The 52,934-nt window shown below is 44.4% G+C and overlaps 13 non-coding genes across 13 annotated transcripts; 3 read left to right on the top strand and 10 right to left on the bottom strand.

Annotated features, from left to right (window-relative positions):
- Nucleotides 1–807: 807 nt before the first annotated feature.
- trnak-uuu (transfer RNA lysine (anticodon UUU)) lies at nt 808–880 on the bottom strand. Its single transcript has one exon. It is a non-coding gene; the product is annotated as a tRNA-Lys (tRNA).
- Nucleotides 881–8,616: 7,736 nt separating this feature from the next.
- Nucleotides 8,617–8,690, bottom strand: trnat-agu (transfer RNA threonine (anticodon AGU)). The gene has a single exon. It is a non-coding gene; the product is annotated as a tRNA-Thr (tRNA).
- Nucleotides 8,691–12,850: 4,160 nt separating this feature from the next.
- On the bottom strand, nt 12,851–12,924 carry trnat-agu (transfer RNA threonine (anticodon AGU)). Its single transcript has one exon. It is a non-coding gene; the product is annotated as a tRNA-Thr (tRNA).
- Nucleotides 12,925–16,286: 3,362 nt separating this feature from the next.
- Nucleotides 16,287–16,360, bottom strand: trnat-agu (transfer RNA threonine (anticodon AGU)). Its single transcript has one exon. It is a non-coding gene; the product is annotated as a tRNA-Thr (tRNA).
- Nucleotides 16,361–17,952: 1,592 nt separating this feature from the next.
- Nucleotides 17,953–18,026, bottom strand: trnat-agu (transfer RNA threonine (anticodon AGU)). The gene has a single exon. It is a non-coding gene; the product is annotated as a tRNA-Thr (tRNA).
- Nucleotides 18,027–19,619: 1,593 nt separating this feature from the next.
- trnat-agu (transfer RNA threonine (anticodon AGU)) lies at nt 19,620–19,693 on the bottom strand. Its single transcript has one exon. It is a non-coding gene; the product is annotated as a tRNA-Thr (tRNA).
- Nucleotides 19,694–22,953: 3,260 nt separating this feature from the next.
- Nucleotides 22,954–23,027, bottom strand: trnat-agu (transfer RNA threonine (anticodon AGU)). The gene has a single exon. It is a non-coding gene; the product is annotated as a tRNA-Thr (tRNA).
- A 1,594-nt stretch (nt 23,028–24,621) lies between these two features.
- On the bottom strand, nt 24,622–24,695 carry trnat-agu (transfer RNA threonine (anticodon AGU)). Its single transcript has one exon. It is a non-coding gene; the product is annotated as a tRNA-Thr (tRNA).
- A 1,591-nt stretch (nt 24,696–26,286) lies between these two features.
- Nucleotides 26,287–26,360, bottom strand: trnat-agu (transfer RNA threonine (anticodon AGU)). The gene has a single exon. It is a non-coding gene; the product is annotated as a tRNA-Thr (tRNA).
- A 6,563-nt stretch (nt 26,361–32,923) lies between these two features.
- Nucleotides 32,924–32,997, bottom strand: trnai-aau (transfer RNA isoleucine (anticodon AAU)). The gene has a single exon. It is a non-coding gene; the product is annotated as a tRNA-Ile (tRNA).
- Nucleotides 32,998–39,068: 6,071 nt separating this feature from the next.
- Nucleotides 39,069–39,141, top strand: trnak-uuu (transfer RNA lysine (anticodon UUU)). The gene has a single exon. It is a non-coding gene; the product is annotated as a tRNA-Lys (tRNA).
- An 8,776-nt stretch (nt 39,142–47,917) lies between these two features.
- Nucleotides 47,918–47,990, top strand: trnak-uuu (transfer RNA lysine (anticodon UUU)). The gene has a single exon. It is a non-coding gene; the product is annotated as a tRNA-Lys (tRNA).
- Nucleotides 47,991–48,444: 454 nt separating this feature from the next.
- On the top strand, nt 48,445–48,518 carry trnat-ugu (transfer RNA threonine (anticodon UGU)). The gene has a single exon. It is a non-coding gene; the product is annotated as a tRNA-Thr (tRNA).
- Nucleotides 48,519–52,934: the final 4,416 nt, after the last annotated feature.

Below are 52,934 nucleotides of genomic sequence, written 5' to 3'. Positions count from 1 at the left end.
CTACAAGCTGCAGATTTATATACCACCCCTGAGGGGGCGGAGCCCACAAGGGCATCAACATAATACAATACAATGCAGTGGTGAATTGTAGTAGCAATACGTTCACCACAAGGACAAAGTAAGTTGCGTGAAAAATGGGAGCTGAGGAAGGTTTGAATAAAGTTTGACATAAAGCAAACTTCAAGGTCGGTGCCACAGAGATTTTGCCAACAATTTCTGCATTCATCATTAAATTGGGAGCATTGCTTCACAGGCTACTTGCTTGGACCTAAAGGCATGAAAGCACAGCTTAAATTTGAAGTCAGGATCTCCTGTTTACAAAACAGGCGCTTTAACCATCTAAGCCACAGCACCAATCTGCAAGCCAGCTTTGCAAGTGTAGAACAGATTTCAATTGTTTTGATTAAACATCGGTATTGTTGATTTCTCCTGCTGACTTTGAGAGTGCAAACTAAAATATTCATCGTCACTGGGCTTTTGAAACTGTAAAGATTGCAGTTATTTCTGAAAGTTATTAATTTAAAAGCAGTTCTGCAGGAAAGGAGTATACAAACAGGAAACATTTTGCGAATTGGGAAGTGATTAAACATGGCCAGAAAACTACAGTGGTATAATGCAGGACAAGACAAGGAGAGAGTTTTACATTCACTGAAAATCTAGCAAAAATTCTTGAAAATTCTGGACGGCTGTTGCAATTTGGCAAACACGACGTTGTCACGGTTCTTCCATTTTCCATAAAGCATCCTGCATTCTTTATTTTTATTTCCTACCATTCACTGGGAAGCAAACGCCTTGAGCCAAAATCAAAGCCCTGACAGGGACTTGAACCCTGAACCCTCAGATTAAAAGTCTGATGCTCTAGCGACTGAGCAACCAGGGCCCATTATAAAAGTGTTCTCATAGCTCACTTCAAAGTCTCATATTGTATCTTTTGAATTTCCTTCACTGGTCATTCAGCCTCTCCAGCTCATTTCCCTCGCAAGCAGACCGGCAGCCTCCCTTCGGCTTCCTTTCTCAAATTCTTCAACTTGGACTCGCATTTTACCAATGACCTGTGATGTGACAACTGTTGTTACCCAGGGACATGCACTGGGACTTCAAGACATTGAAGATTATGTTTAGTTCGCTGAGATATCAGTGGGAAGCTGCAGAGATACAGATTGTATTTTGAGAGAGGGAATAAAGGGTGTTCTCTGTTGTTTGTTGTGGCAGAGTGTGAACGCAAGTAAGCTCATCGAGTAAAGTAACAAATTATGCAAATCGCAAAGTTTCAGGGGGTAAATAGATCTGTCAACGCCACATCTTCATGGAAAACGCCCCATCCTTTATCCCGCCCAAATCGTTCTTGCTGACATGCAGCAACATATATCGTCCAATAAAAAGGCAAATTACTGCGGATGTGAAATCTGAATTAAAACAGGAAATGATGGAAAATCTCAGTGGGTCTGGCAGCATCTGTGAAGAGAGAACCGAGCTAACGCTTCGAGGCTGGGTCACTCTTCATCAGAGTAAATCATTTAATCATTCAATCTTTGCTCACAGACATCGCTGACAGACATTCAAAATTTCCTGAGGTCAATCCTGTCATGCATTCAAAGGAAAATACTGCACATGTTGTGAATGTGCATGAGAAACTAAAAATGATTGGATTAAAGCTCAGAAAATTAGAGGATGTCTGTGGAGCCAGACACAAAGTTAATGTTTCAAATCCGTGTGATCCTTATTCAGAGCTGAAGCGAGGTTACATGCAATGGAGTCGATGAGGAAAATGGAAGTTGCGTGAAAAATGGGAGATATGGAAGGTTGAATAAAGTTTGACATTAAAACAGGGGAAAGCAAACTTGAAAGTCGGCACGACAGACATTTTGCCGACATTTTCTGTGTTCACCATTAAATGAGGAGCATTCTTCACAGGCTACATGCTTTGACCTAAAGGTACAAAGGCACTGCTGAGATGTGAATTCAAGATCTCCTGTTACAAGACAGGCGCTTTAACCATCTAAGCCACAGCGCCAATCTGCCAGACAGTGTTGCAAGTGTAGAACAGATTTCAATTGTTTTGATTAAACATCAGTATTGTTTGTGGTATTATCAGGTATTGCTGTACCTAAGAGGCTGATGACCATTGGTTAAACCTAGAAGTTTACCATTGGCTGTTGATACGTAGCTCCGCCCTGACAGATGGTGTATAAGAACTGGTGCCATCCCAGCAGCCTTCACTTTCTGTACCGAAGCTGCTGGGGAACAAGTTCTAGTCGATTAAAGCCTTCAGTTAGGAAATGACTTTGTCTTGAGTGTAATTGATCGTGCATCAATTTAATCGACTACACTTCAGCTGGAAGGATGGATCTCCGAATCAAACCGGAGTACCTACAACTCAGCCCCCACGCGGAGTACTCGGCTGCAATATTTAAACACTGGCTGGCGTGCTTTAAAGGCTACCTCGAGACGGCCGGAGGTACCCCCTCCGAAGGACAGAAAATGCATCTCCTGCACTCAAGGGTCAGCCCTGGGATCTACACCCTTATCGAGGAGGCGGAGGACTATGATCCCGCGATCGAACTGTTAAAAGGACATTATATCCGCCCTGTAAATCAGGTCTACGCACGTCACCTGCTTGCAACGAGACGGCAAAGACCCGGGGAATCGTTGGAGGCTTTCTACCGGGCGCTACTGGTGCTGGGCCGAAACTGTGGCTGCCCGCAATTTTCAGGGAGCGAGCACACGGAACTTTTAATCAGGGCTGCCTTCGTAGCAGGTATGAGCTCTTCTGAGATCCGCCAAAGACTATTAGAAAAGGACACCCTGGGACTTGGAGAGGCATGGGCCCTGGCAGGGTCCATGGACGTAGCCTCCCAAAACACGCAATCCTATGCGCCCGACCGCGCAGCAGCCCCCTGGGCTGCGTGGCACCCCACAGCGGCAGCCCCACAGACCTTCCCCTGACAGCGCAGGCCTGCGCTGCGAGACGGCCCGCTAACGCCGCCGGGCACCGCTGTTTCTTCTGTGGGCATGTGAATCATCCCCGCCAGCGCTGCCCGGCCCGCACCGCCGCCTGCAAAGGGTGCAGCAAGAAGGGCCACTTTGTGGGGGTCTGCCAGGCCCACGCTGTGGCCGCGGTCTCCAGCGACTCCGGACCGCCGCGCCAACCCCCCCTTCAGGCCCCGACCGGCCAGCGCTCACCGCCACCCCACTATCCTCGGGCCACACTTGACCCATGGGCACGGCCATCTTGCCCCCCGGACTCCACGCTGGACGGGTGGGTGCCGCCATTTTGTCCATCCCCGCCGCCATCTTGTCCATCACCGATCACCATGTGCGACCCATGGGAGACGCCAACTTGGATGGGGCCCCAGGCCCCCAGCACAACCGACGAAACGCTGCCCAATCAGAAATCGCAACTGCTTCATCTGGCCTCGGTGACACTGGACCAAAGTCGACCTCGGACACTCGCAACAGCAACAATGACGGTCTTCATCAACGGCCACGAGACATCTTGCCTGATTGACTCTGGGAGCACGGAAAGCTTTGTTCACCCCGACATGGTAAGGCGCTATTCACTTGTTACCCACCCTGTAAACCAAAGGATCTCCCTGGCCTCCGGGTCACACTCGGTGGAGATAAAGGGGTTCTGCCTAGCGAATCTCACTGTCCAAGGCAGGAGATTCAACAATTTCCGCCTTTTTGTCCTGCCGCACCTCTGCGCGGCTGCACTCATGGGGTTGGACTTCCAATGTAACTTGCAAAGCCTGACCTTTAAATCGGCGGCCCTATACCCCCCCTTAATGTCTGCGGCCTTGCGACCTTTAAGGTCGACCCGCCTTCCCTGTTTGCGAACCTCACCCTGGATTGCAAACCCGTCGCCACCAGGAGCAGACGGTACAGTGCCCAGGACCGGACCTTCATCAGGTCAGAGGTCCAAAGGCTGCTGAGGGAAGGGGTCATCGAAGCGAGCAACAGTCTCTGGAGAGCTCAAGTAGTGGCGGTAAAGACCGGGGAGAAACATAGGATGGTCATCGACTACAGTCAGACCATCAACAGGTTTACGCAGCTGGACGCGTACCCTCTCCCCCGTATAGCCGACCTGGTAAACAGGATTGCGCAATACAAGGTCTTCTCCACGGTGGATCTCAAGTCCGCCTACCATCAGCTACCCCTCCTTAATAGTGACCGCAAGTACACTGCCTTCGAAGCAGATGGGCGGCTCTATCAATTTTTAAGAGTTCCCTTTGGTGTCGGTCTTCCAGCGAGAGATGGACCGAATGGTTGACCAGTACGGCTTCCGCGCAACGTTCCCGTATCTGGATAACGTCACCATCTGCGGCCATGACCAGCAGGACCACAACACCAACCTCCGTAAATTTCTCCAGACCGCGAAAATCCTTAACTTTTTTTAAAAAATATATTTTATTGAAAATTTTTTCCCCAAACAACAATTTTTCCCCTCTTACAAAGCAAACGTAACAATACAGAAATGTTTAACAATACACAAATAACAAAACCCCATTATCTTTTGACATAAACTAAACTAAAACCCCCCCCGCCCCCTCCCCCCCCCCTCCCCCCTGGGTTGCTGCTGCTGGTCATCTGTCTCCCCTCTAACGTTCCCCTAGGTAGTCGAGAAATGGCTGCCACCGCTTGGTGAACCCTTGAGCCGATCCTCTCAGGGCAAACTTTATCTGCTCCAGTTTAATGAACCCCGCCATATCGTTTACCCAGGCCTCCAGTCCGGGGGGTTTCGCCTCCTTCCACATGAGTAGGATCCTGCGCCGGGCTACTAGGGACGCAAAGGGCACAACGTCGGCCTCTTTCGCCTCCTGCACTCCCGGCTCTTCCGCAACTCCAAATAGAGCTAACCTGAAAATCCTTAACTTAACGTACAATAAGGATAAATGCGTATTCAACACCGACTGTCTAGCCATTCTAGGCTACGTAGTGCGAAATTGAGTTTTAGGCCCCGACCCTGAGCGCATGCGCCCCCTTATGGAGTTCCCCCTCCCTCACTGCCCCAAGGCCCTGAAGCGCTGTCGAGGGTTTTTCGGTTACTACGCCCAGTGGGTCCCGAACTACGCAGCCAAAGCCCGACCCCTAATCCAGTCCACAACCTTCCCCCTGTCGACCGAGGCCCGCCAGGCCTTCAGCCGTATCAAAGCAGACATTGCAAAGGCCACGATGTGTGCCATCGACGAGTCCTTCCCCTTCCAGGTCGAGAGCGATGCGTCCGACATAGCTCTGGCGGCCACCCTCAACCAAGCGGGCAGGCCCGTGGCCTTCTTCTCCTGTACCCTCCACGCTTCCGAAATGCGCCATTCCTTGGTCGAAAAAGAGGCACAAGCCATAGTTGAAGCTGTGAGGCATTGGAGGCATTACCTGGCCGGCAGGAGATTCACTTTCCTCACGGACCAACGGTCGGTTGCTTTCATGTTCGATAATGCACAGCGGGGCAAGATTAAAAATGACAAGATCTTGCGGTGGAGGATAGAACTCTCCACCTTCAACTACGAGATCTTGTACCGTCTGGGGAAGCTAAACGAGCCTCCTGATGCCCTGTCCCACGGCACTTGTGCCACTGCACAAGTGGACCCCCTCCGAGCCCTCCACGAGGACCTCTGCCACCCGGGGGTCACTCGTGTCTTCCACTTCATCAAGACCCGCAACCTGCCCGACTCCATCGAGGAGGTCAGGACAGTCACCAAGGACTGACAAATCTGCGCGGAGTGCAAACCACACTTCTACCGGCCAGAGAGGGTGCACCTGATAAAGGCTTCCCATCTCTTTGAACTCCTCAGCATGGATTTCAAAGGCCCCCTCCCCTCCACCGACCGCAACACGTATTTCCTGAACGTGATTGACGAGTACTCCCGGTTCCCATTCGCCATCCCCTGCCCCGACATGACCGCAACCACCATCATCAAGGCCCTCCAGGGTATCTTTACACTGTTCGGTTTCCCTGCGTACATACGCAGTGATAGGGGGTCCTCCTTTATGAGCGACGAACTGCGTCAATTCCTGCTCAGCAGGGTCATTGCCACAAGCAGGATGACCAGTTACAACCCCCGGGGAAACGGACAGGTGGAGAGGGAGAACGGAACGGTCTGGAAGACTGTTCTACTGGCCCTATGGTCCAGGAATCTCCCAGTCTCCCGCTGGCAAGAGGTCCTCCCGGTGGCCCTCCACGCCATCCGGTCGCTGCTCTGTACAACTACCAATCAGACACCTCATGAACGTCTCCTTGTTTTCCCCAGGAAGTCCTCCTCCGGGACCTCGCTCCCAACCTGGCTAGCGACACCCGGACCCATCCTGCTTCGGAAGCATGTGCGGGCGCACAAGTTGGACCCATTGGTCGAGAGGGTCCACCTGCTGCACGCTAACCCCCAGTACGTCTTTGTGGCGTTCCCTGACGCCAGGCAAGATACAGTCTCCCTCCGGGACCTGGCGCCCGCCGGAACCCCACACGCACCCGGACCATTACCCCCACCCCCCTGACAGCACCTCACTGGAGGGTCAGTACTCCCGCCGCTCCTGCCTAGGCCCGCCCACCCACCGATGCCCCCTACAGGCGACCCCCCCGTGTCAACCGTTTGCCCCAACAGCGCCGCCTAGGGGTGACGAAGCTGCCAGGGAGGCCAAAACTACACTCCCGGAGTCGCAACCACCTGGACCCCCACCAGAATCACCACCGAAGCCCAGACGGTCCAGAAGGACGACCAGGTCACCCGATCGACTGATTGCTTCGCTGTGACTTTAACCGTGAACAAACAATTTGTAAATATTCTCGACAGCTCTGTAAGGACGTATCACAGTACCTCCATATCTGATCATACCATGTTAAAGGCGACTGTTACCACTGGCCACCACCCCCGCCGGACTCTTTTTTAACAGGGGGTGAATGTGGTATTATCAGGTATTGCTGTACCTAAGAGGCTGATGACCATTGGTTAAACCTAGGAGTTTACCATTGGCTGTTGATACGTAGCTCCGCCCTGACAGGTGGAGTATAAGAACTGGTGCCTTCACTTTCTATACCGAAGCTGCTGGGAAACAGTTCTAGTCGATTAAAGCCTTCAGTTATGAAATCACTTCGTCTTGAGTGTAATTGATCGTGCATCATTGTTGATTTCTCATACTGACTTTGTGAGTGCACTGGGGTTTTGAAACTGTCAAAATTGCAGTTATTTGCTGAAAGTTATTAGTTTATAGCAGTTCTGCAGGAAAGAAGTAAACAAACAGGAAATGTTTTGCGAATTGGGAAGTGATTAAACATGGCCAGAAAACTATAGTGGTATAATGCAGGACCAGACCAGGAGAGAGTTTTTACATTAACTGAAAATCTAGCAAGAATTCTTGAAAATTCGCGACGGCTGTTGCAATTTGGCAAACACGACGTTATTCACGGTCCTTCCACTTTCCATAAAGCATCCTGCATTCTTTATTCTTTTTTCCTACCGTTCATTGGGAAGCAAATGCCTTGAGCCAAAATCAAAGCCCTGACAGGGACTTGAACCCTGGACTCTCAGATTAAAAGTCTAATGCTCTACCAACTGAGCTCCCAGGACCCATTTCAAAAATGCTCTCATATCTTACGTCAAAGTCTCATATTGTATCTTTTGATTTTCCTTCACTGGTCATTCAGCCTCTCCAGCTCATTTCCCTCGCAAGCAGACCGGCAGCCTCCCTTCGGCTTCCTTTCTCAAATTCTTCAACTTGGACTCGTATTTTACCAATGACCTGTGATGTGACAACTGTTGTTACCCAGGGACATGCACTGGGACTTCAAGACATTGAAGATTACGGTTAGGTCGCTGAGATATGAGTGGGAAGCTACAGAGATACAAATTGTATTTTAAGAGAGGGAATAAAGGGTGTCATCTGTTGTTTGTTGTGGCAGAGTGTGAACGCAAGTAAGCTCATTTTGTAAACCGCAAATTATGCAAATCGCAAAGTTTCAGGGCGTAAATAGATCTGTCAACTCCACATCTTAATGGAAAACGCCCCATCCTTTATCCCGCCCAAATCGTTCTTGCTGACATGCAGCAACATATATCGTCCAATAAAAAGGCAAATTACTGCAGATGTGAAATCTGGAAACAAACAGGAAATGATGGAAAATCTCAGTGGGTCTGGCAGCATCTGTGAAGAGAGAACCGAGCTAACGCTTCGAGGCTGGGTCACTCTTCATCAGAGTAAATCATTTAATCATTCAATCTTTGCTTACAGATATCGCTGATAAATTTTCAAAACGTTCCTTCTGGAATACCGGAGGTAAATCCTGTCATGCATTCAAAGAAAATACTGCGGATGTTGCGAATCTGCATGAGAAGCTAAACATGATAGGATTGAAGCTCAGAAAATCAGAGGATATATGTGGAGCCAGACACAGAGTTAACATTTCAAATCCGTGAGATCCTTAATCAGAGCTGAAGTGAGGAGTAAATGCAATGGAGTAGATGAGAAAATGGAAGTTGCGTGAAAAATGGAGCTATGAAAAGTTTGACATAAGAGTAGGGAAAGCACCTTCAAGGTTAGTGCCATGGAGGTTTTGCCAATATATTCTGCATACACCATTAAATTGGGAGCTTTTCATAAGAGGTTACTTGTTTTGACATAAAGGTATAAAGGCACTGCTGAGATTTGAACTCAGGATCGCCTGTTTACTAGATAGGCACTTTTACCATCTAAGCCACAGCACCAACTTGCAAACCAACTCTGCAAGTTTGGAACAGATTTCCATTATTTTGATTACCGCTCAGTATTGTTGATTTCTCATGCTGACTTTGAGAGTGCAAATTAAAATATTCATCGGCACTGGGCTTTTGAAACTGTAAAAATTGCAGTTATTTCTGAAAGTTATTAGATTATAGCATTCTGCAGGGAAGAAGTAATCAAACAGGAAATATTTTGTGAAGTGAAAGTAAATAAACATGACCACAAAACTAAAGTGGAATAATGCAGGACAAGACCAATAGAGTTGTTACATGAACTAAAAATCTAGCAAAAATTCTTGAAAGTTGTCGACGGCAATTGCAATTTGGCAAACACGACGTTGTCACGGTTCATCCACTTTCCCAAAAGCACCCTGCATTCTTTATTCTTTTTTCCTGTCGTTCATTGGGAACAAAAACGCCTTGAGACAAAGTTGAAGCCCAGGCAGGGACTTAAACCCATCGATCTTCAGATTAAAAGTCAGATGCTCTACCGACTGCGCTTCCAGGGCCCATTCCAAACGCAGTCTTATAGCTCACTTCAAAGTCTCATATTGTATCTTTTGAATTTCCTTCAATGGTCATTCAGCCTCACCAGCACATTTCCCTCGCAAGCAGACCGGCAGCCTCCCTTTGGCTTCCTTTCTCAAATTCTACAGCTTATACTCGCTTTTTACCAGTGACTTGTGATGTGACAACTGTTTACTCAGGGACCTGCACTGAGACTTCAAAACTTTGAAGATTACATTTAGTTCGGTGAGATCTGAGTGGAAAGCTACAGAGACAAAGGTTGTATTTTCAGAGAGGGAATAAAAGGTATCATCTGGTGTTTGTTGTGGCAGTGTGTGAACGTAAATAAATTCATCTTGTAAACTAGCAAATTATGCAAATCGCAAAGTTTCAGGATATAAATAGATCTGTCAGCACCACATCATCATGGAAAATAACCCCATCCTTTATACCGCCCGAGTCGTTCTTGCAAACGTGCAGCAACATAAATCGTTCAATATAAAAGCAAATTACTGCGGATGTAAAATCTGAAAGAAAAACAGGAAATGACGGAAAATCTCAGCGGGTCTGGCACCACCTGTGAAGAGAGAACCGAGTTAACATTTCGAGTCCGGGTCACTCTTCGTCCCAGTAAATCAATTAATCATTCAATCGTTGCTCACAGATGTCGCTAAAAAACATTCAAAATGTTCATTAACAGAGGGATTGAATTTAAGAGCCGTGAGGTGATGATGCAGCTGTACAAAACTTTGGTAAGGCCACATTTGGAGTACTGTGTACAGTTCTGGTCGCCTCATTTTAGGAAGGATGTGGAAGCTCTGGAAAAGGTGCAAAGAAGATTTACCAGGATGTTGCCTGGAATGGAGAGTAGGTCTTACGAGGAAAGGTTGAGGGTGCTAGGCCTTTTCTCATTAGAGCGGAGAAGGATGAGGGGCGACTTGATAGAGGTTTATAAGATGATCAGGGGAATAGATAGAGTAGACAGTCAGAGACTTTTTCCCCGGGTGGAACACACCATTACAAGGGGACATAAATTTAAGGTGAAAGGTGGAAGATATAGGAGGGATATCAGAGGTAGGTTCTTTACCCAGAGAGTAGTGGGGGCATGGAATGCACTGCCTGTGGAAGTAGTTGAGTCGGAAACATTAGGGACCTTCAAGCAGCTATTGGATAGGTACATGGATTACGGTAAAATGATATAGTGTAGATTTATTTGTTCTTAAGGGCAGCACGGTAGCATTGTGCATAGCACAATTGCTTCACAGCTCCATGGTCCCAGGTTCGATTCCGGATTGGGTCATTGTCTGTGCGGAGTCTGCACGTCCTCCCCGTGTCTGCGTGGGTTTCCTCCGGGTGCTCCGGTTTCCTCCCACAGTCCAAAGATGTGCGGGTTAGGTGAATTGGCCAATGATAAATTGCCCTTAATGTCCAAATTGCCCTTGGTGTTGGGTGGAGGTGTTGAGTTTGGGTAGGGTGCTCTTTCCAAGACCCGGTGCAGACTCAAGGGGCCGAATGGCCTCCTTCTGCCCTGTAAATTCAATGATAATCTATGATTAATCTAGGACAAAGGTTCGGCACAACATCGTGGGCCGAAGGGCCTGTTCTGTGCTGTATTTTCTATGTTCTATGTTCTATGTTCCTTCAGGATTACCGGAGGTAAATCCTGTCATGCATTCAAATAAAATACTGCGGATGTTGCGAATCTGCATGAGAAGCGAAACAGGATAGGATTGAAGCTCAAAAATTCAGAGGATATATGTGGAGCCAGACACAGAGTTAACATTTCAAATCCGTGTGATCCTTAATCAGAGCTGAAGTGAGGAGTAAATGCAATGGAGTAGATGAGAAAATGGAAGTTGCGTGAAAAATGGAGCTATGAAAGGTTTGACGTAAGAGGAGGGAAAGCACCTTCAAGGTTAGTGCCATGGAGATTTTGCCAATAAAATCAGCATTCACCATTAAATTGGGAGATTTTCATCACAGGTTACTTGTTTTGACATAAAGGTATGAAGGCACAGGCGCATTAACCATCTAAGCCACAGCACCTACTGGCAGACCAGCTCTGCAAGTTTGGAGCAGATTTCCATTATTTTGATTACCGCTCAGTATTGCTGATTTCTCATGCTGACTTTGAGAGTGCAAATTTCATTGGCACTGGACTTTTGAAACTGCAAAAATTGCTGTTATCTCTGAAAGTTATTAGATTATAGCATTCTGCAGGGAAAAGTAAACAAACAGGAAATATTTTGTGAATTGGAAGTAATTAAACATGACCACAACACTATTGTGATACAATGCAGGACAAGACCAGGAGAGAGTTTTTACATTAACTGAAAATCTAACAAAAATTCTTGAAAGTTGTCGACGGCAATTGCAATTTGGCAAACACGACGTTGTCACGGTTCATCCACTTTCCCAAAATCACCCTGCATTCTTTATTCTTTTTTCCTGTCGTTCATTGGGAACAAAAACACCTTGAGACAAAGTTGAAGCCCAGGCAGGGACTTAAACCCATCGATCTTCAGATTAAAAGTCAGACACTCTACCGACTGCGCTTCTAGGGCCCATACCAAACGCAGTCTTATAGCTCACTTCAAAGTCTCATATTGTATATTTTGAATTTCTTTCAATGGTAATTCAGCCACACCAGCACATTTCCCTCGCAAGCAGACCGGCAGCCTCCCTTTGGCTTCCTTTCTCAAATTCTTCAGCTTGTTCTCGCTTTTTACCAGTGACTTGTGATCTGACAACTGTTTACCCAGGGACCTGCACTGGGACTTCAAAACTTTGAAGATTACGTTTAGTTCGTGAGATCTGAGTGGGAAGCTACAGAGACAAAGATTCTATTTTGAGAGAGGGAATAAAAGGTATCATCTGGTGTTTGTTGTGGCAGTGTGTGAACGTAAATAAATTCATCTTGTAAACTAGCAAATTATGCAAATCGCAAAGTTTCAGGATATAAATAGATCTGTCAGCACCACATCATCATGGAAAATAACCCCATCCTTTATCCCGCCCGAGTCGTTCTTGCAAACGTGCAGCAACATAAATCGTTCAATATAAAAGCAAATTACTGCGGATGTAAAATCTGAAAGAAAAACAGGAAATGATGGAAAATCTCAGCGGGTCTGGCACCACCTGTGAAGAGAGAACCGAGTTAACATTTCGAGTCCGGGTCACTCTTCGTCCCAGTAAATCAATTAATCATTCAATCGTTGCTCACAGATGTCGCTAAGAAACATTCAAAAAGTTCCTTCAGGATTACCGGAGGTAAATCCTATCATGCATTCAAAGAAAATACTGCAGATGGTGCGAATCTGCATGAGAAGCGAAACATGATAGGATTGAAGCTCAAAAAATCAGAGGATATATGTGGAGCCAGACACAGAGTTATCATTTCAAATCCGTGTGACCCTTAATCAGAGGTGAAGTGAGGAGTAAATGCAATGGAGTAGATGAGATGGAGTAGATGAGAAAATGGAAGTTGCGTGAAAAATGGAGCTATGAAAGGTTTGACATAAGAGTAGGGTGGGCATTTTCAAGGTTAGTGCCATGGAGATTTTGCCAATAAACTCTGCATTCACCATTAAATTTGGAGCTTTTCATAACAGGTTACTTGTTTTGACGTAAAGGTATAAAGGCACGGCTGAGATTTGAACTCAGGATCTCCTGTTTACTAGACAGGCGCTTTAACCATCTAAGCCACAGCGCCTACCTGCACACCAGCTCTCCAAGTTTGGAGCAGATTTCCATTATTTTGATTACCGCTCAGTATTGTTGATTTCTCATGCTGACTTTGAGAGTGCAAATTTCATTGGCACTGGACTTTTGAAACTGCAAAAATTGGAGTTATTTCTGAAAGTTATTAGATTATAGCATTCTGCAGGGACTAGTAAACAAACAGGAAATATTTTGTGAATTGGAAGTAATTAAACATGACCACAAAACTATAGTGGTATAATGCAGGACAAGACCAGGAGAGAGTTTTGACATTAACTGAAAATCTAGCAAAAATTCTTGAAAGTTGTCGGCGGCAATTGCAATTTGGCAAACACGATGTTGTCACGGTTCATCCACTTTCCCAAAATCACCCTGCATTTTTTATTTTTTTTTCCTGTCGTTCATTGGGAACAAACACACCTTGAGACAAAGTTGAAGCCCAGGCAGGGACTTAAACCCATCGATCTTCAGATTAAAAGTCAGATGCTCTACCGACTGCGCTTCCAGGGCCCATTCCAAACGCAGTCTTATAGCTCACTTCAAAGTCTCATATTGTATATTTTGAATTTCCTTCAATGGTAATTCAGCCTCACCAGCACATTTCCCTCGCAAGCAGACCGGCAGCCTCCCTTTGGCTTCCTTTCTCAAATTCTTCAGCTTGTACTCGCTTTTTACCAGTGACTTGTGATGTGACAACTGTTTACCCAGGGACCTGCACTGGGACTTCAAGACTTTGAAGATTACGTTTAGTTCGGTGAGATCTGAGTGGGAAGCTACAGAGACAAAGATTGTATTTTGAGAGAGGGAATAAAAGGTATCATCTGGTGTTTGTTGTGGCAGTGTGTGAACGTAAATAAATTCATCTAGTAATCTAGCAAATTATGCAAATCGCAAAGTTTCAGGATATAAATAGATCTGTCAGCACCACATCATCATGGAAAATAACCCCATCCTTTATCCCGCCCTTGTCGTTCTTGCAAACGTGCAGCAACATAAATCGTTCAATTTAAAAGCAAATTACTGCGGATGTAAAATCTGAAAGAAAAACAGGAAATGATGGAAAATCTCAGCGGGTCTGGCACCACCTGTGAAGAGAGAACCGAGTTAACATTTCGAGTCCGGGTCACTCTTCGTCACAGTAAATCAATTAATCATTCAATCGTTGCTCACAGATGTCGCTAAAAAACAATCAAAATGTTCCTTCAGGATTACCGGAGGTAAATCCTGTCATACATTCAAAGAAAATACTGCGGATGTTGCAAATCTGCATGAGAAGCTAAACATGATAGGATTGAAGCTCAAAAATTCAGAGGATATATGTGGAGCCAGACACAGAGTTAACATTTCAAATCCGTGTGATCCTTAATCAGAGCTGAAGTGAGGAGTAAATGCAATGGAGCCGATGAGATGGTGTAAGGTTTTCGGGCAATTCGGCCCTTTTTGGACTGCCCAAGAATAAAACCCAGAGACTGTAAACTGACTTTTCAGCCAAGAGAACGTAACCAATTTTCCCAGCAGGCTTGGTCCGCTGAGCTGAGTAGGGACATAAGTATTTACAAACCCCCCCCTAGGAGCTACAAGGAAGAAGGAGCCAGACAACGAGATAAGATTAACACACAGAGAAAGGGGCACGGGAATACACAGGGGGCCTGCCTGCAAGCAGGACAATGGGATGGTCATAGCCCCATGCAAATGTAAATGACCTGGCCTCCACCAGAGCAGAATCCAATTAACACCCCATCAACATAGCAAGGTGAGAATAGCAGCCATCTCCGGAGCAGCTGGAAGACCTTTGGAAAATCTTCACAAGAGAGCCTAACCTTGTTATCCCAAAAAGCAGACTGTCTGGGCTCAGTACATTGCGCTGGAAAAGCCCCTTGAAGATAAGCGGTAGAAAAAACCAAGTTGGAGGCGGACCTGGGGGAGGTACTCCAATCTTGACAGAAGCTACCGGCAGGAACTCACTGGGAGAAGGGGGCGGAGTCAGCGCCAAATTCAAATCGCGGACGGTAGAAAAAACCAAGTTGGAGGCGGACCTGGGGGAGGTACTCCAATCTTGACAGAAGCTACCGGCAGGAACTCACTGGGAAAAAGGGGCGGAGTCAGCGCCAAATTCAAATCGCTGACGGTAGAAAAAACCAAGTTGGAGGCGGACCTGGGGGAGGTACTCCAATCTTGACAGAAGCTACCGGCAGGAACTCACTGGAAGGAGGGGGCGGAGTCGGCGCCAAATTCAAATCGCGCAGGTCTGCCTAGCTGGAAGGAGCGGACCTGCGAGGAATACCCGGAAACAAACAGCTCTGACCGGCTCAAAGGGGGCGGGACCAGCGGGAACTTTAAACCTTACCTTTTCAATGCAAAAGGGGCTGGCCGAACACAGGACAAAGCCAGGTAAAACAATATAAAAGGGGCTGTGTTTGGATTGAGGGTCTCTTGGCTCTTGGCTCTTGGCTCGACCTCTCCACCTTTGACTTGACCTCTGCAGCCTGTGACCGTAAGTACCCTGCAGCAGCTTGCGAAACTCCCTTGACTTTAATAGTGGTTGAGGCTTTGGGGAAGGGGACTTGATTTGTGTTTTGTGCTATTGCTAAAACTGTGTAACCATAAGATTTTTCGTTGTGTCCGTTATAGTGCTTTCTGAATAGACTTAGTTTGTGTTAGAGTTTAAGATTTTATTATATTTTCTTCTGTTGATGATTTTGACCTGGGTTTTGCAATAAACCTTGATTTGCTGATAATTGGAGTCGTTTAAATTCTTCAATCTCTCACCAGCGATCTCTGACCAAGTCATTGTTAAAATATTCCTCACCTTAATTCCGGGTCCAAGAATCAAGGGTCATCTTGAGCGATTCACTCAGGACAGGCTGCTGGTTAGGTAATAAACAGCAGTGTCCTATTCTCTCTCTTGGGAAAGCTACTCCAGCGAAGTAGGAACCGGGTGGGTGTTGCACCACCGGCAAGAGAGAGAATCACCTGGGTATTGGTAGGGGTCTGGAGATCTGTGTGATATAAGCCTCAGGCTGCCGGTTAGGGATAAACGGCAGGCTTGTTTCAGTGCTCTCTTCAGTGGAAGTGTCCCAGTGCGGCATCCCCTGGCCTCTGAAGTTTCAGTGCCAGCTGGAGAGAGACACACACAGATACTCAAACCCCAGATATCGGCCCAGTAGTGGAGTAGCAGAGATGGCACCCTCTACAATGGAGTAGATGAGAAAATGGAGCTATGAAAGGTTTGACATTAGAGTAGGGTGGGCATTTTCAAGGTTAGTGCCATGGAGATTTTGCCATTTAACTCTGCATTCACCATTAAATTGGGAGCTTTCATAACAGGTTACTTGTTTTGACAGAAAGGTATAAAGGCACTGCTGAGATTTGAACTAAGGATCTCCTGTTTACTAGACAGGCGCTTTAACCATCTAAGCCACAGCACCTACTTGCACACCAGCTCTGCAAGTTTGGAGCAGATTTCCATTATTTTGATTACCGCTCAGTATTGTTGATTTCTCATGCTGACTTTGAGAGTGCAAATTTCATTGGCACTGGACTTTTGAAACTGCAAAAATTGCTGTTATTTCTGAAAGTTATTAGATTATAGCATTCTGCAGGGAGAAGTTAACAAACAGGAAATATTTTGTGAATTGGAAGTAATTAAACATGACCACAAAACTATAGTGGTATAATGCAGGACAAGACCAGGAGAGAGTTTTTACATTAACTGAAAATCTAGCAAAAATTCTTGAAAGTTGTCGATGCCAATTGCAATTTGGCAAACACGACGTTGTCACAGTTCATCCACTTTCCCAAAATCACCCTGCATTCTTTATTCTTTTTTCCTGTCGTTCATTGGGAACAAACACGCCTTGAGACAAAGTTGAAGCCCAGGCAGGGACTTAAACCCATCGACCTTCAGATTAAAAGTCAGATGCTCTACCGACTGCGCTTCCAGGGCCCATTCCAAACGCAGTCTTATAGCTCACTTCAAAGTCTCATATTGTATATTTTGAATTTCCTTCAATGGTAATTCAGCCTCACCAGCACATTTCCCTCGCAAGCAGACTGGCAGCCTCCCTTTGGCTTCCTTTCTCAAATTCTTCAGCTTGTTCTCGCTTTTTACCAGTGACTTGGGATTTGACAACTGTTTACCCAGGGACCTGCACTGGGACTTCAAGACTTTGAAGATTACGTTTAGTTCGGTGAGATCTGAGTGGGAAGCTACAGAGACAAAGATTGTATTTTGAGAGAGGGAATAAAAGGTATCATCTGGTGTTTGTTGTGGCAGTGTGTGAACATATATAAATTCATCTAGCAAACTAGCAAATTATGCAAATCGCAAAGTTTCAGGATATAAATAGATCTGTCAGCACCACATCATCATGGAAAATAACCCCATCCTTTATCCCGCCCGAGTCGTTCTTGCAAACGTGCAGCAACATTAATCGATCATTATAAAAGCAAATTACTGCGGATGTAAAATCTGAAAGAAAACAGGAAATGATGGAAAATGTCAGCGGGTCAGGCACCACCTGTGAAGAGAGAACCGAGTTAACATTTCGAGTCCGGGTCACTCTTCGTCCCAGTAAATCAATTAATCATTCAGTCGTTTCTCACAGATGTCGCTAAAAAACATTCAAAAAGTTTCTTCAGGATTACCGGAGGTAAATCCTGTCATGCATTCAAAGAAAATACTGCAGATGTTGCGAATCTGCATGAGAAGCTAAACATGATAGGATTGAAGCTCAAAAATTCAGAGGATATATGTGGAGCCAGACACAGCGTTAACATTTCAAATCCGTGTGATCCTTAATCAGAGCTGAAGTGAGGAGTAAATGCAATGGAGTCGATGAGATGGAGTAGATGAGAAAATGGAAGTTGCGTGAAAAATGGAGCTAAGAAAGGTTTGACATAAGAGTAGGGAGGGCATCTTCAAGGTTAGTGCCATGGAGATTTTGCCAATAAACTCTGCATTCACCATTAAATTGGGAGCTTTTCATAACAGGTTACTTGTTTTGATGTAAAGGTATTAAGGCACTGCTGAGATTTGAACTCAGGATCTCCTGTTTACTAGACAGGCACTTTTACCATCTAAGCCACAGCACCTACTTGCAGACTCGCTCTGCAAGTTTGGAGCAGATTTCCATTATTTTGATTACCGCTCAGTATTGTTGATTTCTCATACTGACTTTGAGAGTGCAAATTTCATTGGCACTGGACTTTTGAAACTGCAAAAATTGCTGTTATTTCTGAAAGTTATTAGATTATAGCATTCTGCAGGGAGAAGTAAACAAACAGGAAATATTTTGTGAATTGGAAGTAATTAAACATGACCACAAAACTACAGTGGTATAATGCAGGACAAGACCAGGAGAGAGTTTTTACATTAACTGAAAATCTAGCAGAAATTCTTGAAAGTTGTTGACGCCAATTGCAATTTGGCAAACACGGCGTTGTCACAGTTCATCCACTTTCCCAAAATCACCCTGCTTTCTTTATTCTTTTTTCCTGTCGTTCATTGGGAACAAAAACGCCTTGAGACAAAGTTGAAGCCCAGGCAGGGACTTAAACCCATCGATCTTCAGATTAAAAGTCAGATGCTCTACCGACTGCACTTCCAGGGCCCATTCCAAACACAGTCTTATAGCTCACTTCAATGTCTCATATTGTATATTTTGAATTTCCTTCAATGGTAATTCAGCCTCACCAGCACATTTCCCTCGCAAGCAGACTGGCAGCCTCCCTTTGGCTTCCTTTCTCAAATTCTTCAGCTTGTTCTCGCTTTTTACCAGTGACTTGTGATTTGACAACTGTTTACCCAGGGACCTGCACTGGGACCACAAGACTTTGAAGATCACGTTTAGTTCGGTGAGATCTGAGTGGGAAGCTACAGAGACAAAGATTGTATTTTGACAGAGGGAATAAAAGGTATCATCTGGTGTTTGTTGTGGCAGTGTGTGAACGTAAATAAATTCATCTAGTAAACTAGCGAATTATGCAAATCGCAAAGTTTCAGGATATAAATAGATCTGTCAGCACCACATCATCATGGAAAATAACCCCATCCTTTATACCGCCCGAGTCGTTCTTGCAAACGTGCAGCAACATAAATCGTTCAATATAAAAGCAAATTACTGCGGATGTAAAATCTGAAAGAAAAACAGGAAATGATGGAAAATCTCAGCGGGTCTGGCACCACCTGTGAAGAGAGAACCGAGTTAACATTTCGAGTCCGGGTCACTCTTCGTCACAGTAAATCAATTAATCATTCAATCGTTGCTCACAGATGTCGCTAAAAAACATTCAAAATGTTCCTTCAGGATTACCGGAGGTAAATCCTATCATGCATTCAAAGAAAATACTGCGGATGTTGCAAATCTGCATGAGAAGCTAAACATGATAGGATTGAAGCTCAAAAATTCAGAGGATATATGTGGAGCCAGACACAGAGTTAACATTTCAAATCCGTGTGATCCTTAATCAGAGCTGAAGTGAGGAGTAAATGCAATGGAGTAGATGAGATGGAGTAGATGAGAAAATGGAAGTTGCGTGAAAAATGGAGCTATGAAAGGTTTGACATAAGAGTAGGGAGGGCATCTTCAAGGTTAGTGCCATGGAGATTTTGCCAATAAACTCTGCATTCACCATTAAATTGGGAGCTTTTCATAACAGGTTACTTGTTTTGATGTAAAGGTATAAAGGCACTGCTGAGATTTGAACTCAGGATCTCCTGTTTACTAGACAGGCACTTTTACCATCTAAGCCACAGCACCTACTTGCAGACTCGCTCTGCAAGTTTGGAGCAGATTTCCATTATTTTGATTACCGCTCAGTATTGTTGATTTCTCATACTGACTTTGAGAGTGCAAATTTCATTGGCACTGGACTTTTGAAACTGCAAAAATTGCTGTTATTTCTGAAAGTTATTAGATTATAGCATTCTGCAGGGAGAAGTAAACAAACAGGAAATATTTTGTGAATTGGAAGTAATTAAACATGACCACAAAACTACAGTGGTATAATGCAGGACAAGACCAGGAGAGAGTTTTTACATTAACTGAAAATCTAGCAGAAATTCTTGAAAGTTGTCGACGCCAATTGCAATTTGGCAAACACGGCGTTGTCACAGTTCATCCACTTTCCCAAAATCACCCTGCTTTCTTTATTCTTTTTTCCTGTCGTTCATTGGGAACAAAAACGCGTTGAGACAAAGTTGAAGCCCAGGCAGGGACTTAAACCCATCGATCTTCAGATTAAAAGTCAGATGCTCTACCGACTGCGCTTCCAGGGCCCATTCCAAACACAGTCTTATAGCTCACTTCAATGTCTCATATTGTATATTTTGAATTTCCTTCAATGGTAATTCAGCCTCACCAGCACATTTCCCTCGCAAGCAGACTGGCAGCCTCCCTTTGGCTTCCTTTCTCAAATTCTTCAGCTTGTTCTCGCTTTTTACCAGTGACTTGTGATTTGACAACTGTTTACCCATGGACCTGCACTGGGACCACAAGACTTTGAAGATCACGTTTAGTTCGGTGAGATCTGAGTGGGAAGCTACAGAGACAAAGATTGTATTTTGACAGAGGGAATAAAAGGTATCATCTGGTGTTTGTTGTGGCAGTGTGTGAACGTAAATAAATTCATCTAGTAAACTAGCGAATTATGCAAATCGCAAAGTTTCAGGATATAAATAGATCTGTCAGCACCACATCATCATGGAAAATAACCCCATCCTTTATACCGCCCGAGTCGTTCTTGCAAACGTGCAGCAACATAAATCGTTCAATATAAAAGCAAATTACTGCGGATGTAAAATCTGAAAGAAAAACAGGAAATGATGGAAAATCTCAGCGGGTCTGGCACCACCTGTGAAGAGAGAACCGAGTTAACATTTCGAGTCCGGGTCACTCTTCGTCACAGTAAATCAATTAATCATTCAATCGTTGCTCACAGATGTCGCTAAAAAACATTCAAAATGTTCCTTCAGGATTACCGGAGGTAAATCCTATCATGCATTCAAAGAAAATACTGCGGATGTTGCAAATCTGCATGAGAAGCTAAACATGATAGGATTGAAGCTCAAAAATTCAGAGGATATATGTGGAGCCAGACACAGAGTTAACATTTCAAATCCGTGTGATCCTTAATCAGAGCTGAAGTGAGGAGTAAATGCAATGGAGTAGATGAGATGGAGTAGATGAGAAAATGGAAGTTGCGTGAAAAATGGGGCTATGAAAGGTTTGACATTAGAGTAGGGAGGGCATCTTCAAGGTTAGTGCCATGGAGATTTTGCCAATAAACTCTGCATTCACCATTAAATTGGGATCTTTTCATAACAGGCTACTTGTTTTAATGTAAAGGTATAAAGGAACTGCTGAGATTTGGACTCAGGATCTCCTGTTTACTGGATAGGCGCTTTTACCATCTCAGCCACAGCACCTACTTGCAGACTAGCTCTGCAAGTTTGGAACAGATTTCCATTATTTTGATTACCGCACAGTATTGTTGATTTCTCATGCTGACTTTGAGAGTGCAAATTTCATCGGCACTGGACTTTTGAAACTGCAAAAATTGCAGTTATTTCTGAAAGTTATTAGATTATAGCATTCTGCAGGGAGAAGTAAACAAACAGGAAATATTTTGTGAATTGGAAGTAATTAAACATGACCACAAAACTATAGTGGTATAATGCAGGACAAGACCAGGTGAGAGTTTTTACATTAACTGAAAATCTAGCAAAAATTCTTGAAAGTTGTCGACGGCAATTGCAATTTGGCAAACACGACGTTGTCACGGTTCATCCACTTTCCCAAAATCACCCTGCATTCTTTATTTTTTTTTCCTGTCGTTCATTGGGAACAAACCCGCCTTGAGACAAAGTTGAAGCCCAGGCAGGGACTTAAACCCATCGATCTTCAAATTAAAAGTCAGATGCTCTACCGACTGCGCTTCCAGGGCCCATTCCAAACACAGTCTTATAGCTCACTTCAATGTCTCATATTGTATATTTTGAATTTCCTTCAATGGTAATTCAGCCTCACCAGCACATTTCCCTCGCAAGCAGACCGGCAGCCTCCCTTTGGCTTCCTTTCTCAAATTCTTCAGCTTGTTCTCGCTTTTTACCAGTGACTTGTGATGTGACAACTGTTTACCCAGGGACCTGCACTGGGACTTCAAGACTTTGAAGATTACGTTTAGTTCGGTGAGATCTGAGTGGGAAGCTACAGAGACAAAGATTGTATTTTGACAGAGGGAATAAAAGGTATCATCTGGTGTTTGTTGTGGCAGTGTGTGAACGTAAATAAATTCATCTAGTAAACTAGCGAATTATGCAAATCGCAAAGTTTCAGGATATAAATAGATCTGTCAGCACCACATCATCATGGAAAATAACCCCATCCTTTATCCCGCCCGAGTCGTTCTTGCAAACGTGCAGCAACATAAATCGTTCAATATAAAAGCAAATTACTGCGGATGTAAAATCTGAAAGAAAAACAGGAAATGATGGAAAATCTCAGCGGGTCTGGCACCACCTGTGAAGAGAGAACCGAGTTAACATTTCGAGTCCGGGTCACTCTTCGTCACAGTAAATCAATTAATCATTCAATCGTTGCTCACAGATGTCGCTAAAAAACATTCAAAATGTTCCTTCAGGATTACCGGAGGTAAATCCTGTCATGCATTGAAAGAAAATACTGCGGATGTTGCAAATCTGCATGAGAAGCTAAACATGATAGGATTGAAGCTCAAAAATTCAGAGGATATATGTGGAGCCAGACACAGAGTTAACATTTCAAATCCGTGTGATCCTTAATCAGAGCTGAAGTGAGGAGTAAATGCAATGGAGTAGATGAGATGGAGTAGATGAGAAAATGGAAGTTGCGTGAAAAATGGAGCTATGAAAGGTTTGACATTAGAGTAGGGAGGGCATCTTCAAGGTTAGTGCCATGGAGATTTTGCCAATAAACTCTGCATTCACCATTAAATTGGGAGCTTTTCATAACAGGCTGCTTGTTTTAATGTAAAGGTATAAAGGAACTGCTGAGATTTGGACTCAGGATCTCCTGTTTACTAGACAGGCGCTTTTACCATCTCAGCCACAGCACCTACTTGCAGACTAGCTCTGCAAGTTTGGAACAGATTTCCATTATTTTGATTACCGCACAGTATTGTTGATTTCTCATGCTGACTTTGAGAGTGCAAATTTCATCGGCACTGGACTTTTGAAACTGCAAAAATTGCAGTTATTTCTGAAAGTTATTAGATTATAGCATTCTGCAGGGAGAAGTAAACAAACAGGAAATATTTTGTGAATTGGAAGTAATTAAACATGACCACAAAACTATAGTGGTATAATGCAGGACAAGACCAGGTGAGAGTTTTTACATTAACTGAAAATCTAGCAGAAATTCTTGAAAGTTGTCGACGGCAATTGCAATTTGGCAAACACGACGTTGTCACGGTTCATCCACTTTCCCAAAATCACCCTGCATTCTTTATTCTTTTTTCCTGTCGTTCATTGGGAACAAAAAACACCTTCAGACAAAGTTGAAGCCCAGGCAGGGACTGAAACCCATCGATCTTCAGATTAAAAGTCAGATGCTCTACCGACTGCGCTTCTAGGGCCCATTCCAAACGCAGTCTTATAGCTCACTTCAAAGTCTCATATTGTATATTTTGAATTTCCTTCAATGGTAATTCAGCCTCACCAGCACATTTCCCTCGCAAGCAGACCGGCAGCCTCCCTTTGGCTTCCGTTCTCAAATTCTTCAGCTTGTTCTCGCTTTTTACCAGTGACTTGTGATGTGACAACTGTTTACCCAGGGACCTGCACTGGGACTTCAAGACTTTGAAGATTACGTTTAGTTCGGTGAGATCTGAGTGGGAAGCTACAGAGACAAAGATTGTATTTTGAGAGAGGGAATAAAAGGTATCATCTGGTGTTTGTTGTGGCAGTGTGTGAACGTAAATAAATTCATCTTTTAAACTAGCAAATTATGCAAATCGCAAAGTTTCAGGATATAAATAGATCTGTCAGCACCACATCATCATGGAAAATAACCCCATCCTTTATCCCGCCCGAGTCCTTCTTGCAAACGTGCAGCAACATAAATCGTTCAATATAAAAGCAAATTACTGCGGATGTAAAATCTGAAAGAAAAACAGGAAATGATGGAAAATCTCAGCGGGTCTGGCACCACCTGTGAAGAGAGAACCGAGTTAACATTTCAAGTCCGGGTCACTCTTCGTCCCAGTAAATCAATTAATCATTCAATCGTTGCTCACAGATGTCGCTAAAAAACATTCAAAAAGTTCCTTCAGGATTACCGGAGGTAAATCCTGTCATGCATTCAAAGAAAATACTGCAGATGGTGCGAATCTGCATGAGAAGCTAAACATGATAGGATTGAAGCTCAAAAAATCAGAGGATATATGTGGAGCCAGACACAGCGTTAACATTTCAAATCCGTGTGATCCTTAATCAGAGCTGAAGTGAGGAGTAAATGCAATGGAGTAGATGAGATGGAGAAGATGAGAAAATGGAAGTTGCGTGAAAAATGGAGCTATGAAAGGTTTGACATAAGAGTAGGGAGAGCATCTTCAAGGGTAGTGCCATGGAGATGTTGCCAATAAACTCTGCATTCACCATGAAATTGGGAGCGTTTCACAACAGGTGACTTGTTTTGACGTAAAGGTATAAAGGCACTGCTGAGATTTGAACTCAGGATCTCCTGTTTACTAGACAGGCGCTTTAACCACCTAAGCCACAGCGCCTACTTGCACACCAGCTCTGCAAGTTTGGAGCAGATTTCAATTATTTTGATTACCGCTCAGTATTGTTGATTTCTCATGCTGACTTTGAGAGTGCAAATTTCATCGGCACTGGACTTTTGAAACTGCAAAAATTGCAGTTATTTCTGAAAGTTATTAGTTTATAGCATTCTGCAGGGAGAAGTAAACAAACAGGAAATATTTTGTGAATTGGAAGTAATTAAACATGACCACAAAACTACAGTGGTATAATGCAGGACAAGACCAGGAGAGAGTTTTTACATTAACTGAAAGTCTAGCAGAAATTCTTGAAAGTTGTCGACGTCAATTGCAATTTGGCAAACACGACGTTGTCACGGTTCATCCACTTTCCCAAAATCACCCTGCATTCTTTATTTTTTTTTCCTGTCGTTCATTGGGAACAAAAACGCCTTGAGACAAAGTTGAAGCCCAGGCAGGGACTTAAACCCATCGACCTTCAGATTAAAAGTCAGATGCTCTACCGACTGCGCTTCCAGGGCCCATTGCAAACACAGTCGTATAGCTCACTTCAATGTCTCATATTGTATATTTTGAATTTCCTTCAATGGTAATTCAGCCTCACCAGCACATTTCCCTCGCAAGCAGACCGGCAGCCTCCCTTTGGCTTCCTTTCTCAAATTCTTCAGCTTGTTCTCTCTTTTTACCAGTGACTTGTGATGTGACAACTGTTTACCCAGGGACCTGCACTGGGACTTCAAGACTTTGAAGATTACGTTTAGTTCGGTGAGATCTGAGTGGGAAGCTACAGAGACAAAGATTGTATTTTGAGAGAGGGAATAAAAGGTATCATCTGGTGTTTGTTGTGGCAGTGTGTGAACGTAAATAAATTCATCTTGTAAACTAGCAAATTATGCAATTCGCAAAGTTTCAGGATATAAATAGATCTGTCAGCACCACATCATCATGGAAAATAACCCCATCCTTTATCCCGCCCGAGTCCTTCTTGCAAACGTGCAGCAACATAAATCGTTCAATATAAAAGCAAATTACTGCGGATGTAAAATCTGAAAGAAAAACAGGAAATGATGGAAAATCTCAGCGGGTCTCCACCACCTGTGAAGAGAGAACCGAGTTAACATTTCGAGTCCGGGTCACTCTTCATCCCAGTAAATCAATTAATCATTCAATCGTTGCTCACAGATGTCGCTAAAAAACATTCAAAAAGTTCCTTCAGGATTACCGGAGGTAAATCCTGTCATGCATTCAAAGAAAATACTGCAGATGGTGCGAATCTGCATGAGAAGCTAAACATGATAGGATTGAAGCTCAAAAATTCAGAGGATATATGTGGAGCCAGACACAGCTTTAACATTTCAAATCCGTGTGATCCTTAATCAGAGCTGAAGTGAGGAGTAAATGCAATGGAGTAGATGAGATGGAGTAGATGAGAAAATGGAAGTTGCGTGAAAAATGGTGCTATGAAAGGTTTGACATTAGAGTAGGGAGGGAATTTTCAAGGTAAGTGCCAAGGAGATTTTGCCATTTAACTCTGCATTCACCATTAAATTGGGAGCTTTCATAACAGGTTACTTGTTTTGACAGAAAGGTATAAAGGCGCTGCTGAGATTTGAACTCAGGATCTCCTGTATACTAGACAGGCGCTGTAACCATCTAAGCCACAGCACCTACTTGCACACCAACTCTGCAAGTTTGGAGCAGATTTCCATTATTTTGATTACCGCTCAGTATTGTTGATTTCTCATACTGACTTTGAGAGTGCAAATTTCATTGGCACTGGACTTTTAAAACTGCAAAAATTGCTGTTATTTCTGAAAGTTATTAGATTATCGCATTCTGCAGGGAAAAGTAAACAAACAGGAAATATGTTGTGAATTGGAAGTAATTAAAAATGACCACAAAACTATTGTGATACAATGCAGGACAAGACCAGGAGAGAGTTTATACATTAACTGAAAATTTAGCAGAAATTCTTGAAAGTTGTCGACGCCAATTGCAATTTGGCAAACACGACGTTGTCACAGTTCATCCACTTTCCCAAAATCGCCCTGCATTCTTTATTTTTTTTTCTGTCGTTCATTGGGAACAAAAACGCCTTGAGACAAACTTGAAGCCCAGGCAGGGACTTAAACCCATCGATCTTCAGGTTAAAAGTCGGATGCTCTACCGACTGCGCTTCCAGGGCCCATTCCAAACGCAGTCTTATAGCTCACTTCAAAGTCTCATATTGTATATTTTGAATTTCCTTCAATGGTAATTCAACCTCACCAGCACATTTCCCTCGCAAGCAGACCGGCAGCCTCCCTTTGGCTTCCTTTCTCAAATTCTTCAGCTTGTACTCGCTTTTTACCAGTGACTTGTGGTGTGAAAACTGTTTACCTCGGGACCTGCACTGGGACTTCAAGACTTTGAAGATTACTTTTAGTTCGGTGAGATCTGAGTGGGAAGCTACAGAGACAAAAATTGTATTTTGAGAGAGGGAATAAAAGGTATCATCTGGTGTTTGTTGTGGCAGAGTGTGAACGTAAATAAATTCATCCAGGAAATTAGCAAATTATGCAAATCGCAAAGTTTCAGGATATAAATAGATCTGTCAGCACCACATCATCATGGAAAATAACCCCATCCTTTATCCCGCTCGAGTCGTTCTTGCAAACGTGCAGCAACATAAATCGTTCAATCTAAAAGCAAAGTACTGCGAATGTAAAATCTGAAAGAAAAACAGGAAATGACGGAAAATCTCAGCGGGTCTGGCACCATCTGTGAAGAGAGAACCGAGTTAACATTTCGAGTCCGGGTCACTCTTCGTCACAGTAAATCAATTAATCATTCAATCGTTGCTCACAGATGTCGCGAAAAAACATTCAAAATGTTCCTTCTGGATTACCGGAGGTAAATCCTGACATGCATTCAAAGAAAATATTGCGGATGTTGCGAATCTGCATGAGAAGCGAAGCATGATAGGATTGAAGCTCAAAAAATCAGAGGATACATGTGGAGCCAGACACAGAGTTAACATTTCAAATCCGTGTGATCCTTAATCAGAGCTGAAGTGAGGAGTAATTGCAATGGAGTAGATGAGAAAATGGAAGTTGCGTGAAAAAAGGAGCTATGAAAGGTTTGACATAAGAGTAGGGGGTGCATCTTCAAGGTTAGTGCCATGGAGATTTTGCCAATAAACTCTGCATTCACCATTAAATTGGGAGCTTTTCATAACAGGTTACTTGTTTTGACGTAAAGGTATAAAGGCACTGCTGAGATTTAAAGTCAAGATCTCCTGTTTACGAGACAGGCACTTTAACCATCTAAACCACAGCACCTACTTGCAGACCTGCTCTGCAAGTTTGGAGCAGATTTCCATTATTTTGATTACCGCTCAGTATTGTTGATTTCCCATGCTGACTTTGAGAGTGCAAATTTCATCGGCACTGGAATTTTGAAACTGCAAAAATTGCAGTTATTTCTGAAAGTTATTAGATTATAGCATTCTGCAGGGAGATGTAAACAAACAGGAAATATTTTGTGAATTGGAAGTAATTAAACATGACCACAAAACTACAGTGGTATAATGCAGGACAAGACCAGGAGAGAGTTTTTACATTAACTGAAAATCCAGCAACATTTCTTGAAAGTTGTCGACGGCAATTGCAATTTGGCAAACACGACATTGGCACGGTTCATCCACTTTCCCAAAATCACCCTGCATTCTTTATTCTTTTTTCCTGTCATTCATTGGGAACAAAAACGCCTTGAGACAAAGTTGAAGCCCAGGCAGGGAGTTAAACCCATCGATCGTCAGATTAAATGTCAGATGCTCTACCGACTGCGCTTCCAGGGCCCATTCCAAACACAGACTTATGGCTCACTTCAAAGTCTCATATTGTATATTTTGAATTTCCTTCAATGGTAATTCAGCCTCACCAGCACATTTCCCTCACAAGCAGACCGGCAGCCTCCCTTTGCCTTCCTTTCTCAAATTCTTCAGCTTGTACTCGCTTTTTACCAGTGACTTGTGATGTGAAAACTGTTTACCCAGGGACCTGCACTGGGACTTCAAGACTTTGAAGATTACGTTTAGTTCGGTGAGATCTGAGTGGGAAGCTACAGAGACAAAAATTGTATTTTGAGAGAGGGAATAAAAGGTATCATCTGGTGTTTGTTGTGGCAGAGTGTGAACGTAAATAAATTCATCCAGTATATTAGCAAATTATGCAAATCGCAAAGTTTCAGGATATAAATAGATCTGTCAGCACCACATCATCATGGAAAATAACCCCATCCTTTATCCCGCTCGAGTCGTTCTTTCAAACGTGCAGCAACATAAATCGTTCAATATGAAAGCAAATTACTGCGAATGTAAAATCTGACAGAAAAACAGGAAATGACGGAAAATCTCAGCGGGTCTGGCACCATCTGTGAAGAGAGAACCGAGTTAACATTTCGAGTCCGGGTCACTCTTCGTCACAGTAAATCAATTAATCATTCAATCGTTGCTCACAGATGTCGCTAAAAAACATTCAAAATGTTCCTTCTGGATTACCGGACGTAAATCCTGTCATGCACTCAAAGAAAATACTGCGGATGTTGCGAATCTGCATGAGAAGCGAAACATGATAGGATTGAAGCTCAAAAAATCAGAGGATACATGTGGAGCCAGACACAGAGTTAACATTTCAAATCCGTGTGATCCTTAATCAGAGCTGAAGTGAGGAGTAATTGCAATGGAGTAGATGAGATGGAGCAGATGAGAAAATGGAAGTTGCGTGAAAAATGGAGCTATGAAAGGTTTGACATAAGAGTAGGGAGAGCATCTTCAAGGTTAGTGCCATGGAGATTTTGCCAATAAACTCCGCATTCACCATTAAATTGGGAGCTTTTCATAACAGGCTACTTGTTTTGACGTAAAGGTATAAAGGCACTGCTGAGATTTTAACTCAGGATCTCCTGTTTACTAGACATGTGCTTTTACCATCTAAGCCACAGCACCTACTTGCTGAAGAAATCTGCAAGTTTGGAGCAGATTTCCATTATTTTGATTACGGCTCAGTATTGTTGATTTCTCATGCTGACTTTGAGAGTGCAAATTTCATTGGCACTGGACTTTTGAAACTGCAAAAATTGCAGTTATTTCTGAAAGTTATTAGATTATATCATTCTGCAGGGACAAGTAAACAAACAGGAAATATTTTGTGAATTGGAAGTAATTAAACATGACCACAAAACTACAGTGGTATAATGCAGGACAAGACCAGGAGAGAGTTTTTACATTAACTGAAAATCTAGCAAAAATTCTTGAAAGTTGTCGACGGCAATTGCAATTTGGCAAACACGACGTTGTCATGGTTCATCCACTTTCCCAAAATCATCTGCATTCTTTATTTTTTTTTCCTGTCGTTCATTGGGAACAAACACGCCTTGAGACAAAGTTGAAGCCCAGGCAGGGACTTAAACCCATCGATCTTCAGATTAAAAGTCAGATGCTCAACTGACTGCGCTTCCAGGGCCCATTCCAAACACAGTCTTATAGCTCACTTCAAAGTCTCATATTGTATATTTATAATTTCCTTCAATGGTAATTCGGCCTCACCAGCACATTTCCCTCGCAAGCAGACCGGCAGCCTCCCTTTGGCTTCCTTTCTCAAATTCTTCAGCTTGTACTCGCTTTTTACCAGTGACTTGTGATGTGACAACTGTTTACACAGGGACCTGCACTGGGACTTCAAGACTTTGAAGATTATGTTTAGTTCGGTGAGATCTGAGTGGGAAGCTACAGTGACAAAGATTGTATTTTGAGAGAGGAAATAAAAGGTATCATCTGGTGTTTGTTGTGGCAGTGTGTGAACGTAAATAAATTCATCTAGTAATCTAGCAAATTATGCAAATCGCAAAGTTTCAGGATATAAATAGATCTGTCAGCACCACATCATCATGGAAAATAACCCCATCCTTTAACCCGCCCGAGTCGTTCTTGCAAATGTGCAGCAACATAAATCGTTCAATATAAAAGCAAATTACTGCGGATGTAAAATCTGAAAGAAAAACAGGAAATGACGGAAAATCTCAGCGGGTCTGGCACCATCTGTGAAGAGAGAACCGAGTTAACATTTCGAGTCCGGGTCACTCTTCGTCACAGTAAATCAATTAATCATTCAATCGTTGCTCAGAGATGTCGCTAAAAAACATTCAAAATGTTCCTTCTGGATTACCGGAGGTAAATCCTGTCATGCATGCAAAGAAAATACTGCGGATGTTGCGAATCTGCATGAGAAGCGAAACGTGATAGGATAGAAATTCAAAAAATCAGAGGATATATGTGGAGCCAGACACAGAGTTAACATTTCAAATCCGTGTGATCCTTAATCAGAGCTGAAGTGAGGAGTAAATGCAATGGAGTATAGGAGATGGAGTAGATTTGAAAATGGAAGTTGCGTGAAAATTGGAGCTATGAAAGGTTTGACATAAGAGTCGGGAGGGTATCTTCAAGGTTCGTGCCATGGAGATTTTGCCAATAAACTCTGCATTCACCATTAAATTGGGAGCTTTTCATGACAGCGTGACTTGTTTTGACGTAAAGGTATAAAGGCACTGCTGAGATTTGAACTCAGGATCTCTTGTTTATTAGACAGGCGGTTTAACGATCTGAGCCACAGCACCTATTGGCAGACCAGCTCTGCAAGTTTGGAGCAGATTTCCATTATTTTGATTACCGCTCAGTATTGTTGATTTCTCATGATGACTTTGAGAGTGCAAATTTCATTGGCACTGGACCTTTGAAACCGCAAAAATTGCAGTTATTTCTGAAAGTTATTAGATTATAGCATTCTGCAGGGAGAAGTAAACAAACAGGAAATATTTTGTGAATTGGAAGTAATTAAACATGACCACAAAACTATAGTGGTATAATGCAGGACAAGACCAGGAGAGGGTTTTTACATTAACTGAAAATCTAGCAAAAATTCTTGAAAGTTGTCGACGGCAATTGCAATTTGGCAAAAACGACGTTGTCATGGTTCATCCACTTTCCCAAAATCACCCTGCATTCTTTATTTTATTCCTGTCATTCATTGGGAACAAACACGCCTTGAGACAAAGTTGAAGCCCAGGCAGGGACTTAAACCCATCGATCTTCAGATTAAAAGTCAGTTGCTCTACCGACTGCGCTTCCAGGGCCAATTCCAAACGCAGTCTTATAGCTCACTTCAAAGTCTCATATTGTATATTTTGAATTTCCTTCAATGGTAATTCAGCCTCACCAGCACATTTCCCTCGCAAGCAGACCGGCAGCCTCCCTTTGGCTTCCTTTCTCAAATTCTTCAGCTTGTACTCGCTTTTTACCAGTGACTTGTGATGTGACAACTGTTTACACAGGGACCTGCACTGGGACTTCAAGACTTTGAAGATTACGTTTAGTTCGGTGAGATCTGAGTGGGAAGCTACAGAGACAAAGATTGTATTTTGAGAGAGGGAATAAAAGGTATCATCTGGTGTTTGTTGTGGCAGAGTGTGGACGTAAATAAATTCATCGAGTAATCTAGCAAATTATGCAAATCGCAAAGTTTCAGGATATAAATAGATCTGTCAGCACCACATCATCATGGAAAATAAACCCATCCTTTATCCCGCCCGAGTCGTTCTTGCAAACGTGCAGCAACATAAATCGTTCAATATAAAAGCAAATTACTGCGGATGTAAAATCTGAAAGAAAAAAAGGAAATGACGGAAAATCTCAGCGGGTCTGGCACCATCTGTGAAGAGAGAACCGAGTTAACATTTCGAGTCCGGGTCACTCTTCGTCACAGAAAATGAATTAATCATTCAATCGTTGCTCACAGATGTTGCTAAAAAACATTCAAAATGTTCCTTCTGGATTACCGGAGGTAAATCCTGTCATGCATTCAAAGAAAATACTGCGGATGTTGCGAATCTGCATGAGAAGCGAAACATGATAGGATTGAAGCTCAAAAAATCAGTGGATATATGTGGAGCCAGACACAGAGTCAACATTTCAAATCCGTGTGATCCTTAATCAGAGCTGAAGTGAGGAGTAAATGCAATGGAGTAGATGAGAAAATGGAAGTTGCGTAAAAAATGGAGCTATGAAAGGATTGACATCGGAGAAGGGAGGGCATCTTCAAGGTTAGTGCCATGGAGATTTTGCCAATGAACTCTGCATTCACCATTAAATTGGGAGCTTTTCACAACAGGTTACTTGTTTTGACGTAAAGGCATAAAGGCACTGCTGAGATTTGAACTCAGGATAGCCTGTTCATTAGACAGGCGCTTTAACCATCTAAGCCACAGTGCCTACTTGCAGACCAACTCTGCAAGTTTGGAGCAGATTTCCATTATTGTGATTACCGCTCAGTATTGTTGATTTCTCATAGAACATAGAACATAGAACAATACAGCGCAGTACAGGCCCTTCGGCCCACGATGTTGCACCGAAACAAAAGCCATCTAACCTACACTATGCCATTATCATCCATATGTTTATCCAATAAACTTTTCAATGCCGTCAATGTTGGCGAGTTCACTACTGTAGCAGGTAGGGCATTCCACGGCCTCACTACTCTTTGCGTAAAGAGCCTACCTCTGACCTCTGTCCTATATCTATTACCCCTCAGTTTAAAGTTATGTCCCCTCGTGCCAGCCATATCCATCCGCGGGAGAAGGCTCTCACTGTCCACCCTATCCAACCCCCTGATCATTTTGTATGCCTCTATTAAGTCTCCTCTTAACCTTCTTCTCTCCAACGAAAACAACCTCAAGTCCATCAGCCTTTCCTCATAAGATTTTCCCTCCATACCAGGCAACATCCTGGTAAATCTCCTCTGCACCCGCTCCAAAGCCTCCAAGTCCTTCCTATAATGCGGTGAACAGAACTGTACGCAATACTCCAAATGCGGCCGTACCAGAGTTCTGTGCAGCTGCAACATGACCTCCCGTCTCCGGAACTCAATCCCTCTACCAATAAAGGCCAACACTTCTTAGGCCTTCTTCACAACCCTGTCAACCTGGGTGGCAACTTTCAGGGATCTATGTACATGGACACCTAGATCCCTCTGCTCATCCACACTTTCAAGAACTTTACCATTAGCCAAATATTCCGCATTCCTGTTATTCCTTCCAAAGTGAACCACCTCACACTTCTCTACATTAAACTCCATTTGCCACCTCTCAGCCCAGCTCTGCAGCTTATCTATATCCCTCTGTAACCTGCTACATCCTTCCATACTATCGACAACACCACCTACTTTAGTATCGTCTGCAAATTTACTCACCCACCCTTCTGCGCCTTCCTCTAGGTCATTGATAAAAATGACAAACAGCAACAGCCCCAGAACAGATCCTTGTGGTACTCCACTTGTGACTGTACTCCATTCTGAACATTTCCCATCAACAACCACCCTCTGTCTTCTTTCAGCTAGCCAATTTCTGATCCACATCTCTAAATCACCCTCAATCCCCAGCCTCCATATTTTTTGCAATAGCCTACCGTGGGGAACCTTATCAAACGCTTTGCTGAAATCCATATACACCACATCAACTGCTCTACCCTCGTCTACCTGTTCAGTCACCTTCTCAAAGAACTCAATAAGGTTTGTGAGGCATGACCTACCCTTCACAAAGCCATGCTGACTATCCCTGATCATATTATTCCTATCTAGATGATTATAAATCTTGTCTCTTATAATCCCCTCCAAGACTTTACCCACTACAGACGTGAGACTCACCGGTCTATAGTTGCCGGGGTTGTCTCTGCTCCCCTTTTTGAACAAAGGGACCACATTTGCTGTCCTCCAGTCCTCTGGCACTATTCCTGTAGCCAATGATGACATAAAAATCAAAGCCAAAGGTCCAGCAATCTCTTCCCTGGCCTCCCAGAGAATCTTAGGATAAATCCCATCAGGTCCCGGGGACTTATCTATTTTCAGCCTGTCCAGAATTGCCAACACCTCTTCCCTACGTACCTCAATGCCATCTATTCTATTAGCCTGGGGCTCAGCATTCTCCTCCATGCTGACTTTGAGAGTGCAAATTTCATCGGCACTGGACTTTTGAAACTGCAAAAATTGCTGTTATTTCTGAAAGTTATTAGATTATAGCATTCTGCAGGGAGAAGTAAACAAACAGGAAATATTTTGTGAATTGGAAGGAATTAAACATGACCACAAAACTATAGTGGTATAATGCAGGACAAGACCAGGAGAGAGTTTTTACATTAACTGAAAATCTAGCAGAAATTCTTGAAAGTTGTCGAGGGCAATTGCAATTTTGCAAACACGACGTTGTCACGGTTCATCCGCTTTCCCAAAATCACCCTGCATTCTTTATTCTTTTTTCCTGTCGTTCATTGGGAACAAAAACGCCTTGAGACAAAGTTGAGGCCCAGGCAGGGACTTAAACCCATCGATCTTCAGATTAAAAGTCAGACACTCTACCGACTGCGCTTCCAGGGCCCATTCCAAACGTAGTCTTAGAGCTCACTTCAAAGTCTCACATTGTATATTTTGAATTTCCTTCAATGGTAATTCAGCCTCACCAGCACATTTCCCTCGCAAGCAGACCGGCAGCCTCCCTTTGGCTTCCTTTCTCAAATTCTTCAGCTTGTACTCGCTTTTTACCAGTGACTTGTGATGTGACAACTGTTTACCCAGGGACCTGCACTGGGACTTCAAGACTTTGAAGATTACGTTTAGTTCGGTGAGATCTGAGTGGGAAGCTACAGAGACAAAGATTGTATTTTGAGAGAGGGAATTAAAGGTATCATCTGGTGTTTGTTGTGGCAGAGTGTGAACGTAAATAAATTCATCTAGTAAACTTAGCAAATTATGCAAATCGCAAAGTTTCAGGATATAAATAGATCTGTCAGCACCACATCATCATGGAAAATAACCCCATCCTTTATCCCGCCCGAGTCGTTCTTGCAAACGTGCAGCAACATGAATCGTTCAATATAAAATCAAATTACTGCGGATGTAAAATCTGAAAGAAAAACAGGAAATGACGGAAACTCTCAGCGGGTCTGGCACCACCTGTGAAGAGAGAACCGAGTTAACATTTCGAGTCCGGGTCACTCTTCGTTACAGTAAATCAATTAATCATTCAATCGTTGCTCACAGATGTCGCTAAAAAACATTCAAAATGTTCCTTCTGGATTACCGGAGGTAAATCCTATCATGCATTCAAAGAAAATACTGCGGATGTTGCGAATCTGCATGAGAAGCTAAACATGATAGGATTGAAGCTCAAAAATTCAGAGGATATATGTGGAGCCAGACACAGAGTTAACATTTCAAATCCGTGTGATCCTTAATCAGAGCTGAAGTGAGGAGCAAATGCAATGGAGTAGATGAGATGGAGTAGATGAGAAAATGGAAGGTGTGTGAAAAATGGAGCTATGAAAGGTTTGACATAAGAGTAGGGAGGGCACCTTGAAGGTTAGTGCCATGGAGATTTTGCCAATAAACTCTGCATTCACCATTAAATAGGGAGCTTTTCATAACAGGTGACTTGTTTTGACGTAAAGGTATAAAGGAACTGCTGAGATTTGAACTCAGGATCCCCAATTACTAAACAGGCGCTTTAACCATTTTTAGTTTCTCATGCACATTCACAACATGTGCAGTATTTTCCTTTGAATGCACAACAGGATTGACCTCAGGAAATCCAGAAGGAACATTTTGAATGTTTGTCAGCGATGTCTTTGAGCAAAGATTGAACGAGTAAATGATTTACTCTGAATAAGAGTGACCCAGCCTTGAAACGTTAGCTCGGTTCTCTCTTCACAGATGCTGCCAGACCCACTGAGATTTTCCATCATTTCCTGTTTTTTTTCAGATTTCACATCTGCAGTAATTTGCCTTTTTATTGGACGATATATGTTGCTGCATGTCAGCAAGAACGATTTGGGCGGTATAAAGGATGGGGCGTTTTCCATGAAGATGTGGCGTTGACAGATCTATTTACACCCTGAAACTTTGCGATTTGCATAATTTGTTACTTTTCTAGATGAGCTTACTTGCGTTCACACTCTGCCACAACAGACAACAGATGACACCCTTTATTCCCTCTCTTAAAATACAATCTGTATCTCTGCAACTTCCCACTGATATCTCAGTGAACTAAACGTAATCATCAATGTCTTGAAGTCCCAGTGCTTGTCCCTGGGTAACAACAGTTGTCACATCACAGGTCATTGGTAAAATGCGAGTCCAAGTTGAAGAATTTGAGAAAGAAAGCCGAAGGGAGGCTGCCGGTCTGCTTGCGAGGGAAATGAGCTGGAGAGGCTGAATTACCAGTGAAGGAAATTCAAAAGATACAATATGAGACTTTGACATGAGCTATGAGAGAACTGTTGAAATGGGCCCTGGTAGCTCAGTCGGTAAAGCATCATGAAGATGTGGCGTTGACAGATCTATTTACACCCTGTGTAGAGGGTTCCATCTCTGCTACTCCACTACTGGGCCGATATCAGGGGTTAGAGTATCTGTGTGTGTCTCTCTCCAGCTGGCACTGAAACATCAGAGGCCAGGGGATGCCGCACTGGGACACCTCCACGGAAGAGAGCACTGAATCAAGCCTGCCGTTTATCCCTAACCGGAAGCCTGAGGCTTATATCACACAGATATCCAGACCCCCACCAATGCCCAGGTGATTCTCTCTCTTGTCGGTGGTGCAACACCCACCCGGTTCCTACTTCGCTGGAGTAGCTTTCCCAAGAGAGAGAATAGGACACTGCTGTTTATTACCTAACCAGCAGCCTGTCCTGAGTGAACGGGTTCGAATCGTTCAAGATGACCCTAGATTCTCGACCCCGGAACTAAGGTGAGGAATATCTTAGCAATGACTTGGTCAGAGATCACTGGTGAGAGATTGAAGAATTGAAACGACTCCAATTATCAGCAAATCGAGGTTTATTGCAAAACCCAGGTCGAAATCATCAAACAGAAGAAATTATAATAAAATCTTAAACTCTAACACAAACTAAGTCTATTCAGGAAGTACTATAACGGACACAACGTAAAATCTTATTGTTACACAGGTTTAGCAATGGCACAAAACACAAATCAAGCCCCTGCCCCAAAGCCTCAACCACTATCAAAGTCAAGGGAGTTTCGCAAGCTGCTGCAGGGTACTTACGGTCACAGGCTGCAGGAGGTCAAGTCGAAGGTGGAGAGGTCAAGCCAAGAGAGCCTCAATCCCAACACAGCCCCTTTTATATCCGTTTTACCTGGCTTTTTCCTGTGTTCGGCCAGCCCCTTTTGCATTGAATTGGTAAGGTTTAAAGTTCCCGCTGGCCCCGCCCCCTTTGAGCCGGGCAGACCTGTTGACTTCCAGGTTCTCCTCGCAGGTCCGCTCCTTCCAGCCAGGCAGACCTGTCCCGATTTGAATTTGGCGCCGACTCCGCCCCCTCCACCCAGTGAGTTCCTGCCGGTGGCTTCTGTCAAGATTGGAGTACCTCCGCCAGGTCCGCCTCCAACTTGGTTTTTTTCTACCGTTTGTCTTCAAGGGGCTTTTCCAGCGCAATATACTGAGCCCAGACTGTCTGCTTTTTGGGATAACAAGGTTAAGCTCTCTTGTGAAGATTTTCAAAGTCTTCCATCTGCTCTGGAGATCGCTGCTATTCTCACCTCGCTATGTTGATGGGGTGTTGATTGGATTCTGCTCTGGTGGAGGCCAAGTCATTTACATCTGCATGGGGCTATGACCATCCCATTGTCCTGCTTGCAGGCAGGCCCCTTTGTATTCCCGTGCCCCTTTGTCTGTGTTTTAATCTTATCTAGTTGTCTGGCTCCTTCTTCCTTGTAGCTCCGGGGAGGGGGGGGGTTTGTAAATACCTATGCCCCTACTCAGCTCAGCGGACCAAGCCTGCTGAGAAATTTGGTTACGTTCCTTTGGCTGAAAAGTGTCCAGTTTACAGTCTCTGGATTTTATTCTTGGGCAGTCCAAAAAGGGCCGAATTGCCCGAAAACCTTACAACTGACACTTTGAGATTTGCATAATTTGCTACTCTACTCGATGAGCTTACTTGCGTTCACACTCTGCCACAACAAACAACAGATGACACGCTTTATTCCCTCTCTCAAAATCCAATCTGTATCTCTGCAGCTTCGCACTGATATCTCAGCGAACTAAACGTAATCTTCAATGTATTGAAGTCCCAGTGCATGTCCCTGGGTAACAACAGTTGTCACATCACAGGTCATTGGTAAAATGTGAGTCCAAGTGAAGAATTTGAGAAAGAAAGCCGAAGGGAGGCTGCCGGTCTGCTTGCGAGGGAAATGAGCTGGAGAGGCTGAATGACCAGTGAAGGAAATTCAAAAGATACAATATGAGACTTTGACGTGAGCTATGAGCGCATTTTTGAAATGGGCCCTGGTAGCTCAGTTGGTAGAGCATCAGACTTTTAATCTGAGGGTCCAGGGTTCAAGTCCCTGTCAGGGCTTTAATTTTGGCTCAAGGCGTTTGCTTCCCAATGAACGGTCGGAAATAAAAATAAAGAATGCAGGATGCTTTATGGAAAGTGGAAGAACCGTGACAACGTCGTGTTTGCCAAAATTGCAAACAGCCGTCCAGAATTAAAGAATTTTTGCGAGATTTTAATTGAATGTAAAAACTCTCTCCTGGTCTTGTCCTGCGTTATACCACTATGTTTAATCACTTCCCAATTCGCAAAATATTTCCTGTTTGTATACTTCTTTCCTGCAGAACTGCTTTTAAATTAATAACTTTCAGAAATAACTGCAATTTTTGCAATTTCAAAAGCCCAGTGCCGATCAATATTTTAAAAAAATATATATATTTTACTGAAATTTTTTTTCTAAACAACATTTTTCCCTCTTACAAAACAAACGTAACGATAACAAAATAGAAATTTTTAACAATACAAAAGTAACAAAACCCCATTATCTATTGACCTAGACTAAACTAAACCCCCCCCCTCCCCCCTCCCCCCCCCTCCCCCTGGGTTGCTGCTGGTCATCTGTCTTCCCTCTAACGTTCCCTTAGGTAGTCGAAAAATGGCTGCCACCGCCTGGTGAACCCTTGAGCCGATCCTCTCAGGGCAAACTTTATCTGCGCCAGTTTAATAAACCCCGCCATTTACCCAGGCCTCCAGTCCGGGGGGTTTCGCCTCCTTCCACATAAGTAGGATCCTGCGCCGGGATACTAGGGACGCAAAGGCCATGACGTCGGCCTCTTTCGCCTCCTGCACTCCCGGCTCGTCCGCAACTCCAAATAGAGCTAGCCCCCAGCTTGGTTTGACCCGGGCATTCACCACCTGCGAGATCACTCCCGTCACTCCCTTCCAATATCCTTCCAGTGCCGGGCACGCCCAAAACATATGTGTGTGGTTTGCCGGGCTCCCGTCACACCTCCCACATCTGTTCTCCACTCCGAAGAACCTGCTCAATCTTGCCCCCGTTATGTGTGCTCTATGTAGCACCTTAAATTGAATCAGGCTAAGCCTGGCGCATGAGGAAGAGGAGTTTACCCTGCTTAGGGCATCAGCCCACATACCCTCTTCTAGCTCCTCCCCAAATTCTTCTTCCCACTTTCCCTTTAGTTCTCCCACCGACTCCTCCCCCTCTTCCCTCATCTCTCTGTAAATCTCTGACACCTTGCCCTCTCCGACCCACACCCCTGAAAGCACCCTGTCCTGTATCCCCTGTGTCGGGAGCAACGGAAATTCCCTCACCTGTTGTCTAATAAACGCCCTCACCTGCATATATCTCAAGAAATTTCCCCGGGGTAACTTATACTTTTCCTCCAATGCTCCCAAGCTCGCAAAAGTCCCATCTATGAATAAATCTCCCACCTTCCTAATTCCCAACTGGTACCAGCTCTGAAATCCTCCATCCATTCTTCCTGGGGCGAACCTATGGTTGTTCCTGATAGGGGACCCCACCAGGGCTCCCCGCACCCCTCTCTGTCGCCTCCACTGTCCCCATATGATCAGTGTTGCCGCCACCACCGGGTTCGTGGTAAACCTTTTAGGTGAGAGCGGTAGCGGTGCCGTCACCAGCGCCTCTAAACTCGTCCCTTTACAGGACTTTCTCTCCAGTCTTTTCCACGCCGCTCCCTCACCCTCCATCATCCATCTACGTATCATTGCCACATTTGCGGCCCAATAATAATCTCCTAAGTTCGGTAGTGCCAGTCCTCCTCTGTCCCTACTACGCTGAAGGAACCCCCTCCTTACTCTCGGAACTTTCCCTGCCCACACAAAGCTCGTAATGCTCCTATCTATTTTATTAAAAAAGGTCCTGGTGATTAGTATAGGGAGACATTGAAATACAAATAAGAACCTCGGGAGGACCATCATCTTAATTGCTTGCACCCTGCCCGCCAGTGATAAAGGCTGCATCTCCCACCTCTTGAAGTCCTCCTCCATTTGTTCTACCAGCCGTGTCAAATTAAGTCTGTGCAAGGTTCCCCAGCTCCTAGCGATCTGAATCCCCAGGTATCGGAGGTTTCTTTCCACTTTCCTTAGCGGTAAGCCTTCTATCTCTCTACTCTGGTCCCCTGGATGTATCACAAATAATTCACTCTTCCCCATGTTTAGCCTATACCCCGAGAATTCCCCGAACCTCCTCAAAATTCGCATAACCTCGATCATCCCCCCCCGCCCCGCTGGGTCCGACACGTATAACAATAGGTCATCCGCATATAACGAGACTCGATGTTCTTCTCCCCCTCTAATCACCCCTCTCCATTTCCTGGAGTCTCTCAACGCCATGGCCAGAGGTTCAATTGCCAACGCAAACAACAATGGAGACAGCGGGCATCCCTGTCTTGTTCCCCTATATAATCGGAAATACTCCGATCTATGTCGACCTGTAACTACGCTTGCCGTTGGTGCCCCATAAAGAAGTCTAACCCAGCGAATAGACCCGTTTCCAAACCCAAACCTCCTTAACACTTCCCATAAATACTCCCACTCCACCCTATCAAATGCCTTCTCTGCGTCCATTGCCGCCACTATCTCTGCCTCCCCCTCCACTGGGGGCATCATTATCACCCCTAATAGTCGTCGCACGTTAACATTCAGTTGTCTCTCTTTTACGAACCCTGTCTGGTCTTCGTGCACCACCCCTGGGACACAGTCCTCTATCCTCGATGCCAGTACCTTTGCAGCAACTTGGCGTCCACGTTCAATAGTGAAATAGGTCTATAGGACCCGCACTGCAACGGATCTTTGTCTCTCTTCAAAATTAGCGATATCGTCACCTCCGACATCATCGGGGTTAGAGTCCCCCCTTCCCTGGCCTCATTGAACATCCTCGCCATCAACGGGGCCAACAAGTCCACATATTTTCTGTAGTATTCCACCGGGAACCCATCCGGCCCCGGAGCCTTCCCTGCTTGCATGCTTCCCAGTCCCTTAATAACCTCGTCCACCTCAATCGGCGCCCCCAGGCCTGCCACCGCCTGCTCCTCCACTTTCGGGAACCTCAACTGGTCCAGGAACTGCCGCATCCCCTCCTCTCCCTCTGGGGGTTGAGACCTAAACAGTTCCTCATAAAAGGTCTTAAACACCTCATTTATCTTTCCTGGCCTTCGTTCAGTGTCTCCCCTTTCATCCCTAATTCCTCCTATCTCCCTCGCTGCTGCCCTCTTTCGCAGTTGGTGCGCCAACAGGCGACTAGCCTTTTCCCCATATTCGTACCTCCTCCCCTGTGCCTTCCTCCACAGTACCTCCGCCTTTCTGGTGGTCAGAAGGTCAAACTCGGTCTGGAGTCGTCTCCTCTCCCTGTACAGCTCCTCCTCCGGGGTCTCTGCAAATTCCCTGTCCACCCTTAAAATTTCCCCCAATAATCTATCCCTTTCCTTGGCCTCTGTTTTCCTTTTGTGGGCCCCAATAGAGATCAGCTCTCCTCTGACCACCGCTTTTAGTGCTTCCCAGACCACTCCCACAGGGACCTCGCCGTCGTCATTGACCTCCAGGTATCTCTCAATACACCCCCTCACTCCTGCACACACTCCCTCATTCGTCTTCAGTCCCACGTCTAATCGCCAGAGTGTTCTCTGCTCCCTGTCCTCTCCTACTTCCAGGTCCACCCAATGTGGGGCATGATCCGAAACCGCTATGGCTGAGTATTCAGCTTCTTCCACCCTCGAGATCAACGACCTTCCGAAAACAAAAATATCTATCCGGGAGTACACTTTATGGACGTTGGAGAAGAAGGAATACTCCCTAGCCCTAGGTCTAAGAAATCGCCGTGGATCCACTCCCCCCATTTGGTCCATAAACCCCTTAAGTACCTTGGCCGCTGCCGGCCTTCTTCCGGTCCTTGAGCTGGATCTATCTAGCCCCGGGTCCAGCACAGTATTGAAGTCCCCTCCTAAAATCAAATTTCCTGCCTCCAGGTCCGGAATACGCCCCAGCATCCGTCTCATGAATCCCGCATCGTCCCAATTTGGGGCATACACATTAACCAACACGACCTCCATTCCCTCCAGCCTACCACTCACCATTACATATCTACCTCCGCTATCTGCTACGATGTTCTTTGCTTCAAATGCTACCCGTTTCCCCACCAAAATGGCCACCCCTCTGTTCTTTGCGTCCAGTCCTGAGTGGAACACCTGTCCCACCCATCCTTTCCTTAGCTTAACTTGGTCTGCCACCTTTAGGTGCGTCTCTTGGAGCATAACCACGTCTGCCCTCAGTCCTTTCAAATGCGTGTGCGCTTGGGCCCTTTTTATCGGTCCATTCTGGCCTCTCACGTGCCACGTGATCAGCCTCACTAGGGGGCTACCTGCCCCCCTCCCGTGTCGACTAGCCATTACCTTCTCTAGGCCAGTCCCATATCCCGCCTCCACGCTCCCGCTCGCTCCCCCAGCGTCGCACGCCGTCCCCGACCACCCACTCTTTAGCCATTCCCTTTTGGATTTCCGCAGCAGCAACCCAGTTTCCCCACCCCCCCTCCCACTAGATCCCTATCTAGCTTGATTGCTCCCCCATATCACTTCCGTAAGTCAGCTGACTTCAACTGACCCCGGCTACTCCTCCTCACTCCTCGACCCCCCGGTGTGAGGGAACTCCCGTCCGCCTTGCGCCTGTTTTCCCGCCTTATTCTTTCTGGCGCGGGAACATCACTTTACCTGACCCGCCTCTTCTGGCGCAGCTCCCTTTCCCCTCCCCCTCCCCTTCCCCATTCTCCGACTATGTCCCGTCTTTCCCCCCTCAACGGCACCCACATTTACCCAGTGTCTCCCCCCTTCCCTGTTTACTTCTCGATTAACTTTCACCTTAACATTAACAAAAACAATAACAATAACAATTCCCTGCAGCATCAGTCCCTCAGTTCCAGTCCAGTTTCTCTTCTTTAATAAAGGTCCATGCTTCCTCCGCCGTCTCGAAGTAATAGTGTCTCTCCTGATACGTGACCCATAGTCTTGCCGGCTGCAGCATCCCAAACGTCACCTTCTTTTTGTGCAAAACCTCTTTGGCTCGGTTGAAGCTCGCCCTCCTTCTCGCCACCTCCGCACTCCAATCCTGGTATATCCGTACCACCGCATTCTCCCACCTGCTACTCCGCACCTTTTTAGCCCATCTCAGGACCTCTTCTCTGTCCTTAAGGCGGTAGAATCGCATGATTAACGCACTCGGTGATTCTCCCGCTTTTGGTCTTCTCGCCGGGATCCGACCTGCCCACTCCACCTCCATGGGGCCCGCAGGGGCCTCAGCACCCATCAGTGAGCTCAGCATCTTACTTGCGTATGCTCCACAGTCCACTCCTTCCACACCCTCAGGGAGACCTAGTATCCTAAGATTCTTCCTTCGCGTTCCGTTTTCAAGGGCCTCGATCCTTTCAGCACACTTTTTATGAAGTGCCTCGTGCGTCTGAGTCTGAACCGCCAGGCCCAGGACCTCGTCCTCAATACCTGACACCTTCTGCTCCACCACGCGGAGCTGTCTCCTGGGTCTTTAAAGTCTCCTTAAGCCCCTCAATTGCCTGTAGCATTGGGGTCAGTACCTCCTTCTTCAGCAGGTCCACGCACCGTCTCACGACCTCGTCCTGCTCAGGCCCCCATGTCGCCTGCGATTTCACCGCCGCCATTTTGTTTTCCTCTCCCTCTGACCTTATAGTCGAAGATTCTTCGGGCTGCAGCCGCCGCCGCCGGTTTTTTCTTCCGTCGTTCGGGGGGGACTCCCTTCCCACACACCCCACACCGGGTTACTCGGCCGAAAAAATCCCCTTTGGGGCTCTTAAAAGAGCCCGAAGGTCCGTCGGAGCTGGAGCCACCGAAACGTGCGGCTAGCTCATCCTCACCGCAACCGGAAGTCCGCCGATGAATATTTTAATTTGCACACTCAAAGTCAGCAGGAGAAATCAACAATACTGATGTTTAATCAAAACAATTGAAATCTGTTCTACACTTGCAAAATTCTCATGCAGATTGGTGCTGTAGCTTAGATGGTTAAAGCACGTGCCTTATTAACAAGAGATCCTGAGTTCAAATCTCAGCAGTACCTTTATACATTCAGGTCAAAGTACGTAGCCTGTGAAGAATGCTCCTCATTTAAATGGTGAAAACAGAAAATGTTGACAACATTTCTATTTCTGTGGTACTGACCTTCAAGATTGCTTTTCCTTGATTTATGTCAAACTTGATTCAAACTTCCATATCTCCCATTTTTCACGTAACTTCCATTTTCCTCATCTACTCCATTGCATGAAACCTCGCTTCAGCTCTGAATAAGGATCGCACGGATTTGAAACATTAACTCTGTGTCTGGCTCCACAGACATCCTCTAATTTTCTGAGCTTTAATCCAATCATATTTAGTTTCTCATGCAGATTCACAACATGTGCAGTATTTTCCTTTGAATGCACGACAGGATTGACATCAGGAAATCCAGAAGGAACATTTTGAATGTTTGTCAGCGATGTCTGTGGGCAAAGATTGAATGATTAAATGATTTACTCTGATGAAGAGTGACCCAGCCTCGAAGCGTTAGCTCGGTTCTCTCTTCACAGATGCTGCCAGACCCACTGAGATTTTCCATCATTTCCTGTTTTTTTTCAGATTTCACATCCGCAGTAATTTGCCTTTTTATTGGACGATATATGTTGCTGCATGTCAGCAAGAACGATTTGGCGGGATAAAGGATGGGGCGTTTCCCATGAAGATGTGGCGTTGACAGATCTATTTACACCCTGAAACTTTGCGATTTGCATAATTTGTTACTTCACTCGATGAGCTTACTTGCGTTCACTCTCTGCCACAACAAACAACAGATGACACGCTTTATTCCCTCTCTCAAAATACAATCTGTATCTCTGCAACTTCCCACTGATATCTCAGCGAACTAAACGTAATCTTCAATGACTTGAAGTCCCAGTGCATGTCCCTGGGTAACAACAGTTGTCACATCACAGGTCATTGGTAAAATGCGAGTCCACGTTGAAGAATTTGAGAAAGGAAGCCGAAGGGAGGCTGCCGGTCTGCTTGCGAGGGAAATGTGCTGGAGAGGCTGAATGACCAGTGAAGGAAATTCAAAAGATACAATATGAGACTTTGACGTGAGCTATGAGAATATTTTTATAATGGGCCCTGGTAGCTCAGTCGGTAGAGCATCAGACTTTTAATTTGAGGGTCCATGGTTTAAGTCCCTGTCAGGGTTTTGATTTTGGCTCAAGGCGTTTGCTTCCCAATGAACGGTCGGAAATAAAAATAAAGAATGCAGGATGCTTCATGGAAAGTGGAAGAACCGTGACAACGTCGTGTTTGCCAAATTGCAACAGCCGTCCAGAATTTTCAAGAATTTTTGCTAGATTTTCAGTTGATGTAAAAACTCTCTCCTGGTCTTGTCCAGCATTATACCACTGTAGTTTTCTGGCCATGTATAATAATTTCCCATTTCGCAAAATATTTCCTGTTTGTATACTTCTTTCCTGCAGAACAGCTTTGAAATTAATAACTTTCAGAATAACTGCAATTTTTACAGTGTCAAAAGCCCAGTGCCGATGAATATTTTAATTTCCACTCTCAAAGTCAGCAGGAGAAATCAACAATACTGATGTTTAATCAAAACAATTGAAATCTGTTCCACACTTGCAAGCCTATCTTGCAGATTGGTGCTGTGGCTTAGATGGTTAAAGTGCCTGCCTTCTAAACAGGAGGTCTTTAGTTCAAATCTCAGCAGTGCCTTTAAACATTCAGGTCACAGCATGTAGCCTGTGAAGAATGCTCCTCATTTAATGGTGCACACAGGAAATGGTGACAACGTTTCTGTGGTACTGATCTTCAACATTGCTTTCCCTTGATTTATTTCAAACTTCCATAACTCCCACTTTTCACGCAGCTTCCATTTTCCTCATCGACTCCATTGCATGTAACCTCGCTTCAGCTCTGAATAAGGATCACACGGATTTGAAACATTAACTTTGTGTCTGGCTCCACAGACATCCTCAAATTTTATGAGCTTTAATCCAATCATTTTTTGTTTCTCATGCACATTCACAACATGTGCAGTATTTTCCTTTGAATGCATGACAGGATTGAGCTCAGGAAATCCAGTAGGAACATTCTGAATGTCTGTCAGCGATGTCTGTGGGCAAAGATTGAATGATTAAATGATTTACTCTGATGAAGAGTGACGCATCCTCGAAACGTTCGCTCGGTTCTCTCTTCACAGATGCTGCCAGACTCACTGAGATTTTCCATCATTTCCTGTTTTTTTTCAGATTTCACATCTGCAGTAATTTGCCTTTTTATTGGACGATATATGTTGCTGCATGTCAGCAAGAATGATTTGGGCGGGATAAAGGATGGGGCGTTTTCCATGAAGATGTGGCGTTGACAGATCTATTTACACCCTGAAACTTTGCGATTTGCATAATTTGTTACTTTTCTAGATGAGCTTACTTGCGTTCACACTCTGCCACAACAGACAACAGATGACACGCTTTATTCCCTCTCTCAAAATACAATCTGTATCTCTGCAGCTTCCCACTGATATCTCAGCGAACTAGTGTAATCTTCAATGTCTTGAAGTCCCAGTGCATGTCCCTGGGTAACAACAGTTGTCACATCACAGGTCATTGGTAAAATGCGAGTCCAAGTTGAAGAATTTGAGAAAGTAAGCTGAAGGGAGGCTGCCGGTCTGCTTGCGAGGGAAATGAGCTGGAGAGGCTGAATGACCAGTGAAGGAAATTCAAAAGATACAATATGAGACTTTGAACTGAACTATGAGAACATTTTTGGATTGGGCCCTGGTAGCTCAGTCGGTAGAGCATCAGACTTTTAATCTGAGGGTCCAGGGTTCAAGTCCCTGTCAGGGTTTTTTTTTTGGCTCAAGGCGTTTGCTTCACAATGAACGCTCGGAAATAAATATAAAGAACGCAGGATGCTTCAAGGAAAGTGGAAGAACCGTGACAACGTCGTGTTTGCCAAATTGCAACAGCCGTCCAGAATTTTCAAGAATTTTTGCTAGATTTTCTGTGAATGTAAAAACTCTCTCCTGGTCTTATCCAGCATTATACCACTGTAGTTTTCTGGCCATGTTTAATCACTTCCCAATTCGCAAAATATTTCCTGTTTGTATACTTCTTTCCTGCAGACCTGATTTTAAATTAATAACTTTCAGAAATAACTGCAATTTTTACAGTTTCAAAAGGCCAGTGCTGATGAATATTTTAGTTTGCACTCTCAAAGTCAGCAGGAGAAATCAACAATACTGATGTTTAATCAAAACAATTGAAATCTGTTCTAAACTTGCAAAGCTGTCTTGCAGATTGGTGCTGTGGCTTAGATGGTTAAAGTGCCTGTCTTGTAAACAGGAGATCCTGAGTTCAACTCTCAGCAGTACCTTTATACATTCAGGTCAAAGTACGTAGCCTGTGAAGGATGCTCTTCATTTAATGGTGGACACAGGAAATGTTGACAACATTTCTGTGGTACTGACCTTCAACATTGCTTTCCCTTGATTTATGTCAAACTTGATTCAAACTTCCATATCTCCCACTTTTCATGCAACTTCCATTTTCCTCATCTACTCCATTGCATGTAACCTCGCTTCAGCTCTGAATAAGGATCACACGGATTTGAAATATTAACTTTGTGTCTGGCTCCACAGACATCCTCTAATTTTCTGAGCTTTAATCCAATCATATTTAGCTTCTCATGCAGGTTCACAACATCTGCAGTATTTTCCTTTGAATGCACGACAGGATTGACCTCAGGAAATCCAGTCGGAACATTTTGAATGTCTGTCAGCGATGTCTGTGAGCAAAGATTGAATGATTAAATGATTTACTCTGATGAAGAGTGATCCAGCCTCGAAACGTTAGCTCGGTTCTCTCTTCACAGATGCTGCCAGACCCACTGAGATTTTCCATCATTTCCTGTTTTTTTTCAGATTTCACATCTGCAGTCATTTGCGTTTTTATTGGACGATATATGTTGCTGCATGCTAGCAAGAACGATTCGGGCGGCATAAAGGATGGGGCGTTTTCCATGAAGATGTGGCGTTGACAGATCTATTTACACCCTGAAATTTGCGATTTGCATAATTTGCTACTTTACTAGATGAGCTTACTTGCGTTCACTCTCTGCCACAACAAACACCAGATGACACCCTTTATTCCCTCTCTTAAAATACAATCTGTATCTCTGTAGCTTCCCACTCATATCTCAGAGAACTAACCTTACTCTTCAATGTCTTGAAGTCCCAGTGCATTGTCCCTGCGCAACAACAGTTGCCACATCGCAAGTCATTGGGAAAATGCGTGTCCAAGTTGAAGAATTTCGGAAAGGAAACCAAAGGGAGGCTGCCGGTCTGCTTGTGACGAATGTGATATAAAATAGTTACTTTAGAGATATTAGTTAATGTAATGTAGAAATAAGCCACTTTGATACTGGCAAGTAGAGACAAAGGATTTTAGACCGCATGGAAAAAAGCAGGAAGAGGTGTGTCTATGAGAGTGATGCTGCATTGATAGGGGCCGGAGAAAGGGATTGGAAGTGAGCCAATCAGAATAGATCAAACAAGTCAGGAGGGACATAGGATGACCTATGGGTGTCGAGTATGTGAAACTTGATGCCATTTGAATGTATCAGTACTGATCTCTTTGTGTGGGACCTTCACTTAGCTCCCGGGGCTGCAGAGAGCAACATGTTATCTGTATCACTGTGGGCTAGGTAGCTTGCAAGCTGAATAAAATAACTAATGTTATACCTGCAAATCCATCTTGACTTTTATTGAGGCCAGACTGACGGATAAAGACATTTGGGATTCAACATTTGGTGCCGAAAACCTTGATTTCTCAGGGCGATCCTGGTTTCAACTGCGAAATCAGAATTAGACTGATTATGAACAGGAGGATGGGGAACGAGGGCCCTCAATGTAGAACTGGAAAATGACCGCACATTGATTGTTCCCCTCTTCTTATCATCTGATTAGTCTGGTCACTCGCGGTTGGCACAGAAAGACCGCCTCGACGAAATCACAGGTCAGTCTGGGGATTAGCATTTTAATTGATGGGATTTCATTTGTGAGTTAATCGGCTGGGGTAGGCTATATTGTTGATGGGACATTTAAAACTATAAATGGTTCAACTTCATTTGTGAGTTAATTTGGCTGGGTAGGCTATATTGTTGATGGGACATTTAAAACTATAAATGGTTCAACTTCATTTGTGAGTTAATTCGGTTGGGTTCGATTAAGAGAGGTCGATGCGACATTTGAAATTGAAAATGGTTCACCTCCATGTGTGTGTGTGTTAAAAATATAGTTGATTAAGCTAAAATTGTCTCCTTGGACTGTAGTGGCGAAAAACGCAGTTCCGAGGACTAGTTGAGATTATGGAGAATTCCTTGGATAGCACAAATGATCCAGGCATGCGACTGCAAATATTATGTGATAAGTATCCGGACAAAGTGAAGGATTTTAGAAAATTGTCAGCACAGTTAAGAACTAAAATGGGAGATGAATGGCCACTAGGGGGCACCAAAGACCTAGAAATGGTTAAGAAAATCCAGGGACAAATTTGGAGAAAAAATCAAAGTATGAAAGCTAAAGAATTAATTGGATTATGGAGGCAATATTGTCAAGAGAAAAGAGATAAGATTATGTTGTCTAGCTGGCAGGACAATGCCCTTAAAATGGGGATTCCAATTAGTGAACAGGGTAACCTAAAAACATTACAGATCTTGAAAAACGAATGTGCATTTAAAAAAGAGCAAGTAGAGACAGGAAAGACGCGGGCCAAACAAGAGATGAGCTACGTAGTTCAATGGCTGGCCTTGAATTGACAGAAAAAGAAAAATTCAATAATTTTGAAAAGTCAATAAAAGTTCCGTCTGCACCTGTAGCATGGTCTGCGCTCATTCCAGAACCACCAGAGTACAATAATATATACCCAGTCATTGCTCCCCAGATTCCAAATATGCCAGAAACTCAAGCCCTTTTGGATGATAGTGTGGGTGATAGTGTGGGTCCTGATTTACCAACTTCACGACCAGAAGAGCAAAAGGAACTCTGTCCCACAAGCCCAGTTAGCTCTAGGACAAGATCTCGGACAGCGAGAGAGGGGCTTGACCCTCACCAGAAACAATTAAGCATATCACCTAAGTCTCTCCAAACTAAGGAGAAACCACAAGATTCGGGAACAAAGGAAGCTGAAACAACTTCTTTTGAAGAGAAAGAACACCCCCTAGTGACAGCGAGAGACGTTGAAGTCTTGGAACAACCAGGGGAAATAGCTAGAGTGCCCCCTGGTGACATTCGGAGACAGTTACCGATTAGGAAGATGCGAAACCCCGACGCAGTGACTGCGGGAGCGAACCCCACGATAGACGTTTACTTCCCATGGACACCCAGTGAGATGATGGCTATTATGGCTACAATCCCAGATAGAAAAAAATCTCCTGCTGCCTTTGTGGATTCCTTGAGAACTACCATCTCAATTTATCAAGCTGATTCAAGGGACCTCTGGGCCCTAGTCCAGCAGATTTTAACCCCAGCAGAGTACCGCAATTATCTTAACCACCTGAATTATGCTAGTCATGCCGCACTTCAGCAGGCCTATGCGTTAGACGACGATAGAAGGACACAGATCTTGAATGCGTTGAATACACATTTCAAAGGCCCATAAATCTTTCTGTTCTCTTAGACCTAAAACCTAAGAAGACTGAAGAGCCAGAGGAATTTCTGGAGCGTTTTAATGAAATCTACCGGGGGCAGTCAGGCGATTTGCTGTATCAAAATGGTCAGAAGTCCCCTCAATATTGTGCTATGTTAATGCATTGCCTACCACCTTTTGTGGTTACTGCTGTGAAATGTAATAACATGAATTGGACAGAGAACGACCCTTCCCAGATGGCAAGGGTAGTCAGATTTTATTGGAAGGAGGGTGTAGGCCAAGAAGGAGGCTCAGTTACAAAGCTTAAGACTGAGTATGTAATGAAAAAGGATGATTGGCGATCCCAACAAGCGGCAGAAATGGTAGTTTACCAGCAGGAGCCCCAATATAGTGACTTTGGGTGGGTGGATCAGCGAAGAGGAGGATACCAAACCCACCCAAAGGGACCCTCACCCCATTTTTATGGCCCACCGAACAAATCAACAGCTCTACAACCGCAGCCCCCTCTGAGGGGCCATTGGTCTACTGGAAGAAGAGGACGGGGCAGAAATAGAGGGAGCAATGCATGTTTTAATTGCGGCCGTGTAGATCACTGGCAACAGGGATGCCCCTTTAAAAGACAGGCAGTAGAAGGAGATTATCCGACCCAAAGGCGAGGGTACCCACCAAGGGGAGGACAGACGAGATACACTGACTTCTCCCAGGAAAACCCTTTCCCAACACAGGATTGACGAGCTAATTTAGCCATAAGGACTCTCCAATCGGACAGGGAACCTATTATCTCTCTGCAGATAGGAGATCAACATCACTCATTTGTAATCGACACCGGGGCAGCCATGTCTTCTGTGCAATCAGCACTTAAATTACCATTATCCGACCACACGCAGCAATTGTCAGGGTTCCAAGGACAGGTGTGTGAGTATCCTATTTCTGAACCTGTGACAGTCACTTACGAGAATAAGTCTGCAGAGCATCAGTTTGTAGTGACTACTGAATTGGACTGTAACTTGTTGGCCCGAGATTTACTGTGTATCTTGCAGCTACAGCTAGAATGCGGAGATGAGGGGGTAACGGTTACATCATGGAGGATGAGACAACAGTGCTATATTTCTATCACCCCCCAGTGGTGGACGTTAGACGTTGA

The sequence above is a fragment of the Scyliorhinus torazame genome, chromosome 4, assembly GCF_047496885.1.
Source record: "Scyliorhinus torazame isolate Kashiwa2021f chromosome 4, sScyTor2.1, whole genome shotgun sequence".
In the NCBI taxonomy this organism is placed as follows: Eukaryota; Metazoa; Chordata; class Chondrichthyes; order Carcharhiniformes; family Scyliorhinidae; genus Scyliorhinus; species Scyliorhinus torazame.
The sequence above is the reverse complement of the archived record's forward strand: the minus strand, read 5'-3'. Positions and strand labels throughout refer to the sequence as shown.